This window comes from Cibotium barometz, chromosome 49 (genome assembly GCF_041138505.1).
Source record: "Cibotium barometz isolate CiBa-2024 chromosome 49, ASM4113850v1, whole genome shotgun sequence".
In the NCBI taxonomy this organism is placed as follows: Eukaryota; Viridiplantae; Streptophyta; class Polypodiopsida; order Cyatheales; family Cibotiaceae; genus Cibotium; species Cibotium barometz.
In genome coordinates this window covers 16279198-16351286 of record NC_141094.1, presented here as the reverse complement: position 1 = coordinate 16351286, position 72089 = coordinate 16279198, and the positions used below count along the sequence as shown (strand labels likewise).

At 37.6% G+C, this 72089-nt stretch overlaps 1 protein-coding gene across 1 annotated transcript; it reads left to right on the top strand.

Annotated features, from left to right (window-relative positions):
- Positions 1 to 31471: 31471 nt before the first annotated feature.
- LOC147610345 (uncharacterized) lies at positions 31472 to 33309 on the top strand. Its single transcript, XM_086786542.1, has 3 exons — positions 31472 to 31806; positions 32505 to 32905; positions 33114 to 33309. The coding sequence occupies exons 1-3, from the start codon at positions 31497 to 31499 to the stop codon at positions 33195 to 33197; spliced, it is 795 nt and encodes a 264-aa protein (XP_086642668.1). The 5' UTR covers positions 31472 to 31496; the 3' UTR covers positions 33198 to 33309.
- The last annotated feature ends 38780 nt before the right edge of the window (positions 33310 to 72089 follow it).

The following is a 72089-nucleotide window of genomic DNA, read 5'->3' as shown; positions in this document are numbered from 1 at the left end:
AGCACTTACACCTCCGTTGCCGTCGACGCTTTCACCGCAGCCAAAATCATCATAGGTCCGACCTAATTTTGATCTTTGAATATATAATAGCTGGGTCTGATCTGTATCTTATAACAAACTCTCTCTTATATAGAGATGTCAATGATTAGACTAATCACACCTGATTAGTTGGGTCATGATCCCTTGACTAATAGCACTCCAAAAAAAGGAGTCCAGTCTGGACGCAGTTGTATGACTTGCAGCAACAGCTGTTTATAATGTTGTAGATGTCTAGAGTGTATTGACTTTCTGGCTGCTTATAAGTTGGAGGAATTTTACTTTGTATATCTAGTGGTAGCATATTAAACAATGAGTAGTAGAAATATAAGGGCATGCTATCAAACATTTGTAAACACTACCCCCCACCAATCACGTACATCACCACTATAACTACCTCACACCCAATCAATCACGTACTGCAACAGTGCCTGCTTTTGTTCCTTGTTTCATATTCATTTTTCTTGAAAGGAATCGGAAAGTATGCACAAATTATTGTTAAACACTATAATATGGTGTACTGATCTTACCTGCCTTAAGCTAGGCAAGAAGGAATTGTCGATTTGGCTACCCAAAGATGCATACAAACTTGTACCATCTATCCTAGTTGCTAAACCTCCTAAAAAGCATATCTTTTCTAAGCCTAAGCCTCAGATTGTTACTCATTGGGTCCCAAAGCATGTTCTTAAAGCACAAGGCTATTATGAGAGTGCAAAAGCACTTTGGCTTCCCAAATGCCATGGTTTGCTAGAGTGAGAAGAGTGTATCAATAAGATTCCAAAAGCCACTCTTGGTTTTTCATATCAGTGGGTGCAAAGGAAATCAACACAACCTCTTCAAGATAAGATAGGTGGTTGTGATAGCACCTACAAATCTCCTTGTGTTGACCTTCCCAAAACATGTATTGAATCACCAGTTGTCCCAAATTCTCCTTGTTACACACTTCCACCATCAACTTGTGTACCTAAGACAAATCCAACTTTGCATGAGTCTCCTTTGAGCATAGATTCTAGCACTTCACTGCCTAAATCCTCTTATCTTGCTCAAATTCCTTGACAATTGCTATCCTTCCCACCTCTTAAGAAGGACATACCCAAAACCAAAGGTAAGGCATTAACACTACAATTGAAGCTCTTTGGTAGATCAATGTTTAAATAGTCTCACTTTTACTAATGTGGTTCCTTTTGCCTTTACAGGATTGTGTTCTTTTTAAGATGATCTTATCTACATTGTTTTTGATAGGGATTGTAATGATGGATATGAGTGTATAAAGTTTGAAGTTTCTAAATTTCATTGTTCTACGCCCAGATACCTCTTGATGGATGCTTGGCGAGATACATGTCCACCATGCATTGACCCTGATAGTACTCAACCTGAACATCGCGGGGGTTATAGTGCTCCTCCTTTTCAAACTCATTCTAGGTACTTTTATGCTCCCTTAGGTGAAATTTGTTGTGGGCATCACTTTGTCACTTTATTCTATCAATAGCATCATCCATTTCCACATTGTCAAGAGTGTGCACGACTCGTATTAGGGGGAAGCTTCACACATTTGTTGGCTATGCCGCTCTTACTTTCGACGATATGGCATAGGCTTAATGAAACAAATTGTGGGAATTACACCCCAATGCCATAACCTTCTTGATGTGAGAGTACCAGACCGAGGACCAAATGAATGTAGATTACCTGAGGAGGTTCAAGCACAACAATGGAGGGATACATACATAAATGACTTGCAACCACCTATCTTGCAAGCCCTTCTTCCCATAGCCTCAACATGTCAATTTTGGATCACTATGAGCACCTATATTGAGCAATTCCAAAATCGGCATTGTCTGCTTAACCTTCCCATAGAACCAATGCCATATTTTAGCGAGGAAGCACTCCTTCCTCTACCACCTTCTCCAGAGGCCGGCTTTTGTACAAGGTTGTCCTTGCATCCTGAAGTGATTGATACAATCTTTCCAGCAGAAGTGGACATGGATCCACCAAGCTCATCAACTCCACAATAAGATTAACAAGCCAGGGCACTTTTCTCCCACTGGGTTTTTCTCCTCGGCTATATTCGGTGATTGGCACCAATAACAAATTTTATTCTTTTCTTTTCTTGTTTGTTAATAAGACATTTTGCAGAGATCTCAGCTAAACAAGAGCATACAAACAGGCTCCAACAGTCCACCTACCGTGTACACAAATTAGGAAGGGAGGAGACATGCAATGCCTACATAAATTAGGAAGGGGGGAGACATGCAATGCCTACAAAGAGCAAAAGAAGTAATCTACACATCAGCAATGCATCAAGACAAATACGCCACACATCAACGAGCAATACAACAGGTGTATTCAAATCATAATCTTTTGTTCTTTATGTGCTTTTCACTTTTGCATATATTGTTTGCATGCTCACAATAAACAGTTGCTTGGTTTAAGTTTTAAATTAGTTGTTACTATGTGGTGGGTGATTTCTAGATTCTTAGAGGACTTAGTAGAAGGTATTTCTATTTAAAGATGGTGTAAGATATATACCAACAAAGTATGCCAAGTTCTTATGCTCTAGAAGTATATTAGTTATCCCTAGTGGTAGCTACCTCTTAGGTATGGGCTACGTGCTACGCTAAACAAAAATTTACGAAACACACGTCCTAAAAAATATATAGAAGTGACTTGAGACATGACGTGTCTATGGCCATGTGGAATGCTTAGTAGGACCTTGGGTTGTTTTAGCACCTTGGGGCCGATGCCTTGGTTTCCATGGTGTGAACACTAACGTCTAAAAGATTAAGAAGAAGACCTACAAGGACTCTACCGCCTTGATAGATGGCCTTGATAGATGCTGCTAGGACTCTTGGGTACATTATGGGCCCTCGAGACCGATGCCCTTATCTTCATGGGGTACTCCTTATGTCAAAAAGAAAGAAAAGAGTCTATCACTCTTGAGATACTTAGTGGCCTTTAGATTCTCTTGGCAATTCTCTTGGCGGAGGTCTCTTCGCCATTGCTTGGGTCTCATTGGGATGGAACCTTCCTCTTTATCAAGCTAAAAATTAAAATTCTCTTTAATCTTCTGCTCTTTACACCAAAAAAAAAAGCAAGAAAGATCCAATCACCATGGCTTATATTTAGGAGTAGGGTTGCCACTTAGGGATAACTTAAACACTTATAAGACATTGAGACTGCGGTCCTGCACACTTGGCACACTTGCCTTTGCATAGCACTATCTACCACTTAGTCTCACTTTGACTAGTCTTTACTCGCTTCCTTTAAAACTCTAATTGGCCTTTCAATTGCATGCTCACGTGTGAGATTGTCATTGCTAGTTTTTTTTTCAATAAAAGGCTTTACTTGTCTTCCATTCTTTTTTGCAGCTTTTGTTTCTACCGCGCCTGAGGACGTGCATGATTTAGGAAGGGGGGAATGTTCCACGGGAACACTCACGGGAACACGGATTATGGAAGGAGGCCGTAAGCAATTAATGCGAGAGAGCGGGATTGTAGCCATGGGAACAGAAAGACGCACATAATTTTTTCATATTTTTGTGCAAAAGTGCAATGTAAATCGTTTTAGGCCAATGTGGGTTCTAAATGAGAGTTCCAAGTGTATTAAGCAAGGCTCACTTATGGGGTTGTCCACCCATGTATGAAAGAGGCCTAGGGTTAGTGACATCTCTATAAAAGAGATGTTAGCTAAAGAAAGAGGACGTTTTGGCCATTCTCATAAGCTATTGAGTGAAGCTCTTGAGCTCTCAAGATATGGCAACTCTCTAACTCTCTCTATTATACTCTAATGAGCATCAAGCTCCAATGAGTATAGCTCCACTTCTTTCTCTTAATCTGTTTTAGCATCATTGAAGTAGATTAATCTATGATTAGTTGAATGCTTCTTTCTTTCTCTTGTGTATGCATGCTTGTAGTGTGTGTGTGTGTGTAGTCTCCATTGATGCAAGCTCTTATCCACTTCATTGGCAATGAGTTATTCATGGATAGACTCTCTCGATGAGCGTGTGGGTTTGTGAATGTTACATTCTATGCTTGCTTAAGCTTGTGGGTTAGTAAACGTTTGAATGGGATTAAGAGATTATCATGCATTGCTTGTTCTCTTGATTAGTGTAGTGGGTTTAAGGGATTGAGAGATTGATTGAGGTGTTGAATGGTTGAATCGTCAAGTGGTAGTTCATGTATGTGAGCTCTCTCGCAAGGGATAAGCCTTCATGCACTAATCAGGTCGAGTCCTCGGATTGACATTGTGTTTCTCAACACATTTGTTGATCGGTAGTACTCTATAAGCATTATATTGCACGGTAGAGAGAACCACTCTTCAGGGTTCACTATATGTAAACTTTCAATATCACGTGCGTTCAAGGCCTAATTTAAAAACCCCTTTTGTGTAAATTTTTCATGAATAAAACACACCCTTTTTTTATAAATACTTCCTTTAAATGGTACCCTTTTATATGTAAAAAATGTGTTAAAAAATATTTTAAAAACCTCTTCTATTGAACCCATGTGCTACGCTTATATATTTATGAGTGAGCTCCCTGAGAGATTTTACTGTTATTTTTGTTGCTCAGCAGACAGTAAAATTATAGTATAGCAGTAAAATGTTTCTTCTATACTCATCACTACTTTATTAGCAGTAGCGAAACTTTGCTGCTATAGACACTCTTAAAGCAGCAATATTTTGTTGCAGGGCACCTGCTGAAATCCCCAATATCCCTACTATAAAATAAATGATGCTAGTAAACACTACTATGCCCCTGATGTGCTGTAGTGATATGCATTAAACTTTACATATAAGCCATGTGGAGAAAGCCTTAATGCATTATATAAATGCTTAATACATAAGTTAATGCATAAATTTATGCATAATGCATAAAGCTTAATGCATTAAGCATATGCAATAATACATTAATGCAATATACATTATACATTAGCTTATGCACTAATACATTATGCATATTTTATTAAACATAAGCTTAATGTATTAATGCAATAATCTATGAAGCTCTAATGCATTATGTATCATGAATAATTCATTAAGCTTATTGCATTATGCTTACACTTAATGTATTGATGCATAATGTGCAATAATATATTAAGCATAATCTTACTACATGAATGCATAATGCAATAATGCATTAAGCATAAATTTATTACATTAATGCATAATTTATTAAGCTTAAGCCATAATGCAATAATACATTAAGCATAAGCTTAATGTATGAATGTATAATGCATTAATACATTAAGCATAAGCTTATAGCATAATGCATCAATGCACAATAAATAAGCTCACATATAATGCATTAATACATTAATGCATTATACATAAGCGTCATGCATAATGCATTATACATATTGCATTATGCATAATCTCAATGAATTAACACATTAATATTAAACATAAGCATTACGAGTTAAGCATTAATGCTTAATTCATAATGCATTAATGCATTTAGTTTATGCTTAATGAATTATTTCATTAGCTTAATGTAATAATGCATAAATTATGCTTATGATTAATGCATTATTACATTATGCATTAAGCTTATGCTTACTGCATTCATATTACATAAAGCTTATATAATAATGCATTAAGCATATGCTTAATGCAAGCTTGATGCATTAATGTATTATGCATAATGCATTAATTTATAATACATAAGCTTATGCATAATGTATTAAGCTTAATGCATTAATGCACATGCATTTTTCATTTTGCATTATACATAAGCTTAATCCTTTATGCATAATGCATTAATAAGTATAAAAGGTTAAAAAAAATCAAGAGATAATCCCCATTACCCGAAGGTGCAAAAATATCAAAGGGATTATCTCGTATGCTTTTTAGAAGCTTGTGCATGTTTGAGGGGGTTTGCAAAATATTGCCTTAACCTAGCCAAAGAATTCCTTGACCTAGCAACAAGAAGAAAAAGATAAGTAAAGTTTTTATTTATAAATAACTATTAATACAACTAGTTAAGCATACAAGCATACAAGAGGGCAAGTGAGAGAGAAAGCAAGCATATTGAGGTAAGTCTCAAACCCTAGAAATTACTTCATTTTCAAAATAAAATAAAGAAGATAAGGATATGGCACATACTTTGATATTGCCTTGCTTGTGATGCTTGTGGAGGGAGGCATTTCTTCCTTGTGAATTAAGAAGAGGGTTTTCTTGTGAAGGGAGAAGAGGGTTTTCTTATGAAGGGAGAAAGGCTTGTGAAGGTGAAAATAGGCTTTTCTTGTGAGAAGGTCTTGTGAAGGTGAGAAGGGGGTTTTCTTGTGAAGAGAAGAGCTTGAGAAAAGATTGTGAAGGGAGAAGAGGAGGATTTATTTGTGATGGTGAGGGAGGACTTGTAAAGGGAGAAGAGGAGAAGGTCTTGTGAAGGAAGAAGGGCTTATAAAGGGAGAAAAGGAGAAGGTCTTGTGAAGGAATAAGGGCTTGCAAGGGCAAGGGAGCCTACGGACCTGTAGCCTGCATAGGGTTGACCTGTAAACGTATGCAAGGAGATGACTTAAGAAACAAAAAGCACGCAGTGCAACCTATGGGAGGGAAGTATCTGATTTTTTCCCCCGGGTATGTGGGGCTATGGGCGTGACTATTGGTGTGCGAGTGTATGACTATGGGTGTGTGTATAGCCATGCCCATAGCCGCGTAGTGGGAAAAAAATCTAGAGAGCTATTTTTTACATATTTCAAAGATCTGATTATTTGTTCGATGAAATGTAATGGAGTGTTCATACACTTTTTTGGAGTGGATGTTGACAACTAGGTGCCCACCATGCATAGACGATGTCATCGAGAGACGATGCCTTCTTCTTTTGATGATGAAACGACACTCGTGCAAAGTAAACATGAGTGGTTACATAAGAACATTCCATGTCCATGTGAGAAATGCAAGGGAGAAATCTTGCGTTTATCACAAATCACAATAAAGCATGTGCAAGATTATAGACGATTCAAAGATGTACAAAGTCAGAAGATTTCCATGAGTATATATATTCACTATCACATGTTCTTATGCACTTGATTTAGGTATTCATAAGATAGTCTATGTTTTTAAGGGGAAAAGGAAAACGAGGACACGCGTCGTAAATTGAGGGCGTCTATGCCTCATTACTCGGTGACGAGTGGATGACTACGTAGAGGCTTTAGAGACCTCCATGCTAAAATTGGGGTGAGCTTGCATGCTCGACATGAGGAAGAAATGACTTCATTAAATGGCACATGAAGTGATGAAGATTTGGGAATGGATGAGATGATCGATGAATTCTTTGAGAAATAAGGATCCCGAAACCACACCTGATGAAGATTGATTGTGACAAGAAGCTACTTGCACTCCACTATATGAGGGGTGTGCAAACTCCACACTTTGTGTGACCTTGGAGTTACTACACTTGCAATGCAAGAAGCTACTTGCACTCCACTATATGAGGGGGATTGTGGAGTGCAAGAAGCTACTTGCACTCCACTATATGAGGGGTGTGCAAACTCCACACTTTGTGTGACCTTGGAGTTACTACACTTGCAATGCTAGTGTTACAAGCCTCTTTCCGGTGAGTCCTTAGCGTTTGTGGTTAGCAATTTACATTTTTTACATATCATACCCTTTATAAATAATATTCAAAATTCTTCCAAACTCTTTGTAGGCTCATGAAAAACATGCTTCGTTCTGACAAAACAAGATGCCAAACACAAGGGCGCATGCTAGGAGAGTATTGAGATGGAACTTGGCATGGATTATGAATGTATACATGAATGTGTGCTATTTGGGGGTGCTCATAAAGATGCAACCCAATGTCCAAAATGTGGAGAGTCTCATTATCAAAGCGATTTGTAAGGTACGATGATTCCTCATAAGGTGTTAAGGCATTTTCCTATTATACCCTACATTGAACGCATGTTCCGTTGCAAGTCCATTGCTGACTTCATCACATGGCATGGACAATCATTCCACCAATGGCACAATGAGGATCCCTGTGGATTCATCGGCATGGCAACACATAAAAGAGGAGTGGTTAGAATTCAAGGAGGAGTCACATCACTTATGACTTGGATTGGATATGGATGGATTCAATCCACTTTTTCTCAAATTGACATCACGGACCACATGGCTAGTAGTAGTAGTGAACTACAATCTCCCTCCTTGGAAGTCAATAAAGAAGGATCATGTGATGATAGCTCTTCTCATGCCTCGCAAGCCTAAGGTCAAGAACATGGATTTGTACCTTGAACCTTTGATTATGGAGCTTGAGACACTATGGTGTGGCTTTCAAGTGAATGATGTGTCCCCACTACTTACACAACATAGCACTTAGGTGAAGGAAATTTTAATGTGGAAAATGCATGACTTTTTGAGAAATGGAGACGTATGTTTTCTATGCTCAATCACCATCCCTCTATAGTATCCTCCTTAATAATTTCCTTAAGTCACTCCTTACGAACTACTCTTATTTTAACTCATCCATCCCAATCTTGATCAAGACTTTGTGGTAACTTTGGTCACAACGGGCTTTCGAAATCCATGGTCATCCCAATAAAATGGGGTATGACATGGCATGAGAAGTAGGATGTGAACGGATGGGCTGGATTTTGTAGATGAACCTCATTCGAGGTTCTTATAAACGGTCTTGATTTGATCTCTATACCTCAAACGAGATATGTGGATGGATGAGATTGCATCTCTATACCTCAAAGAATGAGGTATTTCAATGGTTGAGATTTTATTTCAATATCTATGTGGACAGTGGAGATGAGCTGGTTAAATATGTTGAATGTACATTTGAGCGGTATGTCTAGGGGGATACACCGTGGCATTGATGTGGATCGGAGTGGCATAAATATCTCGATTGAGATAGTGTGGTGTGTGGAGCATATGTGGTATCTCGTCTCGTCTCTCTCCCTCTCTCAACAGTGTTGGAGCTATATATAACTAGCCCTAACTCACTCTAGGTCTTGTGTGGAGCATATGTAGTGTCTCTTGTCTCATCTCTCTCCCTCTCTCAACATGGTATCAGAGTGATTCTAATCATAAGGGAAGCATCTACGTCTACTTGTTCAATTTATGATTATGATTTCATGTCTTACAAGATTGATCTTTGGTAACAGTTTTGTGTAGGGTTGATTGGTTCTTTGATTATATGTTGCCTACATGATTTTATAGCTCCACTTGTTGTAATTAGATTTGTTTCTTAATCACATCCTTAAAACCAAAACCTAGATGGTACAGTGCTACTGAATCCTATCAAAACGGTTTGTCAATCGGAGTTCTGAGTCAAAAGTTAGGACAATTCAGGCAAACTGCATCTAAAACAGTAAAACAGGTTCTTTGTGAGAGCAAACAGGTAGTTTTCTCTGAGTCATAAGCAAGATTTGATCGTCAAAGCTTTCCGTGAAAGCTTCAGACAGATGCTTGCTGTACAAGCTACAATTAGATACAAAACTTGCCGTGCAAGTTGCGTCATAATGCGATGCTTTTTCTTATTATTATTTTCATCTTTTATGGACCTCTAAGTTTGCTTACGTGCATGAGACATGGGTCTCCACTTTTAGAGTTTTAATTTTGGTTCACATTCTATTCTTTACACAATCACTCTATGCTCGTCATCTGGTGCATTCCTTTTTTGGCTATGTTTCTCATATCTCGTACATGGTCTGCAAGTTCTACGATCTTATCTTGTACGTGTTCTCACAACCCGACAAACCCAATCTTGTTAACGGATTTCCTTCTGCGCACAACATTCTGTTCCTCTTTTCCAAGGCCAAGGATTTCCTGGTTGGAAATACAAGATGCTATTAATTTTGGAAGGAGACAAATTGGAAGATATTATTCTTGGTATTCTTGCATGCCCTCCTCAACCTATTGATCCACTTCAAAATGATGTTATTATTACCGAAGGTCCTATTTTTAAATAGTGGAAAATTGATCATACACACTGGATTTGTTTTGATAAGGTTACTCGTCTCAGTATATACTTTCTACCCTTCACGATTCACTCGTGCTAGATGTTTATCCGTTATCCATGTCATATGCTATATGGGACTATCTTATCACTATGTTTGAGAAGAAAACTGTTACAAAGATTTCATATCTCTGTAATCTTCTGGGCAAGATTCAATTCAAGGCACATACATCCATGTTTAGTCACATTGAATCATTCAAAGGTATTATGAATCAACTTTTTGCTGTAGGGGATCCTATTCCTCAAACTCAATTGGTTACACACCTTCTTGATATAGTGGAGGATCCTTTGTATGATAATATTGTCACTATATTATCTAATAAGGATGGAATTGACATTGAGCATACATGTATTTCTTTGATTGAATATTCTCAACGTCATGATCACGTCGGTAACTCATGAAACGGTCATGATTATCCAAGAGTACACAGAATCAGAGATAGCCTTTGTTGTCCGGAGATGTCCATTTCAGCAACGCCCTTCTTCATCCTCCCAATTTACATCTTGTGGCTTCCAAAGAGGAGGTAATTCTTCTCGTTTGAGATTTTCTCAAAAGCATTGTTCCTACTGTGACAAAACTGGTCACTTGGTATCTGAATGTTGGGCACGAGAGTACGATGAAGAACACGATATTACAAATAACCAACCTCATTTTTCAAGGGGTTCTTCCTCTTCTACAATGTGTGAATATTGCGGAAACACAAGGCATTCATCCAGTCGATGCTTCAAGAGACGTTATGATGAAGCTCGAAATCAAGTTATGCTACTGAACAAAATTCTCATGAAAGAAGTCAATGTTCATCTAGAGGCTAATTTCGTTCATTATAATGTCTCTCCAGAAAAGGTACTACATGTTCGTGATGGTTCTCTCTTTATTGTTTATTCTAGTGCTACTGGCAACATGATATATCAATTGCAATGGTTACACAATTATCATCCAATTTCCTATCAAGAAAGTGGTTTATCTTGGTGATAATACAACTTGCCAAGTAATGGGTATTGGCAACTTATATTTGGGAACTTCTTCCTCAACCAAGAAGCTTTGAGAAACTTGAGTGAGCAAACCGATGAATATCAAGAAGCTTTGAGAAATTTGAGTGAGCAAATCTTACCTGCATATGGGAATATGTGCATATTATTCTCTAGGCAAACATCATCGTAAGCCATTTCCAATGTCTACAAATATTCATTCAAATTATCTTCTGGATCTCATTCATACTGATATTTGTGGACCCTTTCCTCCATCCAAGTCTTGCTACGGTTACTTCATTACTTTTATTGATGACACGGTATACAAATGTCTTTGTGCTATGACATAAATCAGAAGCATTGGACACATTTAAGAGGTACCAAATATTTGTGGAGAATCACATTGGTCGAAGAGTCAAAATTCTTTGAAGTGATAATAGTGGTGAATATATTTTTAAATTATTTCATGATCATTGCATCAACCACGACATACACCATGAGTATACCATTCCATATTCTCCCCAACAGAATGGAGTTGTAAAGCAAAAGAATCGTACAATTTTGAATGCAATCAAATGCATGCTTATTCATTCTTGATTATCTTGCTCTTTTTGGGCAGAAGCAGTATTGACAGCCATTTTTGTTCAAAATCATCTTCCAACTATTGCACCTTCTGGTGGTAAGATTCCAATCACAGCTTGGACAGGCCAAACTCCTTCTGTTGCACATTTCAAAGTCTTTGGGTGTATTGCTTATATTCATGTCCCAAAAGAGACACGACACAAGCTAGAACCTTCAGGTTTGAAGGTTATTTTTATTGGTTATTCTAACAACTCAAAGGATTACAGGTTTTACGATCCAAGTTCTCAAAAGACAATTGTTAGTCAAGATGCTATATTCAATGAGCAATTGATGGGAGGTTCGTGGTCCACAGATGATGCTAATGATACAAAAATATTACTCACTTCTTTTCCTTTTCTACTATTAGACAATGATTTGCATGATGACAACACTCTTTTGATGGATATTGGAGACAAGTCTATTGATGTTCATCCTACGGTTTCAAAAGAGACTCCTACACATCTTGATATCTATGTTGATCTTTCTATTGAACTTGAGCATGGTGCAAGTCATGTATATGATGATGATCTTGAAACCTTTAATCACGTATTGGTTGTTTGTGAAGATCCTTCAACTTATGGAGAAGCTATGTCCTCTCCACAAAAGGAACAATGGAAGGAAGCCATGGAAGTTGAATATGAGTCTTTGTTCTTGAAAGGTACAATGGAAGGAAGCCATGGAAGTTGAATATGAGTCTTTGTTCTTGAAAGGTACATGGGTTCTTACCAATCTACCTTCTGATCGTACTCCTATCAAATGTAAATGGGTTTACAAGACTAAAACAAAGGTAGATGGATCCTTTGATAAATTCACAGCTCATTTAGTTGCAAAGGGATACTCACAAATTGTAGGGACTGACTATCATGACACTTTTTCACCCGTAGTTCATAGTACAAGCATTCGAGTACTACTAGCTTTTGCAACTCAGTTTGATTTAGAAATACATCAAATGGATGTTAAGATGGCTTTTCTTAATGGAGACTTAAAGGAGGAAATATATAAGGAGCAATCTGAAGGATTTACAATTCCTGGAAAGGAACATTTTGTATGCCAACTCCATTGTGCTTTGTATGGACTAAAACAAGCTTCAGGATCATGGTACATCAAGATTGATCAATTTCTCATATCTCAGGGGTTTGTTTCTTGCTTCTTTGATCCAAATCTTTATATCAAGTGCAATGTGGATAACCATTTTGTGATATTGGCCCTTTATGTTGATGACACTATACTTGTGTCCAATAATCTATCTTTCATGCAACAAGTAAAAAAGGTTTTATCCTCAGCCTTTGATATGGTGGATCTTGGCGACATCCATTCATGCCTTGGTATTCAAGTATTTCAAAGGTATCCTTTCACAATGGTGTTTTTATTCTTCATCAAACAAAGTTTATCCAAGATATTGTTCAAAAGTTTGGATTAGCTACTACTGCACATTCGACAAACACTCCTTATCTTGCAAGATCTACTAGGAGTACTTCTGCAAATATTGAGGCTAAATCATTAGCTTTAAATCAACCCTATGCTAATCTTGTTGGTTGTCTTCAATTTGTGGGCATGAGCACTCATCCTGATATTCTGTTTGCAACAAATCTATTAGGACAATACTTGTCCTCTCCATCTACAAGACATTGGTCTCAAGCTAAACGTGTTTTGAAGTACTTGAAGGGCACTGTAGATTTCGGACTTGTATATCGCCGTCTCAAGAAGACATATCTTTATCAACTTCCCTTAATCTTTTGGGTTATTCAAATGCTGATTGGGCAAGCTCTAACTTATCTATGCGATCCAATTGCTTCTTTATCAATGGCTATTTGGTATCTTGGGCTAGCAAGAAACAACGTTTTATTGTAGTTTCTACTACAAAGTCTGAATACGTAGCTGCATCTTTATAGCAGCTCGTGAATTGGTTTGGTTTCGACAATTTCTTGCTGATATTAGTCATTCTCCTTCCTCAAGTACTCCTCTTATATGTGATAACAGAAGTGCTATTAGTCTAGCCAAGGACTACTTGCAACATAGCAAGTCCAAGCCTATTGCAATTCATTATCACTATGTGCATGAAGTAAGGAAAGGAGAAATAATGGTAGAACATTGTCCAACTGATCAAATGATTGTAGACATTCTCACCAAAGGACTCCATGAAGCTCAATTTACACTTTTGCGAGACGATCAGAACTTGGAGTTGCGGCAGTCTCTCTTTTTGGAGATTAGCACATCTCATATCATGTCAATTTTGTCTAAACTTGTACATAGCCTATAGAATTTAGGACACTTTACACATTACTTCACATCTAGACCATTTATTCTTTGTACTTTGTATATAGAAGCACATTGCACATGGACTTTAAGGTGGCATTGTACATTTATATGTAGGAGCTCGGGTTTTGTCCTTGTGCTTCCAAGGGTTTTTTTACTCGTAGCTAGAGACCTTTATTTGAGTAGGTGTGTTTTAGCTACATATAGCTAGCCCTAACTCACTCTAGGTATTGCCTATATATATGTGACATGTGACTGATATGATTCATTCTTGTGGAGCGTATGTGGTTTCTTGTCTCGTCTCTCTCCCTCTCTCAACATTATGTATTAAAGTAATAAATTTATGCTTAATGCATTATTACATAAGCTTTATCCTTATCGCATTATGCATTCATGCTTTAAGCTTATCCTTAAAGTATTATGCATTCATGCTTTAAGCTTATGCATTCATACATTAAGCTTATGCATTAATACATTAAGCTTATGCTTAATGTATTTTTGCACATTCTGCATTAGGACTAAGTTTATCCTTAATGTAATATTACATAATGCTTAATGCAATATGCATAATACATAATGCATTAGAGCTTAATACATTATTTCATTAAAAGCTTATGTATAATGCAGTATACATAATGCATTAGTGCACAAGCTTGTCCTTCCATAATGCATATTGCGTAAGTTTAATGCATATTGCATATTGCATAAGTTTAATCCATAATGCATATTGCATAAGTTTAACGCACTAAGTTTCATGCATTGTGCATTATGCATTAACTTATGTAACATGCTTTTGTATAATGCATTAAGGCTTTACGCATATGGCTTGTGTATAAAGTTTAACGCATATCACTACATGTCGGCCGGGGCATAACAGAATTCTAGTAGCATTTATTTTATCGTGATGTCAGGGATTTCAGTCGTTGCCTTGCATCCAAATAATGTTGTTCGGGAGCATCTATAGTGGTGAAATTTTATTGATGTTTTGCTAGTGGGCATTTCACTCCTAATAATAGCAGCGGGTATAGGAGCGAGATTTGATTCCTATACTATAATTTTGCTATTGAGTAGCAATAATAGCAATAAAATTTTGCTACTTTTCTCGCTGCATGAAATTCTATAGTTTTTTTGGGTGCTAAATTTAAGTTGTACATGTCATATAAACACATAAAATAATTATAATTAAAAAAAAGCATTAAAACCCTTGGAGCCTTGTTTCGAGTTTTGAAAAAAATAGTTGAAAACTTTTGAAAACTAGGGAAATAATGTCGAGATCATGAATCTCTCCCATCTTATAATAAATCCATGTGTTACTTCATCAATGTCTATATCTAATGGAAGCTCAAGGAAAAGATGGGGTTCTATATTAATGTCACTATCATTATCCAATAAAGCATTGTCATTGTTGATAGGTGACTCATCATCTTCTTCGGATTGATGTTCCTACTGCTCTTGATCAGTCTTCTGCAAAATGTTTTCTTCATTGTCTTCTTACAATGAGCCGATGTGAGGTAGTACTTGCATCTCATCCAAAGATTCATCCTCCACATCTTGATCATAAAAGATATGTTTTCAACGAGAGAAAACTTGTATAATATACCACCACTTTGTATCAATTTGATCAATGTGAAACACAACTTAATATCACAAAGCAAAGGGGTTACTCTTTTATTATACTACATCAAGATTGTTTTTGAAATTAGTTGGGTTACTAACCTATTAACAATATTGCGGTAGTACAAAAGTACCTTTCTCGTCATTCCAAATTTTGGTGGAATTAACCCATTTGGATGTTTCTTGACAGTTGCTTGAGCACATTTTTATATCACCTTGAACCATTTGACATCAAATATGAATAGACTAAATGCTTTGAACCTAGCCTTAATAATATCTTGAATAGTTCCACAATACTTAAGATTTTCCTCTATGACATTGGTATCATGGCTATTAGCTCGAATTTCTTACTCAAAAGTTACCATCACACCACAATCAAATGTATTTCTTTTAGAATCCACATGCTCCATGTGAAAGTTCCTTCCCTCTTAGACCACATTGCGTTATATATTTTTTACTAAAATTAAAGAAAAGCATGACATTTAGTATAGTGCATTAAACAAGGTATATAAGGATTGAAGCATGAGACAGAGATGAAGAATGTCACATCCTCTTTCATACTCATGCTCTTTCAAACTCATGCTCTTCTCTTGTGATCATCTCTCCATTTTTTGATGCCATCAATATTGCTATATGAAGTCATTCTATATTGATCACATTTGGTAGAGGTTCCAAGCCGCGCAGAAATGCAAAGCATCTATTTGCTCTTCTAAAAGCTCTTCTGTCATCCTTTCGTCCATTAATTACATCCGTGTATCTCCCAATCCACTTCTCCATGATGGGACTATTTAGAATGTAGAATGTATTCACCTTCTCCATGATGGGACTATTTAGAATGTAGAATGTATTCACCTTGTGGTGTAATGCTTCATTCAGTCCCTGTTGCCTTCCTTTTCCTTGTTGCACATTACCGATTAGTCGGCCATCCTCCTCATTACTCCACAATTGTGGCATGGAAGGATCCATGCAAGATAGATGTTTAGAGATGTACACAAGAGACTCTTGCATAAACCATCCCTCTACCATGCTTGGTGTTGGCCTTGGTCTTTGTCTCACAAAGTTCTTTACAGTTTTAATGAACCTTTTAAACATCCATCAAACATGAAAAACACCATAAAGCGTCACTTTATCAACCAAATGTGCCACGAGATGCAATTGGCTATATTGAGAATTTTGCTAGAAAAGTTGTCCTTGATGATACAAATTGACTCAATAGCATTGAGATGATCCATCTCAATGGAGGTATGATCTATCTCCTTTAACTATATGTACCTACATACATAGCAATCATGTATACTATTTATTACTACATAACTTGTGATAGCATGAGAATACCAAATATGCAATATAACTCAGCTAGTGAACTGAAGAGAGGATTCATACCTTACCAAGCTTCCCATTTTATAAATAGCCTCTCTTACCTTTTGGCCAACCTGTTTTAAAATTGAGATAATTGAGAGGTAGAGATATACACTTAAAGTGTAAAGCTTAAAGCTTAAAGTTATCCGGTTCAAGTATATACTTGAGCACTTTGACAACCCGGGATAATCATGCATTGTCCAAAGAAAAACTCCTTTCACCTCTGCCTCATGCTTAATTTTTGGCCTTGAAACATCATGCACTTTGATACCTCGCCATAGTGTCTCAAGCCCGTCAATCAAAGACTCGAGGTACACATCCATGTTCACCACTTTATACGTTCCTTGTACAAGGAGAGCAAGCATGATATAACCTTTCTTGATTACCACCCATGAGGTGAGGTTGTAATTCACCAATACAATAGGCCACATAGACCATGATGTGGACTTGAAGCCAAATGGGTTAAAAACATCCATGCCCAAGCCAAGACGTAAGTGACGGGGTCCTCTTTAAACTTTGGCCATTGATGCTCCAAATGTTGCTATACCCGTGAATTAACTGCAATCCTCATGATGCCATGTCGAGATTTTGGCAATCCCCTTATATTTAAACATGTGTTGGATGCGAGGAACGATAGAGAAGTATCTCAACACCCTCTCGGAAACTTTGTCTCCTTGCAAATCATCCCTATAGTGGCTCTCCCCACATTGTAGACATTGTGTTGCACCTTTATTAACCCCTCTAAATAGCATGCAATCATTGGGACATGCATGTATTTTGTCTAATCCATACCTAGCATAGAGAACATTTAATGACACCCATATTCTCATGAGTTTGCTAATAGATTTTGAGGGGAAGAATCTTCTCGAGAAGCCCACAACATAGCATAAGAAATCATGTCAAAATATTAGCAAGGAGAGTATATAAAAAATGAGACATTTTCTATTTAAGAGAAAAGAATGAGACGATCTTACCTATGACGACTTGTGACATTTGCATCACTCCATCCAGAAGTTGTTTGCAAGTTTAATAGCTCTGAGTTTGGTCGCAGTATGGAATACAATTATACCTCATACAAAGGAATGCTTGCCTCTTTATGCAAGGTTTGTTCCTCTTGTGTGACACTGGAGCTTGCTCACTATCATCTATGACCTCTCGTCCAAAGAAGTCATTCACCATGTCGTCCATGTGATGAAATTCTCTTCCTCCTCATGTGGCAAGTGTATGCTTAATGGATTATTACATAATGCATAATGTAAAAAGCTTAATGCATTATGCATAATACATAATGCATTAGATCTTAATACATTATTGCATTAATGCATTAAGCTTATGTATAATGCAATATGCATAATGCATTAGTGCACAACCTTATCTATAATGCACATTGCATAATGCATTAGTGCACAAGCTTATATAAAATGCATAATGCATAATGCATAAAGAATTATGCATTAGTTTATGTATTATACTTTTGTATAATGCATCAAGGCTTTATGCATATGGAGTATGTATAAAGCTTAATGCATATGACTACAACACGTCGGGCACATAACAACGTTCTAGTAGTGTTTATTTTATCAAGATATTGGGATTTAAAGCACTGCCGCGATTATTGTTTTGTTTTGTTGAGCATTTTGTTGATGAGCACCAAGTATAGCAGCGAAATTTCTCTGCTATACTATAATTTTGCTGCTGCTGTGCTGAGCATTAAAATTTCGCGTTATTCCCATTGCATAAAACTCTACAAAGTTGTTAGGTGCTAAATTTAAGTTTTACATGTCATATATACACAAAAAATGATTATAGTTAAAAAAAACATCCATCGAAACCCTTGGAGTCATGTTTTCAGTTTTTTAAAAAAGATAGTTAAGTCAATATTAGATAATTTGGAAAAAATCCCATATTTTGGGAATCACTCACTCCATTTAATTTTGGATATACCTTAAACATGCCAATCCCAAATTTGTCAGAGATTGTAGATCTAGAGTCTACTCTTTAAGATATCTCCAATGATATGTCACATGAGGAGGTTTTGACACAATTTTGGAGGACAAGTTCACCATGATCCCATTTTTCAAGTGGAAATGGGATTTTTCCCAAATTATCTAATATGGTGTTAGTTGAAAGCTTTTGAGAGGGAAAACAATGTCAAGATCATGAATCCCTCCCATCTTGTAATAAATTCATATGTGTGGCTTCATCAATGTCTATATCTAATGGAAGCTCAATGAAAATATGGGGTTCCATATCAGCATCATTATCATTATCCAATGAAGCGTTGTCATGATTGATAGGTGACTCATCATCTTCTTCGGATTGATGTGCCTCATGCTCTTGATTAGCCTTCTCCAAAATGTTTTCTTCATCATCTTCTTCCAATGATCCGATTAGATGCAATACTTGCACCTCACTAGAGATTCAAACTCCACATCTTGATATTAAAAGATATGTTTTGAATGAGGGAAAACTTATATAGCATACCACCACTTTGGATCAACTCGATCAGCGTGAAACACAACCTAATATCACAAAGCAAAGGTTTTACACTTTTATTATGCTACATCAAGATTTATTTTACTATTAGTTGGGTTACCAACCTGTTGACATTGTTGAGATAGTACAAAAGTATCTTTCTCGTCATTCCAAAACTTGGTGGAATCAATTTGAAAGAACCCATTTGCATGTTTCTTTGCCTGAGAACCTCTATATATCACCTTGAACCATTTGACATCAAAGATAAACAGACTAAATGCTCTAAACCTAATCTTAAGAATATATTGAATAGTTTCACAATACTCAAGATTATCCTCTATGACATTGGTATCATGTCTACTAGCTTGCTTTTCTTGATCAAAAGTTGCCATCACACCACAATAAAATGTCTTTATTTTAGAATCCACATGCTTCATGTGAAAGTGTCTTCCCTTTGACCACATTGCATTTCACGGCGGCTAAGGAGCGAGTATAGTAGCAAAATCTCATTGCTATATTGTAATTTATTGGTGAGCAGCAAAAGTAGCATCAACATTTTGCTGTTATTCCTGCTGCAAAAAATTCTTGAGAGTTGTTGGGTGCTAAAAGCTACACACGTCATATATACACAAAAATAATTATATTTTTGAAAAAACATGCATTAAAACCTTTTGATCCATGTTTCAAGTTTTAAAAAAATAGTTGAAATCTTTTGAGAAGGGAAACAATGATGAGATCATGAATCTCTCCCATCTTGTAATAAATACATACGTGTTGCTTCAGCAATGTGTATATCTAATTGAAGCTCAATCAAAAGATGGGATTTCATATCAATATCACTATTATTATCCAATGAAGCATTGTTGTGATTGATAGGTGTGACTCATCATCTTCTTTGGATTAATATTCCTCATGCTCTTGATTGGCCTTCTCGTCCGAAAATGTTTTCTTCATTGTATTCTTTCAATGAGCCGATTTGAGGTAGTACTTACACCTCATCCGGAGATTTGACCTCCACTTCTTGATCTTGAAAGATATGCTTTGAACGAGGGGAAAGTTGTATAACACACCACAACTTTGGATCAATTCAATCGGTGTGGAACAAAACCTAGTATCACAAAGCAAAGGGGTTACACTTTTATTATATTGCATTAAGGTTTTCTTTGGGATTAGTTGGGTTACTAACCTCTTGACAGTGTTGAGGTAGTATAAAATTATCTTTCTCTTCATTCCAAAGTTTGGTGGAATCAATTTGAAAGAACCCATTTGGATGTTTCTTCATGGTTACCTGAGCACCTCTTTATATCACGTTGAACCATTTGACATCAAATATAAATAGACTAAATACTCTAAACCTAACCTCAAGAATATCTTGAATAGTTCCACAATACTCAAGATTTTTTCCTATGACATTGGTATCATGTCTACTTATTCAACTTTCTCGCTCAAAAGTTGCCATCACACCACAATCAAATGTATTTATTTTAAAATCCACACGCTCCATGTGAAAATGCCTTCCCTCTAAACACATTGCGTTTTATATTTTGTACTAAAATTAAACAAAAGCATGACATTTATTATAGTGCATTCAAGAAGGTATGTAAGGATCAAAGCATGAGGCAGAGATGAAGAATGTACTTACTTGAGGGTCACATCCTCTTGAGGGTCACATCCTCTGGCATACTCATGCTCTTCTCTTGTTATCATCTCTCCATTATTTTGCAATGCCATCGATACTGCCATACCAAGCCATTCTATTTGATCACATTTGGTAGAGGTTCCAAGGTGGGTGGGAATGGAAAGCGTCTATTTTCTCTTTTGAAAGATCTTCTCTAATCCTTTTGTCTGTTGATTGCATCCCTGTAACTCCATTCCACATCTCCATCATTGGGAGTTTTTAGAATGGAGAATGTATTCACCTTGTGCTATAATGCTTCATCTAGTCCTCATTGCCTTCCTTTTCCTTATGGCACATTAGTGATTAGTCAGTCATCCTCCTCATCATTGCTCCAAAATCTTGGCATGGAAGGATCTATACGAGATAGATGTTTTGAGATATACACAGAAGACTCTTGCACCAACCATCCCTCTCCCATGCTTGCTTCTAGCCTTGCTCTGTGTCTCACAAAGTTCTTTAGGATTTTCGTGAACCTTTCCAGGAAAAACATCCATCGAACATGAACAACACCACATAGCTCCACTTCAGCAGACAAATGCACCACAAGATGCTACTAGCTAGTGAAAAAATTTCTAAGGAAGTTGGCCTCGATCATACACATTGCCTCAAAAGCATTGAGATGAGCCATCTCAATGCTACTAGCTAGTGAAAAATTTTCTAAGGAAGTTGGCCTCGATTATACACATTACCTCAAAAGCATTGAGATGAGCCATCTCAATGGGTGTAGGATATATCTCCTTTAAGGATGTGTACCTACATACATAGCAATAATGTATACTATTTACCAATACATAACTTGTGGATTGCAAGAGAATACTAAATATGCAATATAACTTAGCTAGTGAATTGAAGACAAGATTCATACCTCACAAAGCTTTTCGCTTATGCGTAATACATTAATTCAATAATGCATTAAGCTTATGCTTAATATATTATTGCAATATGCATTCGTGTATTAAGCTTAATGCAAAAATGTAATAATGAATTAATCGTATAAGCATAACTTAATGCATTATTACATTAAGCTTATGTAGTAATTCATTAAGCATCATTTAAATGCATTAATGTATTATGAATTAAGAATTAATGCTTAACAAATAATGCATTAATGTATTAAGCTTATGCATAATGCAATATGTATAATACATTATGCATGAAGCTTATGTATAATGCATTTGCATAATGCATTAAGCTCAATGCATTATGTGTGAGATTATTTATTATGCATTAAACTTATGCTTAATGTATTATTGCATTATCGCTTAAGCTTAATGCATTATGCATTCATGCTTTCAGCTTATGCATATTACATACTATGCATCAATGCATTAAGTGTATGCTTAATGCAATATTACATAATGCATAATGCACTAAGCTTAATGCATTATGCGTAATACATAATGCATTAGAGCTTAATACATTATTGCATTAATGCATTAAGCTATATATAATGCATTATTACACAAGCTTATGCATAATGCATAATAAATAATGCATACTGCATTAATGTATTAATGCATAAGCTTAATGCATTATGTATTATGCATTAATTTATCTATTACAATTTTGTATAATGCATTATGGCTTTATGCATATAGGTTATGTATAAAGCTTAATGCATATCACTTCAACATGGTGGGGGCACAGTAGCGTTGCAACAGTGTTTATTTTATTGGGAGGAAATTTCAATCGCTCGTTACCCTACAACCAAATAACATTGCTCAGTAGTGGCTATAATGAATAAATTTTATTGATGTTTCGCTCTGCAAGGCATTTCACTGCTGATGAGAAGTGAGTATAGTAGCAAAATTTAACTGCTATACTATAATTTTGCTTCTGAGCATCGAAAATAGCATTGAAATTTCATTGCTATTCTCGCTACATAAAATTATAGAGAGTTCTTGGGATTTGAATTTAAGTTATACATGTCATAGACACATGTCATATACATAGAGAAAATAATTACAGCTTAAAGAAAACATCCATTAAAAGCCTTGGAGCCATGTTTCGAGTTTTTTAAAAAATAGTTGAAGACTTTTGAGAAGAGAAAATATCCATATCACAATTATTATATAATGAAGAATTGGCATGATTTATAGGTGACTCATCATCTTCTTTGAATTGATGCTCCTCATTCTCCAAAATGTTTTCTTCATTGTCTTCTCCCAATCAGCTGATTCTAGGTAGCAATTGCATCTCATCTAGAGATTCGACCTCCATATCTTGATCTTGAAACATATGTTCTGAATGAGGGAAAAGTTGTATAACAAACCAACACTTTAGATCAGTTCAATCGGCATGTAGCACAACCTAATATAATAAAGGAAAGTGGTTACACTTTTATTATACTACAAGATTTATTTTGGGATTAGTTGGGTTACTAACCTATTGAAAGTATTGAGGTAGTACGGAATTATATTTCTTGTCATTCCAAAGTTTAGTGGAATCAATTTGAAAGAACCCATTTGGATGTTTCTTCATGGTTTCTTGAGCACCTCTTTATATTACCTCTTTCTTGAGTCACATCCTCTTGCATACTCATGCTCTTCTCTTGTGATCATCTCTCCATTAAACCCCTCGGTGTGTTGCAAGCCCTTAGTACCACTATTGAGGACTTAAGTTTAGAATTATTTTCTTAGTGGAACATCCTACTTCTCATGTCATGTCATACCCCATTTTATTGGGATGACCATGGATTTCAAAAGCCCGTTGTGATCAAAGTTGACACAAAGGCTTGATCATAATTGGTCATCAGGATGACTAAGTTAAAATAAGAGTAGTGCCTAAGGAGTGGTTCAAGGAAATTATTAAGGAGGATAATATAGATTATGGAGGAGATGTCTCCAAGGGAGAGATAACAAGCACAAGTGATGATAAGCTCTCAGAGGTTGAACAACCTTATTTATGGTTGATTACAGCCTTAAAGCGTAGTGTATCTTCCTCACTAGGTGACATGGTAATTAATATCATGAACCAATGAAACTATATAAAACAAAATGGGTTAGGAGAATATGAAGTGCATTATTCCTCAAGGAATGACTCAGAAAGTGACATCACTGATTGGTTGTCTAATCTAAAGAATCGACAACTAACTGCTTAGTGATAGAAAGTGCCATGGAAGATAACGCGTGTTTGGGAGAATTTAGAAATGGATGATAGAGAGTGAGAGAGAGAGAGGAGAAGAAGGAAGTGAGCACATGAGAAGGAAGTTAGGATTCCATTGGATAGTTGTGGGGAGACCTTGTTAAAAAATGTATAGTTCACCAAAGTCAAATAAATGATTTAGATGTTGTTAAAAGTGGACTTAAAATATATAATATAATCTAATTGAGGGAGTTGTGTGTTGAGTTGGAAGAAGAAAAGGTAGTAGCCATAGAGTAAATAAGGGGAGCGAGTGGTAATTTTGTGTCTAGAAATAGATACAATACAAGTGTTGTAAGAGTTATGATCGAGCAAGAAACAATGAGAACTGGCAGATGTGTATCACAAAGTAGAAATCTCCTCATTAGAAGTGGTAGGTAGAAGACAAAAATCTAATTATAGAGGAACGAGAGCTACTTATATGATGCTAACTTTAGAAGAAGGAATATATTTGAGGAAGAAAAACAAGAGATTATATATGCTTTAAAGAAGTGAGTGGGCCTTAATCAAAGTTATGTTCAAACTTTGAAGGATGAAATGGGTTTCCATAGATGGCGAGAAGAACATTTAGAAGCTAAATCCATTGAAGTAGGGGAGAAGAGACAAAGTACTAGATGTAAACAAGTAGCTAGGGGTTTGAAATTGCATCACTCTGAATGTAAGAAGATGAATTCCAATGTGTTGCATAGATATGAGGGAAGCGATAGTAAAAAGAGAAAAATTGAACTTAGTTGTTTTATGGTTTAGTTAGTGGAGACACAAGAGGAGGAATTTTACAAATTTCATGTGATTTTTCCATACATACCAATAACTATTGTGATGAAAGATAAAGATAAAGAAAGAGGTAAGTCAAACCGATACGATCTTTTAGAAGAAATCTTGATGAATATATCTGGAGATATTTCTAAAGTATATACTGAAAGATATTGGTGTACTTATGTACATGATATTGGAACAGAGTTGTCTAAATTAGAAATCGCTTTTGAAGTTGTCTAAATTAGAAATCGCTTTTGAAGGAAAATCCTTATTAATAGGTTCTCAGTGAGAAGGATTTTATCTAGAGGATTTTTAGAAAGATATCTTTATAAGTGGTGTGAACTACATGCAATTGAATAATAAGACGAAGAAATATCATTTTTCTTTGTCGTTCACACTGAGACCGAGTCCTAGATAAAGTAGCTAGTCGTGAGCTCTATTCCTTTATGGATAGTTTTAGTGGATATAACCAAGTGTTAATCCATCCTAAGAATCAACATAAAACGGCCTTTACTATGGAGTGGGGAACCTATACTTATAAAGTTATGCTAGACGTGTTATGCAATGCCTCTTTTACTTTCCAACATGTCATGATTATGGCTTATGAAGATTTTCTTAGGCATTGGATGGAGGTTTTTCTATGCAACTTTGGAACTCTTGGGGATATGCGTGAAAAGTTGGAACAAGTATTCAATGAGGTATTGAGTTTGCAATATCCATAAACCAAGAGAAATGTGTCTTTAGTGTGGAAAGTGGTACATTGTTAGGCCATGTAGTCTTCAGGAAGGGATAGCTATGGATGAAGCAAAGATTAGAAAGATAAATGAGTTGCCTACTCCTAATAATCTTAAATAAATACTGAGATTTTTATACCATGTGAAAACCATTGATGTTTTATCGTAAAATTTACCATAATTGCTTTACCTTGATCTGCCTTACCGAGGAAAGATAATCCTTTTATTTGGACGAAGGAATGTCCAGGAGCTTTTGAGATCCTTAAACAACAATTAGTGGAAGGTCCAACTTTGGTACCTTTGGATTGGATTAAAGAATTCCATATTCATGCACGCTGCTGCTTCAATGATGGCAGTTGGTTCAATGTCATGCCAACTAGATAATAATAAAGTGGATCATCCTATATATTATGCGAGTAGGAAATTAAGAAATGTTCTACGTAAATGGACGACAATGGAAACGGAATGTCTCTCAATGGTATTCTTTGTCTCGAGAAGTTTTTTGATTATATTTTGGGAAATAAATTTATATTCTATGTCAATCAATGAGGATTTGAAATACATTTTGAATAAAGCCAAAATTATACCATGGCAGTAGATGGATGCTTTTATTTCAAGAGTTTCACTTTCAAGTGGTAACTAAAGTAAGAAATTTGCATGCATTGGCCGATCATTTATCTAGGTTATTGATGGATGATTAAGACATTGGGGTGGATGATGATCTGCCAAATGCTCAACTATTTTCAATAGAAACACAAGTGCCATGGTATGATGGCATTGCTAATTTTTTGAGCACGACTCACTATACACCGATAGTAGATAGAAGGGAGAATAAAAAGATTTTGTTATAATCTAGGTCTTATAGTTTTTTGGGTGGTTATCTTTACAAATGTGATAAATGTCGACAATTTAGCCGACCATCTAAAAGTTTTGCGACACCATTGATGCCTATCTTAGCATTGAAACCATTTCAAAAGTGGCAAATAGATTTTGTAGAGCTGATAGATCCCCTATCATGTTATAGATCCAATTAATACAAGTCACCCCTCGTTCAAAGAGTATTTAAAGATAGGGATGTTTAAGACCTCATGGACAAAGTGGTAGTCAAAAATGAACATTTGGAGGGTCAAGTACAAGATGAAGAACACGATATACCACCTACTAATATAAAAAAAGGTGTCCCTATCCAAGATGATGAGGAAGGAATTAAATCCAAGCATAAAGATGATAGTATTGAGTCCACTAGAAGTGGGATAGATCTTTTTGTTGGTCTTGCAATGGGACATATGGATCTTGAGATAGATCAATTTAGCATGTATGGATTTGATGGAAGATGCGATAGATGTTGGGCCAAGATCACCACAATTCATTAAAGAATTTCTCAATTTGCCATTTTTTTAAGTTTATATTTAATTGTATTATAATACATTTGGTGCTTCTTCTTTCATGATATTGGGATCACATTTTGTGCTTCTTCTTTTATGATATTGGGATATTTAAAGCTCTCTGGAATGCTTCTCAGAATGTTTATATTTTTTCCCCTAATATGTGACTTTACATGCGGCAATGCACATGGCTATGCATGAGGCTATAGCCACACACTGGAACTGTGCACACCATCTTGTGGATCCTAAACTTGAGATCATGGTTTTTAACACCCATATGTCAAGTTTTTTTCAATTGAAGATTTATTTATACATGGTCATTCGCACTTAGAGGCATTGTTGTCTTGTGTGTTTGTGGTATTCAAACTCAAAATAACTTCATTTATGAAATACTTCAATCAAGGTCCTTCCTCTATATGCCAACAATAGGTTGTCCTTATGCATGTCAATGATGATTAATCCGTACTTGTACGTTTAATCCCCGTAACATGCCATGCCATTCTCCATATCATCATAATACCTTAATAGAGGTATTTGATGTGACACATTATCATTCGTGTCATCTATTTTCCATACATGAATCGATCTATTTGTTGATCAACATCCACATCGTCCCTTTTCCATCCCTCGATTATTAGAGGTGTTTGGTGATGTCATGTAGGGTGATGCCTAGGGCACTACATATCCAATGCATGTATGCCATGAATGTTGTATCCTTCTACCTGTGTGACATATTATAGATTTCCATGTTGCATGATAATCTATCAAACCGAAACCTTGAATGAGGTATTTCCTTACTCCATGTGGTTTTTTGATAAATATCTGGAATAAGGCATTCCAAAATTATTCACTTTTGACATATGTAAGTATAACAGTACACCACATGTTCACTCCTACACATGATGAGATGTGCCCTAAAAACATCAAAAGGACCCAAAAATGGACCCCTAAGAAGTTGATAAACATTGAACTTCATTTTGACTAACAGGGATGTGCTAAATGATGCTAGGTTTCTTGTGAATTGTACTAGTGTGTCGAGAGAAATAGTTTGTCTTCTGATGTCTTTACAAGACAATTAAAGGAGAAGAAGGACCCCAGGAAAAAGCATGGCGGTGTACTAATTGATGCTAGGTTTCTTGTAAGTTTTACTAGTGTTCCTAGAGAAATAGTATACCTTATCATGTGTTCACAAGAGAACAAAAGAAGAAGGACCCTAGGAAAAGCAAGGCAACTGTGACTTGTATATGGTACCACGTGGAAGTGTAACCTTTGAAGGTACTACTTGGTGTGGAGATTCTATTACTAATAAATAAAAGTACTGTCTCAAAACAAAGAAGGATACAAAGTGAAATTGTATGTGTACGTGTCGAAACAATATGCATGCACAGAATGAGTCCCTATCATTCCTTTCGCAAAAGAAACCTATGTTAATCTCCATTGAAATGTGAGTAAATATAAGGCCTATATATTTTTTGTAACTTGTAATAAGTAGACGTAGCTATAAAAAAAACTGACTAGACTGCATTGGATAGGGTGGTAAAAGATCTTGCTTAGAAGTCAAAATACATTGGAACATTTGTCTGATTACATTGGGTTGAAGGAGGACTTTGGTGAGACAGTGCAAAAACTTTGCAGACCATGTCTCCTATTGCATGGTAGGAGAATCATGGCAAAGATTCTCCACATTTGCAAAGATTGGCCATTCGGGTGTTGTCTTAGGTGTCTAGTGCCTCAGCTTGTTAGCGTAATTAGTCTACTTATGGGTTTATTCATTCGGTTAATTGAAATCGACTAGGTCATAAGAAAGCTAAGGACCTAGTGTATGTGCATAGCAACCTCAGGTTATTATTTAGGAAAGATGCTTCCTATGTCTCACGGCCATGCCAACAACGGGATGTATTGGAGGAAGATGCTTTAGAAGTATGTATTGAGGATCTAATTGATGATGAAACTATAGAACCTACGTAACTATATCATGTCACTCATATGTCACCTATGTATTTTTCACTCTTGTATTTGTCTCTCAATGTTTGATTCATGAGCATTATGGCATTAGGCAAAGGTATTCAGGCATTATCCAGGGATTAATCTAGCATTTAAATCATTAATCATAGTGGTTATAGCATGTGTATGGGGTTGTTCACAGTAGTCATTAAATCATTAAATACCTGCTTGAAATATGCCAAAATATGGGAAGGAGATGCACTGCCACTACCACCACCACTGCTGCTGCCACCAATCTTCCTCTCTATATCTCTCTCTCAACCTTCCTCTCTCTCTTTCTCAATCTCTCCCTCTCTCTCCCAATCTCCATCTCTCTCTCTCTCAATCTCCCTCTTCCAATCTCTCCCCCCCCCTCTCTCTCTCTCTCTCTCTCTCTCTCCCCCCCCATATTTCTCAATCTACCTCCCTCTCTCTCCCTCTCTCCCTCTCTCTCTCTCTCTCAATTATAAAAAGCACGCTTTCCTTAGTTTTCGCAGTGCAAAATAGAGTATGGATGTGAATTTGTAATTTAAAATAACGTCGCTTATGAGACAACATCACTTATACGAAGCCCGTCAGTTTACAGATGTCGTTACAATGTCGCATAAACGATAATTTTTATCTGTCTTTCATATGACGGCTTTAGCAGCAAACGACATGTCATCGCTTACGTGACGTCCGTCACTTTTCCATTCATTTTTTCCCGATCGCTATGGGGGGGTTTTGTTGTGGTGTTTTCTATGCTCAATCACCTTCCTATGATTTGAATTATCAAATACGAGTTGGCTCTAAATTTAAATTATTTGTGCATTGTGCATAATTAGGACTCACAACATCTGGTCACAATGCTTGTCCGAATTGTGGACCATCTCTTATTACAATACATTTGGTGCTTCTTCTTTTGTGATATTGGGATCACATTTGTTGCTTCTTCTTTTGTGATAATGGTTTATTTTGAGCTCTCTGGAATGCTCCTTGGAATGTTTCGATTTTTTCCCAGTATGCGGCCTTACACGTGGCTATGCACACGGCTATGCACGAGGCTATAGCCATGTATTAGTAGTGCACGGCTATAGCTGTGCACAAGCTCTACACCTACCTGGGTCCCCTCTCTCTACCCTATGTACCTGCCCAGGTTCTCTCTCTCTACTCTCTCTCCTCTTTAACCGTCTATGCTCCACATCTCTTGTAGTGTTGTGCAACATTTCTATTAGGGCTTTTCTAACAAGGGGCTGGTATCATATTAGTAAAGCTTTTAACACCCATATGTCAAGTTTTTTCCAATTAAAGATTTATTTATACATGGTCATTCGCACTTGGAGGTGTTGTTGTGTTGTGTGTGTGTGGTATTCAAACTCAATAAAACTTCATTTATGAAATTCTTCAATCAAGGTCCTTATGTATGCCAACAATAGGTTGTGCTTATGCATGCCATGCCATTCTTCATGTCATCCTAATACCTTAATCGAGGTATTTGATGTGCCACATTATAATTCATGTCATCTATTTTTCATACCTAAATCGATCTATTTGTTCATGAACATACACGTCATCCCTTTTCCATCCCCCCTCGATTAGAGGTGTTTGTTGATGCCATGTAGGGTGATGCCAAGGGCACGTCATTCCTTTTCTATCCCCCCTCGATTAGAGGTGTTTGTTGATGCCTAGGGCACTACATATCTATCGTGTATGCCATGAATGTCTAGGGTGATGACCCATGGAAAGAGGGTCATGTGAGTACATATAAGGCCTATATATTTTTTGTAACTTGTCATAAGTAGACGTAGCTAAAAAACAATAGACTAGACGGTTCCGAGCTATTGGCTTGCTTGAAAATATGTCCATATGTTTCCTCTATATATTATATATTGGCTTGCTTGAAAATATGTTTCCAGAGAGGAAACATATTTTCAAGCAAGCCAATATATAATATATAGAGGAAACATATGGACATATTTTCAAGCAAGCCAATAGCTCGGAACCGTCTAGTCTATTGTTTTTTAGCTACGTCTACTTATGAAGAGTAAGTTATAAAATATATATCAACAAGAGTAAGTTATAAAGACAATACCTCCATCTAAGTCAAACTAGGGGGCGCTAATTATAGACTTTATCATTGGCCTAAATGACCGATCATAAGACGACATAGGAGCTCAGTGGAGAATCGAGATTCATCAACCTACGACATTGGGAGATTCAAGGAGCTCAGTTGAGATTCAGATAAAATTGAATGAATCATTGATGCAATACAGCTATAATTATTAGCGACAAGAGCCTAGAAGTGTGGTGGAGATGACGCAGTAAACGACGGCCGGAACGCGGAATCGCTGCCCCTCCGCCCTTAGTGTTGTTCGCTTGAATGATTGAGAATGCTGGGGCCCCCCCGCCGCGATGGTGGGTATTCACACACACACGCACACACACACCGCTGCACCCCACGCTTGACTGTGAGCAGCTCTATTTAAGACGTTGACGAGTGCCTGCAATATACTCACACCATCTGCATCTGATCAGAACTATACCGATCCAGCATGGCTTATACGTCTAGCTGCCGCAGCTGTTTTCTTCGTGTCTCTGCTGATCTCTTGCAGCAGCTCGTGCTTGTCTTGATTATATTAACGTGCATAATTCGTGACGACAGTATAAGTGTAGCAGCCCAAGACTGTACCCCAATCGCCCCTTCCTCCGGCTACACCCCTTTGGACGGGGCCGTGAACATCATCAAAGGCGGCAACTACTACCAGCTCTTCGAAACATGGGCTGCCCCGGAGGCCGGCCTTGACGTCAGCACTTACACCTCCGTTGCCGTCGACGCTCTCACCGCAGCCAAAATCATCATAGGTCCGACCTAATTTTGATCTTCTTTGAATATATAATAGCTGGGTCTGATCTGTATCTTATAACAAACTCTCTCTTATATGATTAGTTGGGTCATGATCCCTTGATTAATAGCACTCCAAAGGAGTCCAGTCTGGACGCAGTTGTATGACTTGCAGCAGCAGCAGCAGCAGCTGGGTCTGATCTGTATCTTATAACAAACTCTCTCTTATATAGAGATGTCAATGACTAATCACACATGATTAGTTGGGTCATGATCCCTTGATTAATAGCACTCCAAAGGAGTCCAGTCTGGACACAATTGTATGACTTGCAGCAGCAGCTGTTTATAATGTTGTAGATGTCTAGAGTGTATTGACTTTCTGGCTGCTTATAAGTTGGAGGAATTTTACTTTGTATATCTAGTGGTAGCATATTAAACAATGAGTAGTAGAAATATAAGGGCATGCTATCAAACATTTGTAAACACTACCCCCCACCAATCACGTACATCACCACTATAACTACCTCACACCCAATCAATCACGTACTGCAACAGGGCCTGCTTTTGTTCCTTGTTTCATATTCATTTTTCTTGAAAGGAATCGGAAAGTATGCACAAATTATTGTTAAACACTATAATATGGTGTACTGATCTTACCTGCCTTAAGCTTCTTTAATCCTGCACAAGCTAAATGTTGCACATCTTGGATCCTCCACAGGGATCATCGAGGAACTCTTTGAAGGAACTGCTATCTACAACAGCCCTGCCGACAACTGCTGGAATGTACAAGGCAACTATGGGTTCCCTGATGGTAGAATGATCTCCTATGGATGCGATTGGGGTTTGTTTACGGAAGTTAACTTCAAGTTTGGCCCAACCTCTCCGGACGGAGATGGCTGGAGCCAGATTGGTGCCGAGCCAAGTGGAATATTATACTGCCTCTACGTGGGTCCCGACCAAGGCGATCCTCTCTTCACCACTGGTTGCAGCGATGACGACAGACAAAAGTTCAAGTTTATCCCCGTTGGTGGTGCCAACTTTTTATTTCTCAACAAGTCTACGATGCAATGCATGTACCTTGCTTCTGATGGCATTCGAACTGCACCATGCAATGTTGATGTAAGTTTTGGTTTGCTATTATTATTCTGACTACATATTGTAACTTAGTAGGATATAAAGTTCTCAAGACTATGGCTACTATATATCTTACATAGCTCAGTACATAATCACTCCACAACCATATAAAGTCCTTGTACTACTTATCTATAATGCTCCACGATGGTGATTGATTCTTACACTTTGGTCCTATTTGGATGATTGTTTGCAGGATCCAACACAACTTTTTCAATGGTGTGATCACGTCACTCAGAGTTGTGTTGTGCCAAGCGGGCAGATATTCAACCCATGCTAAATATACATTAGATGGAGTGTGTCACCACTTTGATCTTTGAAGATCCTATGTTTTCCATGGTTTGCCATTGCAACAATCCCACACATTATCATGATAAAAAGACGTATTTAAAACGTGCAATAATTCCTTTTGACACTCCATGTCAAAAGGAAAACCTCCGCCATCTCCTACTAATAAACTTTATTTTTTGATGCCTAAGCTTGCTAAAATGTTATATCATTGTTTCTAGCATGGTCCTTGAATGTGATACTATTTCTAGCTCACATCCATGTAATTGGAAAGCTATTCTGTACCAAAATGCTCTCTTCAATTAGAAATTTATAACCCCTGTCCCCCTGGCTTCTTGCTTTTGTGATAGGGGTACCAAAATTGCCATGTGTGACCTGGTGGCAAGGATTGGCTTTAAGCATCATCAGTCGTACAATTCAAATCAACTCAAAATTGAATATCATGCATCCTCATAGATTGGTGCTTGAGATAAAAATTCATTGATATAGAGTCAAATAATGAAGGCTCTAGGTTATAGTTCTAGGATAAAAGTTCTCATTTTCGAGTTCGTTTGTATAGGCTTTTTTGTAGGAATTGTTTTTGAAAAGCATGCTTTTATAAACACTTGAGTGAATGAAGATTGATTTCATAAGTGCCACTTCTTGTTCCTATTGATATGTCTTTACAAGATCACACTTTACTCACACACTAGCTATCAAATCCACAGATTCACATCAATGGATTCCACACTTTTAAACTTTCATAAATGAAGATAGCATAAAAGCTTCATATATCAGGCCCTTTGAACCTACAAAATTGTCAGGGGAAGTGGTTTAACAATTTGTTTTGCACAACAAGGTAGAAGTCACTATCAAGGTTATTTTCAACCATGCTTCTCAACACAACTCCTATTTTTGGTGTCGTCGTGGGCCTTTTTAATATTTATAGTCCAAGGGTTGCTTATTGTTACTCTCAAAGACATGAAAATGGCCCTTGAAATGAGTGAGAGAGAGAGAGAGAGAGAGAGAGAGCATCTAGTTTTCCACATTGGCCCTTTTTTGTTTTATGATAAGTATTTTATTTTATTTTCTTACATTCTTCCAACATATATGCTAGGCTATCAAGTGACATAAAAGCAACCTATATACTCTAAAGAAATATACTAAGACATCAATATGGAGGTTATGTACTAGCACATAAGTGGGGTGATCACATAGAAGACCCCATAAAATCACCCCAAAGGAGTCACTTCACAATAAATTTTATATTTTGTCTAGTACTTAAAGTTAATTTTCCACGGTAATGTCTAGAGTGGGATGGCTTTTGTGGGGCTTTTGACCATTCAGAGACGATGATTTATAAATTATATATATTGAGTATAAAAAGTAAGTAAATGTAAAGTGCAATTGATCAAACACTAGTTTTATAATTTCTAAAAATGTACATTGCTTTCTATTCACCGTTGGTTTGTGGATTAAAAAAAGTATGCACATATCACATGATGAAATGATTAAAACTTGATGATAATATTCATCTCTGAAGTTTACTTAGAAATCCACCAAATATTGTTCCATCTAGAAACCTATTTGTACGGTTCATTGATAAAATCTTTGAGGGGAGTGTTATCTAGAATAGCCCAATCAATAGTTATTGGGATGTAGAAAGTAAATATGGGCTCCTAGATGGTGTAAATATTTCTTGATGACTTCTATCTTGTTCTGCACAACAAGGTAGAAGTCACTATCAAGGTTATTTTCAACTATGCTACTCCATACCACTCCTATTTTTAGCCTCGTCTTGGACCTTTAATCTTTGTAGTCCAAAGGTTGCTTATCATTACTCTCAAAGACATGAAAATGGCCCTTGGAGAGAGAGAGAGAGAGAGAGAGAGAGAGAGCATCTACTTTTCCACATTGGTGCTTTTTGTTTTATGATAAGTATTTTATTATATTTTCTTACATTCTTCCAACATATATTCTAGGCTATCAAGATACATACAATAACCTGTATACTCTATAGAAATATACTTAGACATCAATATGGAGGTTCTGTACTAGCACATAAGTGGGGTGACCACATAGAAGATCCCATAAAATCACCCCAAAGGAGCCACTTCACAATAAACTTTATCTGTTGTCTAGCTATCACATCCATAGATTCACATCAATGGATTCCACCCTTTTAAACTTTCAAAAATGAAGATAGCATAAAGGCTTTTTATATCAGGTGCTATGAACCTACAAAATTGTTATGAGAAGTGGTTTCACAATTTGTTTTGCACAACAAGGTAGAAGTCACTCTATCAAGGTTATTTTCAACAACGCTAATTAACACCACGCCTGTTTTTGGTGTCCTCTTGGGCCTTTTTATTTTTATAGTCCACGGATTGCTTATCATTACTCTCAAAGACATGAAAATGAACCTTGAAGAGAGAGAGAGAGAGAGAGAGAGAGAGAGAGAGAGAGAGAGCATCTAGTTTTCCAGATTGACCCTTTTTTGTTTTATGTTAAGTATTTTATTTTATTTTCTTACATTCTTCCAACATATATGCTAGGCTATCAAGTGACATAAAATCAACCTATATACTCTAAAGAAATATACTAAGACATCAATATGGTGGTTATGTACTAGCACATAAGTAGGGTGATCACATAAAAGATCCCATAAAATCACCCGAAGGAATCACTTCACAATAAACATTATATTTTTTCTAGCACTTGTAGTTTATTTTTCCATAGTAATGTCTAGAGTTGTTTGGATTTTGTGGGGCTTTTGACCATTTACAGATGATGACTTATAAATTATATATATTGTAGCATAAAATGTAAGGAAATGTAAAGTGCAATTTATCAAACACTAGTTTTATAATTTCTAAAAATGTACATTGCTTTGATCTATTCACTGTTCGTTTTTGGATTAAAAAAAGTATAGATGTATCACATGATGAAATGATTAAAACTTGATGATAATATTCATCTCTTAAGTTTACTTAGAAATCCACCCAATAATGTTCCATCTAGAAACTTATTTGTAGGGTTCATTGACAAAACCTTTGAGGGGAGTATTATCTAGAATAGCCCCATCCATAGTTGTTGGGATGTAGAAGGTAATTATGGGTTCCTAGATGGTGTAAATATTTCTTGATGACTTCTACCTTATTTTGCACAATATGTGCCAATTCGTCTCCTTCCAAAATTAATAGCATCTTATATTTCCAACCAGGAAATCCTTGGCCTTGGAAAAGAGGAACAAAATGCTGCCCAGAAGGAAATCCGTTAAATAACAAGTATGGTGTTTGCCATGTGGGGTTGTGAGAACACGTACAAGATAAGATCACAGAACTTGCAAACCATGTACGAGATATGAGAAACGTAGCCAAAAATAGGCATGCACTAGACGATAAGCATAAAGTGATTGTGTAAAGAATAGAACGTGAACCAAAAGTAGAACTCTAAAAGTGGAGACCCGTGTCTCATGCACGTAAGCAAACTTAGAGGTCCATAAAAGACGAAAATAAAAATAAGAAGAAGCACCGCGTTAAGAGAAAGCACCACGTTATGATGACACAACTTGCATGGCAAGTTTTGTATCTAATTATAGCTTGTACAGCAAGCATCCGTCTCAAGCTTTCACGAAAAGCTTTGATGATCAAATCCTGCTTACGACTCAGAGACAACTACTTGTTTGCTCTTACAAAGAACCTCGTTTTACTGGCCGCAATTAAGAAACAATTCTAATACAACAAGTGGAGCTATAAAATCATGTAGGCAACATATAATCAAAGAACCAATCAACCCTACACAAAACTGTTACCAAAGATCAATCTTGTAAGACATGAAATCATAATCATAAATTGAACAAGAAGACCTAGATGCTTCCCTTATGATTAGAATCGCTCTTATACCATGTTGAGAGAGGGAGAGAGATGAGACAAGAGACACCACATATGCTCCACAACAAGAATGAGTCATATTAGTCACAAGTCACATATATGGGCAAGGCCTAGAGTGAGTTAGGGCTACCTATATATAGCTCCAACACTGTTGAGAGAGGGAGAGAGATGATACAAGAGACACCACATACACTCCACACACCACACTATCTCGATCTAGATATTCATGCCACTTGGAGACATACCACTGAAATGTACATTCAACATATTTAACCAGCCCATCTCCACTATCCACATATCTCGAACGAGACATTGAAATAAAATCTCAACCATTGAAATACCTGGTTTGAGGTATAGAGATGCAATCTCATCCATCCACATATCTTGTTTGAGGTATAGAGATGCAATCTCATCCATCCACATATCTTGTCTTAGGGGAGGAGGTGGATTACACTAGCCATCTACTTGGTGGTGGTGTTGGCCGACGCCGTCGCAACAAGCACTACGGTAGGCGGCCTCCACCAACCCTTTGTGTGGCTCCTATAGATCTGGCATTTGTGCCTATGTAGACAATCAAGGCTCTTGGCACCCAGGTTAGCATCGACGTACGGAGTACCACGAAGAGCATCCAACACGTGGTGCACTTGTTCTCACGATCGATTCTGGACAGATGTCGAGGTATTTACACATTTATTACTTCTTAAGTTTTTTTAGTCATTTATTTACATGTTTATATGTACTTTTGTATATTTTTACATGTGCGGCATGGTTGATTGTGTCATGTACGGTCCCACACCTATCATTGAGAGACTCACTCAGGAGTTGGTAGAGGCGAGAGCGAAGATTGACCAGCTTAGTGCTGCATTGCGAATGGCAGAGGCAGATCTACTGCAAAGGCACGGCATGCCAGAGAGTCTCACATCCAGAGGTAGGTTTCTCTTGTACATAAAAGAGTTATAATTTAGGTCCTAAGTTATAAATTTCTTTAACACTAGTTCTGTAATTGGACACTTAAGTGTCCTGAGACACTAAAGTGTCCTGAAAAAGTTCTTGAATTTTTGTGGGCAATCTATTAAGAGTTTTGAAATGCTTAACATCCACAGATGTTCCTCAAGACCCAAAAAATCCTTGAGATTTTTTAAATTGCACTTTTCTTAGCTTTTGCAAGGCAATATTTTAATTTTCTTAGACACATGCTGATAAAATGCATGATTTTTGCTGTTTTCAAAAAATAGTAGTAATTTAATGGACATAACTTTTAGAAGGGACATAGTTTGATCATGAAACTTGGCTTGATGGAAAGCCCATGATGTAAACTAAATCTTGGAATCATCAAACTATAATTATTGGATAAATTTTTGACTCACTAATATTGAAATGACGTTTTTTATACAGGTGGAGCATGAATTTTTCTCCTTCCATATGCAAGCTAATAATGTAAAACTTGAGGTGCACCCATGTTATATAGGGTAAATACTACTTTGTTTTGAATTTTCCAAAACTTTATAGCCACTTTTTGGGCCTCTTCTTATACATGGCCTTTTGCGCAACCTGTTTTTAATACATAAAATGTCTAATTATGAGCCTAATTTTGATTTTCATCAAAGGTAAAAGCTGTGTAAGTGCATTATTTGTTGTAACTATAGGTGTAGACTACTTGTGCAAGCATAGTTATGATTAGTTTTTGATAAAAGATGATCAAATTTTGTATTTTTATTTTTTATAATTTTTTTAGAACTAGGCGATAAGAACCTACTTAAGTGGAGGCTAAGTTAGTGTCATACACATCAAATTATGGCTTATTTATCTCATCTCAAGTATGAAAAACAATTTGTCTAGCATCTCCTGGGGGTGGGACATCAAGGTGCTAGTCCTAGTGGCACCTCGGGTGAAGGTGCTAGCAGCAGTGCTGCTTCTCATGAGCAGCATGTTCTGCAGAGGAGCTTACATGCCCGTAGAGTGGCACACACATACCATTGTTGATTACAGATTTTGGGTTTATAGATAGAGACTTCTTGTAGTAGCATGACGTAGAGAGAGGAAGAGGACTATAGTAGCTTATGGGACTCGTGAGCTCCCGAGTACACCGGCACCAGCTTGTGATCCTTCCTTTGAGGCAGACCTCCCTATAGATATTCGTCGCAACAACCCCCACAGTCGGCAAAGCCTCCTAGACGTGCATAGCAACTCGACACGCACGAAGACCAGCAGTCAGAGATGACGATTTTGATTGGGATGTCGTTGATAGTGACTAAACTCAGACTAGCTGGGTTAGCTCACTTACATTGTACTTAGATTTATGGGGTACTTAGCTCTGGATACGATGCCACAATATGAGAATACAACTTTGTTTGGGTCATTTCAATAAAGCAAGCACCGTGCTCAACAAACACTCCTCTTGTCACTCTCTTACGTAAAGCTTTCTTCAAAATTGGCAAGGCACGACAATTCTCCTTCCAAAAACTTTCTATCAAGGCTCTAGTGGTTTCATCTAGTAGGTGATTATGCCTAGCTACACGACCACTACTCGCCCACCACACAAAGCACCAACCTCATTGGCATCTAAACTTTGTCATCTAACAAACCCAACTCTAAGTGCATGTGGTGCTATCGAAAAGATGCAAGATGTGGCACTCACCTTACCCTTCATTTGGGAACTACTTATGGCTGCCACAATAGCCCGTCGAGCAACCAAAGCATCGGGCAAAGTTCCTCTTCTTGTTAACTGTATAGGAACGACGAACACTTTACAGCACTGCCATGCCAGCTCTCCTCTCTCTTCAAGCGCCCTATAGTTGGCCATGTTGAGCAGATCGATTAAAGCATCAAGATCCCATGCCTATGTGATGAAGGCGTGAGGTCTTTGAAATAGGAATGGAAGATTACATGGGCTCACGATGCATCCCCGACTTGGATAGTTCTTTCCTATCCACACTATGGGCACCCAAAGGAGGGGGGGTGGGTTCTTGTGGAAGAGAAGGGGGCTCAGGAAGGGTGGGTTCATGTGGATTATCTAAACTAAGGGGTAGTGGGGGGGAAGAGGGTGGAGGGAGAGGAAGTGGAAGAGGAGAAGCAAGGCTTGGATCATCGCCAAACGGAAGGTGGTTCTCGTTGACGTGCTCTTCACTCTCTCTTTCTCTTATGAGCTACCCTTTTCCTCTCCTCCTCTTGAACTTGGGGGTAGTCTAGTCCTATCACGTTTCCGACTCCTACGACTTTGAGAACAAAATAGAATCCTTTAAAATTAGTGATTTTAAATTCTTTTATATTAATAAGTTAAAAATATTTTACATTAATTAGTGGTTTTGGTTTGACACATTATCATGCAAGGTGGAAATCTACAATGTGACACATGGGTAGAAGGGTACAACATTCATGGCATACACGCATTGGATATGTAGTGCCCTAGGCATCACCCTACGTGGCATCACCAAACACCTCTAATCGAGGGATGGAAAAGGAATGACGTGGATGTTGAAAAAGGTCTCAGTGGCTTCTGGTGCTGTGACGTCTGTTGCAGAGATGAAGAAGGAGGTGTCCACTATGCAGGTACTTTTGAAAACTCAAGCATTTTTCTATCCTTTAAGTAGTGGTCCAAGCACTTGCAAGTGATATATGCACTTGCAACAAGTGATTTAAGCACTTGAAAGTGGTGTAGCATTTACACCACTTGCAAGTGCTTGTTTCACTTGCATCACTTTGCAAGTGCTTAGAGGACGTCATCGAGTTCATAGACCACTCATAAGTATTGAGACCACTTGTAAGTGCTATGACCACTTGCAAGTGCTATGACAACTCATAAGTATTGAGACCACTTGTAAGTGCTATGACCACTTGCAAGTGCTATACCACTGTAAGTGCTTACATCACTAGCAAGTGCATAGAAATCATGCAAGTTCTTAGAAGTTTAACAAGTGCTTAGACCACTTGAAGGTGCTAAGACCACTTGCAAGTGGTCATACCTTTTGCAAGTGGTCATACCATTTGCAAGTGCTAAGGACACTTGTAAGTGTTTATGCCTTTTGCAAGTTCTAAGACCACTTGCAAGTGTTCATACCACTTGCAAGTGCCTAGGCCACTAGCGAAGTTCAAGACCACTTGCAAGTGTCCATACCGCTTTCAAGTGGCACTTGCAAGTGTTCATACCACTTTCAAGTGGCACTTGCAAGTGGTATGACCACTTGCAAGTGTTTATACCACTTGCAAGTGCCTAGGCCACTAGCAAAGTTCAAGACCACCTGCAAGTGTTCATACCGCTTTCAAGTGTTCATACCACTGGCAAGTGCTTAGACCACTTGAAGGTGCTAGGACTACTTGCAAGTGCTTAGACCACTTGAAGGTGCTAAGACTACTTGTAAGTGGACATACCTTTTGCAAGTGGTCATGCCACTTGCAAGTGCTAAGGCCACTTGTAAGTATTCATGCCTTTTGCAAGTTCTAAGACCACTTGCAAGTGCCTAGGCCACTAGCAAAGTTCAAGACCACTTGCAAGTGTTCATACTGCTTTCAACTGCTCATACCACTTGCAAGTGCTTAGACCACTTGAAGGTGCTAAGACCACTTGCAAGTGGTCATACCTTTTGCAAGTGGTCATACCACTTGCAAGTGCTAAGGCCACTTGTAAGTGTTCATGCCTTTTGCAAGTTCTAAGACCACTTGCAAGTGCCTAGGTAGCGAAGTTCAAGACCACTTGCAAGTGTTCATACCGCTTTGCAAGTGCTTAAAACACTAGCAAAAGCACAAAGCACATACAGTCTCTAAGACCTTTAACAGGTGCTTAGAACACTTGGAAGATCCACTTGCAAGTGGTTGCATCATTTGCAAGTGCTTAGACCACTCACTGGTGCTTAGACCTTAGGGCACTGCACAGACCACTGACAGGCACACATGCTTGAAAGTTCTGATGGCTGGTTGTTTTTCATTATGTGCAGGCTTTGGTTGAGGAAATTGAGCATGTGTTATGTGAGCTGAGGAGACAGGCCTCCTTCGTGTGAAGGAGGCATGCACTTTCTTGAAGAGAGAGGGGAGAGCTCTTCTAGTGCCTACCCTACCTGCCAAGTCTATCCTAGGTGCTGACACTGTCCTCATTGGTGGATCTTGTGTGGCCTGTGGCCAGCTGCTGTCAAGCCAACATGCGCTCGGCGTTTATTATCTGCCATGTGCCCATAAGTACCACCCCTTTTGCTTTTCCATTGTCTGTGCAACTGAGCCCAAGTGCATTATTCCGGACTCTTCGTGGGAGATACCACTTGTAGCAAGATGTTGGGCACTTGGGAATGCATATGAGGAGTCCATAGGTAAGGCATGCCTCTTTCATAGGACAGGAGTCATGCTACTTTTGATATGTACAGTAATTGTCTGTTATGTCGCAGGTGAGCCAGAGGCTGGCAAGGGGGTGGACCCAGCCACTTCCACCTCGTCCATGCATGATGTGGACACCCCCTTTGACCTAGATGCCTTGATGATGAAATACAAAAACATGGTGGGTGGTTGTAGTCTATCTTTCTGCTGAAAAAACTGATGTGCTTGGTGATGGAGGCATCCTGAGGGAGACACTTGGTCCTGAGATCACACAAGGTAATTTTGGTTGCTGTAACATGTTATCCTCAGACATGATTATCCATGATCATTGTGATCATATTAACTACCTATGCTCCTAACTTGATTTTCTATTGCTATTCCAAGTACTGATGTGCATTAACATTAAGTCATGTTAGTGCTCCAACTGGAGAGCCAAGCCGCATCGATGAAGGTGTACATACTGAAGAGGAGTTGGACCCAGATATGGAAGAGACCCGCCAATTTGTTGTAGGAGAGCTGCGAAAGAAGAAGAAAAGGAAGGTGGAGGATGGGCCTCTTTGAGACCCCAAGAAAAGTACTAACGTAATTTTTCCCAAATCCCGAGCATGCGAGAAGCTTTAGCTTCTTGCAACTTTGTAGCTTTTTGCTCATGCAAACTGCATTATTTTGCGGCAATATAATATATAAGTCCTTTGTCTTAGTGTCTGTGCGTGTCTTGACCATCTGAATTGTTGTGCATGTAGTTAAAATTCAAGTTGTTGGCTCGAAAACCCTACCACCCCACTCATGAGGTAGAGCACATTGAGCACTGTCCTCCACGCTATCGGTTTCGACGCTTCAATGACTCTCGAGACTTGGTAGTCGTTGTTGACTTCAACAAGGTTCTTTTGTGTGTGCACGATAAGCACAGGAGAGAGATTCCCCCAAATGTCTTAATGCTGTACTTTTCCAAAGTCCGTGAGAATGAGAACATCACCTATTATGTACGGCAGGATGCAGAGGTGTTCTTACTTGCGTTGAGTCAGGTTGCAGAGGTATTTGTGTGGACCTCCCACAGAGACAGGGAATTGGAGACAGCCATGGATAAGTACCTGCCAAGAAATGCATGAGTGGATGACTGTCGCAAATCGCTTGCCATGTTTGCACTTGGCACTTTGATAATCCTCCTAGGCCAATGTTCTTGAAAAACCTGGATAACTTCTGGCATCTTTTCCCGAAATTCAATAAGACAAATACACTTGTGCTAGATGACTCATTGTATAAAATGTACTCTAAAGATCCTACATGCTATGTGATCCTTCGTGAAGTGGAGAAGTAGACTAAGGGGCGGTGGGAAAATTTTCTGAAACAGGATGTGGCTGACTTTGTGTTGTAGTGGGCAGAAAGTGCTGACAGAGCAAAAACTGTCAGAGAGTGCCCTTTTGATGTCAGGGATGATGCCATGCAACGGTCGAATTGGTGAATCATGCGGAACAATGTTGAGGAAATGAAAGAAATTGAAGCCCCCAACCTGGATCCTAAAGAAAGAAAGTATTAGCGTCCAAAGAGTAAAACAGCAAATTAGAAGTGCTTTTGCTGGCATTTTTCCCATTGTATAGAGGACTGCCTGTAGCCCCTTCACTGCCATGACACCATGCCCTTACTGTGTAGCTTAATGTACTCTGACACCGTGCCTTTATTGTATGGCTAACTTCCAACACTCCTTGACATATATACAAACAAAAATGGTTTTGACCTTGGAACAATTTTGTGTCGATCTGGTGTCATTTTCTTTAGTTTATACTATGGTTGCATTTTGTGGACTCTTAAGAAAGTGATGGTTTGAAAGTGCTTGTCTAGGTACTTAAGTGCTTGTCAAGTGGTTTAAAAGTGCTGGTATAGACACTAAAAGTGCTTGTTAAGTGGTTTGAAAGTGCTTGTCTAGGTATTGAAGTGCTTGTCAAGTGGTTTGAAAGTGCTTGTCTAGATACTAAAAGTGCTTGTCCAGGTACTGAAGTGCTTGACAAGAATTTCTCAAGTGGTCTGAAAGTACTAAACATGTGCTTGTCTAGGTACTAGAAAGTGCTGGGACTAACTGCTGGTCAGGTAATCTGAAAGTGTTTGTCAAGGTGCTTAAAGTGCTTGTCAAGTGGTCTGGAATGCTTGTCTAGGTACTAAAATACCTGACACGTGCTTACCATGTGGCCTCCTTGTCAAGTGCTTGTGTAGGTACTTCAATTGTTTGGGAAGTGCTGGTCAAGTGGTCTGAAAGTGCTTGTCTAGTTACTTAAAGTGCTTGTCTAGGTACTTAAAGTGCTTTTCAAGTAATCTCAAAGTGCTTGTGTAGATCCTAGAAGTGCTTGTATAGGTACTAGAAGTGCTTTGTCAAGTGGTCTTAAAGTGCTTGTCTACTACTGAAAGTGCTGTCAAAGAGTTGAACATGCGAAATAGTGCTTCTTAGGAGGATGCATTGTGCTAGCTTGAAAGTTAGAACTTACAAGTTCTCCTCTGGGGGCATGCTATTATAGATTTGTTAAAATACATCATTTGACAATTCATATACATTAGGCTCACCTTCTACCGAGCACATCGGAAACTTGATGCATCGCAGGTGGGAGTAGATAAAAGCAGGGGGCTTGTCATCCAAAAGAACATAGGTGTCATCTTGGGGGCCATTTACCTTGTCATAGAAGAGTCCCTCAACGACAAATGAGTTCTTTTGAATACGGTTATGCCATTCATCCCTTTCAGATTTGATGGCCAAGCGCTTGGTTTTAGTGCACTTCAAGATGTAGAAGTCTGTATCTGGCTCTTCTGCATTCACTGCTCTAAAGTTCTGGCCAACCATCAAGGCATCACTTAGGTCGTCATGGTGGCCAGCATACATGGGGGCTCCTGGTAACTCATCATCACTGGATGCTTCTCCATCGTTTTGAACATTGACAGTCAGTTGTATTCGCAAGTACTGCCACCTCTCAACGTGGTTGTTTACACATCTCCTCCATTGGCCTTTCACGCATGCATGAATGGAAAAAGCATGACAATGGTCTGCACCATAGCCCGTGCATATCTGATTGACTGTAGCCATTGACACAGTGGAAGGATCAAGACCCTTTGATCCGCATGAAATCCCACTCTCTATCTCTATCTACATCACCAACCTTGACCTCCCAGAATCTACGATCGACTTTCTTCCCTGTCAATGGACATTCTTTCCTGAGGGTTGCGTTGAGAAATGCCACCACACTTGAAGCGTTATGTAACACCCATCCGTCAGATTTCAGTTGCTCCTGTGTGAGAGCTCTTTTGAGCACCGCACCAGTCTCATTGTGCTCGCCCTTCCCATGGCTGGATGCGAAGAAACTGTGCATCATCTCAATACATGTCATATTAAAGTATCGGGCTACAAAATAGAAAGAGCGCCTTGCTTTGAGTTGTTAAGCAGCACCATCAGACCACACCCAGTGAAGCAGCACCATCAGACCACACCCAGTGTCGCTTGACACTGCATCCTTGAGCTTTCAGCCACTCATTGTGCAAAATAAAGTAGTGCTACACAAAGAAAGTGTCGTGGATTTTGTCATCAGAGATGTAGAAGTGGGTTGTCTTCCGAATGGTACCAAGCACATCACGCAGGTACGAAATGTGGACCAAGATTGTCACCTGAGTTGAATACCAATGCATTGACTGAATTTCATTCTGCACCTTGAAGGAGTAATTCTCTGCAAAATCCACTACCGACACCACTCCATCATCTGGAAATTTATCCAAACACTCTTTGAATTGTTCAGCTTGCCATCTGTACTTATAATTGTGTTTGATGAAGTTTCCCAATTTGCTTTGAAGCAAGGAAGTGAAAGTCCTCGAGCTGACTTGGCGAACAACAAGATCTTTTCGAGTTTTTGCTTGACTGTTCTCATCCACTTCCTGTGTAGGAACGTCGTCATCAAAAAGCTTGACAGTCATCATAGAGATGTCATGGCTTTTTTCATGTGGACACAAGGAGATCTGTTTAATGCCACAATGTTGGCATGTACCCAAAAGACATTGTCTACGGTGATAAGCATAGTCAATGGGTTTTGGGCACAATATAGACTCCCATAGGTCTGTTAAGCTTGGAAATGTGGCATTGGAGGCCGCACATTGCGCTGTTCCATCATGAGAACTGCAAACAAGGCACCTGCAAAACTGCATGGCTGGCCATGTAGCCCATATCTTCCCTGGCGCATCTGATTAAGAGCTTCCTTGAAGTAGACAAGCTGCACATGGCATTCACAGCAACAAGTGTTGCGGTCCTTCAACTTGCATACAAAGTATGGCTTTAGACCCTCAAAACATCTGAGGGAGATCCTTATGTTAGGATGAGCCACTTGGAACCGCATATAGAAGTTCCTCTGTGACAAAGAAGATAAATTTAGACACACTATCAAGCATTATAAATCATTCTGAAGTAACCTACAGCATTGGTAAGCATTATGATGCACTTTCAATCAGTGTAAAGCTATGAGACTCATTGGGTAAAGCTCTTAGACGCACTTAGTAGCACTTTTTGCACCTGGCAGCACTTGTAAATGGTTGTAAAGCACTATAAAGCACTCTCAGGTACCTGTAAGCACTTAGAATCCTGAGGATCCATTTAGATGAAATTGGAATAACATGGAATTTCTTGGAAGCACTTAGAAGCACTTGGAAACACTAGCAACACTTAGAAGCAAGTAAAGCATTTGGAAGCACTTCGAAGCACTTGGAAGCACTTAGAAGCACTTAGAAGCACGTGGAAGCACTTAGAGGCACATGGAGTCACTAGCAAGCACTTAGAAGCACTTGGAAGCACTTAGAACCACTAGCAAACACTTGGAACCACTAGCAAGCACTTAGAAGCACTTGGAAGCACTTAGAAGCACATGGAAGCCCTAGCAAGCACTAGAAACACTTGGAAGCACTTGTAAGCACTTAGAAGCACTAGCAAGCACTTAGCAACCATTTAGAAGCCCTAGCAAGCACTTACAAGCACTTACAAGCACTTACAAGCACTTGGAACCACTTGGAAGCATTTAAGCCATTACGAGCATAAGCACTTGGAAGCATTTGGAAGAACTCTCAGGAACCTGGCATCTTTTTGAAGCACTATTAAGCATTCAGAAGTAACAAAAGGCACTTAGAAGCACACAGAAACATTTAGATGCACTTGGAAGTACTTACAAGCACTTACAAGCTCTTGGAAGTAGTTAGAAGCTCTTGTTATATCACTTCTGAAGCTCTGTTAAGCCATTGCGAGCTTAAGCACTTGGAAGAATTTGGAAGAACTCTCAGGCACCTGGTAGCTTTTTGAAGCACTATTAAGCACTCAAAAGCAACAAAAGGCACTTAGAAGCACACAAAAACATTTAGATGCATTTGGAAGCACTTACAAGCACTTGGAAGCACTTAGAAGCTCCTGTTATCACTTCTGAAGCTCTGTTAAGCCATTACGAGCATAAGCACTTGGAAGCACTATTAAGCACTGAGAAGCAACAAAAGGCACTTAGAAGCACATAAAAACATTTAGATACACTTGGAATGACATAAAATTACTTGGAACCACTATGAACCACTTAGAAGCACTTGTGATCACTTGAAGAAGTATGTCAAGCACTATAAAGCATGGTTAAGCAATATAGTGCACTGTCGGGCACTTAGAAGTGGTCTAAAAATGCTCAGAAGCACTAAGATGCACTCATGACTTGGAATATCTAGGAATCACCATGAAGCACTCAGAAGCATTTGAAATCAATTGTAAAGCTTCGTAAAGCACTATAGTGCATGGTTAAGCATTGCAATGCACTGTGAGGCACTTGCAAACATTTGGAAGCATGGTAAAGCACTCTAATGCCTTATCATACAAAATTTTAGTACTGTCAAGCACTCTATACCATTGACATTTAGAAATCAGTATCGTATAGAAGAGCATATCCGGATACACTATCAATCATATGCGAGCAACTGTGTAGCTCTTACAACACACTCTCAACATAGTGATATACCTGAGGCAAATCAAGTAGATGCACTGGATGTAGTACATGCGCACTCTTGCCTATCCTCTTTCGAACAACATCTTTCTTGTTTGGGGAGATGCGAGTTTCCACTGACCAAAAATGAAACACGATTTCCTTGATTTCACTGGTGATGGTGCTTGCCCTATCGGTGACAAGAATCCAAGGGAAATGATCCTTCCTCCGCTTCATGTTGCAACCGAAAATTGGCCGCAATGACATTCCTTCGATGAGCTCCTAAAGCCTTGGCAACTTCTCTACCACTCATTTGATTGTCAACACCAGATCTGCCATTGAGGCATGCCACGATAGTAGCCCGCTTTAAAAACAACTCGTTATTTGAATGGGGTGTCTTCACCTCAGATAATGTATGACAAATGCTAGAGAAAATGAGTCTCTCAACTGTCTTTGACATGTGTTGCAGCACTGAGAACGTTGGATGACGGAGGAGCTGTTGTAAAATCTTTGTTTTTTGAAGGCCCTCAGAAAGCCCATTTGTTTGTTTGCACCAGTACTCAGAAACTGCTTTGTAGATTTTCTTTGTCTCTCGCTCATCAATGTCACCATCCTCGCGTGTACGTGCCATGCTCTTCTCAATGCTTCTTTGTTCCCTCTTCTTTGCAACCCAGTAGTTTCGAAGACCTGGCATAAGTTCTCTCGGGATGTGTTGTGTGATAGACAATGGGGGAAGATATACGGAGCCTGTATTGCCATTCTGTACACTATGAGACTCCATGTGGAGCCAGTTATGAGGGAGCTAGGAGGCTGAGGTTATTGCAAAGAAGACCATTAAATCACAACTGTAGTCTTCATGGAGAGAGAGGGAGAGGGAGAGAGGGAGATAGTACAAATGAATATAGCTTGCGCTCAAGCGGGAAGAGAGGCCCTTTTGTGTAGGTGGGAATCAGAGGCTATGACAGAGAGAAAGAAAGGTGGAGAGTGAGAGAGAGTGAGAGAGAGAGAGTCACGGTAGGCCAACGGATTGCAAGACGAGTGAGAGAGAGAGAGTCACGGTAGGCCAACGGATTGCAGACTGAGTGGAGGAGAGAGAATATTCAAAAGCGTTTAATGGGCACGCCATTCCCTTAATGAATGCTCAGTTGCATTTTCAATCCCACCTCTATTTCAAATTTAAGCCTTTTTCTCCTCCCAAAGGGGTGGCTAAAAGGAGTGATTAAGACACTCCTTTTTGGTACCACCTATACATGCTTTCACCCATAAGCTAATGTATAATGTATATTGCATTAATGTATTAATGCATATGCTTAATGCATTAAGCCTTATGCATTATGCATAAATTTATGCATTAACTTATGTATTAAGCTTTTATATAATGCATTAAGGCTTTCTTGACATGGCTTATATGTAAAGTTTAATGCATATCACTACATCACGTCAGGGGCATAGTAGTGTTTACTAGCATCATTTATTTTATCGGGATATTGGGGATTTCAGCAACTACCCCTGTAGCAAAATATCGCTACTTAAGAGCGCCTATAGCAGCAAAGCTTTGCTACTAAAAGTAGCGATGAGTATAGAAGAAAAATTTTACTACTATACTGTAATTTTGGTGCTAATGATGAGAAACAAAAATAACAGTAAAATTTCTCAAGGAAATCACTCATAAATATATAAGCGTAGCACGTAGGTTCAATAGAAGGGATTTTTAAAATCTTTTTTTAACACATTTTTTACATACAAAAGGGTATCATTTAAACGAGGTATTTACAGATTGAATAAAAAGAGGGTGTGTTTTATTCATGGAAAATTTATAGATAAGGGGTTTTTAAATTAGGCCTTGAACGCACGTGATATAGAGAGTTTACATATAGTGAACCCCCTGAGCAAAATTTTGCTCTGCTATTCCCACTGCATAAAATTCCAAAGAGTTGTTGGGTGTTGAATTTCAGTTATACATGTCACGAAAACATAGAGAATGATTATAGTTAAAAAAAACATCCATCAAAACCCTTGGATCCATGTTTCAAGTTAAAAAAAAAGAGAGTTGAAAACTTTTGAGAAGGAAAACAATGTCAAGATCATGAATCTATCCCATCTTATAATAAATCCATATGTGTTGCTTCATCTAATGGAAGCTCAATGAAAAGATGGGGTTCCATATCAATATCACTATCGTTATCCAATGTGAAGAATTGTCATGATTGATAGGTGACTCATCATCTTCTTAATAAGATGATTTGAGGTAGTACTTGCACCTCATCTAGAGATTCAACCTCTACATCTTGGTCTTGAAAGATATGTTTTGAATGAGGGGAAAATTATATGAAATACCACCACTTTTGATCAATTTGATCGGTGTGAAGCACAACCTAATATCATAAAGCAAAGAGTTTACACTTTTATTATACTACATCAATATTTATTTTGAGATTGGTTGGGTTACTAATCTATTGAAAATGTTGAGGTAGTACGAAAGTATCTTTCTCATCATTCCAAAACTTGCTGGAATTAATTTGAAAGAATCCTTTTGGATGTTTCTTCAGGATGTTTCGTCACAGTTTCTTGAGCACCTCTATATATCACCTTGAACCATTTGACATCAAAGATGAATACACTAAATTCTCTAAACCCAGCCTCAAGAATATCTTGAATAGTTCCACAATACTCAAGATTGTCCTCTATGAAGTTCCACAATACTCAAGATTGTCTATGACATTGGTATCATGTCTACTAGCTTGATTTTCTTGCTCAAAAGTTTCCATCACACCACAATAAAATGTCTTTCTTTTAGAATCCACACGCTCCATGCAAAATTTCCTTCCCTCTAACCTTATTTCATTATATAGTTTTTACTAACATTAAACAAAAGGAGAACATTTAGTATAGTGCATTAAAAAGGTATATAACGATTGAAGCACGAGACAGAGATAAAGAATGTACTTAATTGAGGGTCACATCCTCTCGCATACTTTAGCTCTTATCTTGTGATCATCTCTCCATTTTGCGATGCCATCGATATTGCCATACGAAGCCATTATATATTGATCACATTTGGTAGAGATTACAAGCCAAGCAAGAATGGAAAGCGTCTATTTTCTCTTCTAAAAGCTCTTCTCTTATCCTTTCTTCTATTGATTGCATCCTTGTATCTCCGAATCCACTTCTCCATGATGTGATAATTTAGAATGGAGAATGTATTCACCTTATGGCAGCATAATGCTTCATCATCCTCATTGCTCCACAATCGTGGCATGGAAGGATCTATGCAAGATAGATGTTTTGAGATATACACAAGAGACTCTTGCATCAACCATCCCTCCTCTCCCATACTTGCTTCTGGCCTTGCTCTTTTTTTCATAAAGTACTTTAAGTTTTTCATGAACCTTTCAAGGAAAAACATCCATCGAATATTAACAACACCACAAAGAACGACTTCATCAACCCAATGCACCACAAGATGCAATCGGCTAGTGAGAATTATTCTAGAAAAATTGTCCTCAATCATACACACTTCCTCAATAGCATTGAGACAAGCCATCTCAATGGATGTAGAATCTATCTCCTTTAAGGATATGTACCTACATACATATCAATCATGTGTACTATTTATAATACATAACTTGTGAGCGCATGAGAATACCAAATATGCAATATAACTTAGCCAGTGAATTGAAGAGAAGATTCATACCTCACAAAGCTTCCCATTTTGTAAATAGCCTCGCTTACCTTCTTGCTGAACCTAGTTTTAAATTGTGATGATTGAGAGATAGAGATATAAACTTAAAGTTTAAAGTTCAAAGCTTAAAGTTATCCAATTGAAGTATGTACCTGAGCACTTCGAGGACTCGGGATAGTCATGCATCATCTAAAGCAGAACCCATTTTACATCTACCTCATGCCTATTTATTGGCCTTGAAACATCATGCACTTTGATAACTTGTCATAGTGTCTCAGGCTTCTAAGTCAAAGCCTCGAGGTACACATCCATGGTTTCCACCTTATACGTCCCTACTTATACGTCCCTAGTACAAGGAGAGTAAGCATGATATGACCTTTCTTGATTGACACCCATGGAGGGAGATTGTAATTCACCAATATAATAGGCCAAGTAGACCATGATGTGGACTTGAAGCCAAATGGGTTAACACCATCCATGCCCAAGCCAGAAGGTAAGTGACACAACTCATCTTTAGACTCTAGCCATTGATGCTCCACATGTTTCCATGCGAGTGGATCAGCTACGATCCTCATGATGCCATCAATTGAGGGATGAGTAGCATGCCATGTCATGAAATCTGCAATCCCGTTATATTTAAACATATGTTGGATGCGAGGTATGATAGGGAAGTGTCTCAATACCTTTTGGGGAAGTTTGTCTCCTTGAGAATCATCCCTATAGAGGCTCTCCCAACATTGTATACATTTTTTTGCATGCTTATTAACCCCTCTAAATAGCATGCAATCATTGGAACATGCATGTATTTTTGTGTAATCCATACCTAGCATAGAGAGCATTTTATGACACCCATCTCGTGAGTTAGGTAATAGATTTTGAGGGGGAGCAATCTTCTTGAGAAGCCTATAACATAACATAAGAAATCATATGTCAAAATATTAGCTAGGAGAGTATATAAACCATGAGACATTTGCTATTTAAGAGAATAGAATGAGGCGATCTTACCTAAGAAGACTTGTGACACTTGCATCACTCTATCCATAAGTTGTTTGCAAGTTTAATAGCTCCAAGTTTTCTCGAAGTGTCGAGTATGAACATCCCTCATACAAAGAGGTGCTTGCCTCTTTATGCAAGTTTTCCTCCTTGGAGCTTGCTTACTATCATCTATGACCTCTTGTCCAAAGAGGTCATTGACCATGTCATCCAATGATGAGATTTCTTCCTCCTCATGTGGAAATGGTGGAGGCACCTCATTCATTGTTGGTTGCAAAGATATGTCTCAGTCATGCTTTCCATATGAAGCCTTTCCACCTTTCGCAATGTACCCGATGTCACTGAATGTTGTGGCATGTATCTTAGCACTCTCTTATAGTTATCCTCCATGTCATCATCCACACATGGTCATGCCAATGTCTCATGAAGCCCATACATCTAGACATGCTCAATTGTTATAGGATGTTGTCCTATATATTGGCCCTTACATCTATCACACAATGAATTTTTTCTCTCAACCATGCCTCGAAACCAACTTCTGACCCTTCATATCAAACATCTGAAACCTAGCCAAAATTGATTTAGGGTTAGTACAAAAACACTTGAGTTATCTAGAACTTATGATAGAAAATTTTCCAAGATTTCGTTTGCTAGACAGCAATTATAGCAACGTTTTTTCAATACTCATCATCAGTGAAAAAATTCTCCTCAAAAGCGAAATATCGCTGTCGAGCACCAAAACGAGGTTAGGAGAAAAATTTCACTGTTGTTGGGCACAGCGACCTGGAAACTTAGACTCCTGCCTATGGGAGTCTTTTCTTTCTACCTACTTCGATTGCTTGCACATGTGGAGGAGAGGATGCCTACACAACAACATTTTCTCCCACCACACCTCTTCCCTCAAGCCTATTCCATTAAGCCTATCTTCCTCTCTAAGGTAAGGGCCCCTTTCCTTTCTTTCTTTCTCCCAAGATTTCATGGAAAGCTTCAATGTTTTCTTCAATTCCAAGTTTTCATGGAAAGCTTATACATAGCTCTATTTGATCTTTTCTTTCCCTTCCCCTCTCTTTACTTTTCCTTTCTCCCTTTCCCTAACCCAAGCCCTATGCATAGATCTCTAATATAGAGCTTTGATGGAGAGCTCTCCATTAAGCTATCTATTAAGCATTTTATATACATAGAGCTTGGGTTAGGGAAACTTAAACCAATTTCTTTCAATCACTTATGCATTAGGAATAGGGTTTAGGGTATCCACCTCTTTTTCCTTTTCTTCTCCTTGCTTGCTAATATGTTAAAATAAACTAACTTTTTAATTTATTATGTTTCTTTTTTTGTAGGTTTATTCAAATGAACAAATAACAAGGGTTTTGGCCAATCTTCTATCCTAATAAAATGGGGTATGGCATGAAATGAGTAGGATGTACCACTAAGAAACTAATTCTAAAATCAAGTCCTACAATAGTGGTAGTTAGGACTTGCAACACACCGAGGGGTTTAACTCTACACTGGTTAGCTAGCCGCCCGCAAGGCTAAACTAGTAGGTTCCAAATCTTTCAACCCTAACTTCTCCATAGTTCGTTATCCCCTTCATCTAGATGTGCTCCAAGAATAGACACATTATCTATGTTTATATCTATCATAGGAGCTCGTGGATGTAAGATGGAGCTATTGTCTTCAAAACTTACTGTTGTTGATATATATATATATATATATAGGAAACATATGGAGAGATTTTCAAGCAAGCCAATAGCTCGAAACTATCTAGTCGATTTAATTTCTTAGCTACGTCTACTTATGACAAGTTACAAAAAATATATAGGCCTTATATTTACTCACATGAACCTCTTTCCATGGAGATGAACATAGGTTTATTTTATGAAAGGAATGATTGGGACTCATTCTATGCATGCATGTTATTTTGACATGTACACATACAATTTCACTTTGTATCCTTCTTTGTTTTGAGACAATACTTTTATTTATTAGTAATAGATTCTCCACACCAACCACTACCTTGAAAGGTTACAATTCCGCATAGTACCATATATATATAGGTCCCAGTTGCCTTGCATTTCCTAGGGTCCTTCTTCTTCTTCTCTTCTCTTGTAAAGACATGATAAGGTATACTATTTCTCTCAAAACTCTAGTAAAATTTACAAGAAACCTAGCATCATTTAGTACATCACCTTGATTTTTCCTAGGGTCCTTCTTCTTCCTCTATTGTCTTGTAAAGGCATCATAAGAAGATGAACTATTTCTCTCAAAACACTAGTACAATTTACAAGAAACCTAGCGTCATTTGGTACGTCACTGTTAGTCCAATCCAAGTTTTCCCTCTATCACCTTTATAGGGGTTCCATTTTTTTGGTCCTTTGGATCAAATACCTTGATTAAGGTATTAGGATGATATGGAGAGGGGACCCAGGCAGGTGCACAGGGTGTGCACGGTTCCAAATTTTGGCTATAGCCATGTACTACTAGTACGTGTATATAGCCTAATGCATAGTCACAAGAAACCTATCACATCATTTAGCACATTCCTGTTAGTCAAAATGAAGTTTAACCTCTATCGACTTTGTAGGGGGTCCATTTTTTGGGTCCTTTGGATGTTTTTAAGGCACATCTCATCATGTGTAGGAGTGAACATGTGGCGTACTGTTATACTTACATATGTTAAAAGTGAATAATTTTGGAATGCCTCATTCCAGATATTTATCAAAAAACCACACGGAGTTAGGAAATACCTCATTCAAGGTTTTGGTTTGACACATTATCATGCAACATGGAAATCTATAATATGTCACACGGGGAGAAGGATACAACATTCATGGTATACATGCATTGGATATGTAGTGCCCTAGGCATCACCCTACATGACATCACCAAACACCTCTAATCAAGGGATGGAAAAGGGACGATGTGGATGTTGATCAACAAATAGATCGATTCACGTATGGAAAATAGATGACACGAATAATAATGTGTCACATCAAATACCTCGATTAAGGTAATACGATGATATGGAGAATGGCATGGCATGTTAGGGGGATTAAACGTACAGGTAAGGATTAATCATCGTTGACATGCATAAGGACAACCTATTGTTGGCATACATAGGAAGGACCTTGATTGAAGTATTTCATAAATGAATTTATTTTGAGTTTAAATACCACAAACACTCGACAACAATGCCTCTAAGTGCGAATGACAATGTATAAAAATAAATCTTCAATTGAAAAAAACTTGACATATGGGTGTTAAAAGCCATGATCTCAAGTTTAGGATCCACAAGACTTACTAATATGATACAAGCACCTTGTTGGAAAAGCTCGAATAGAAATGTTGCACAGCACTACAAGATATGGGAAGAATAGCTGCTTGAAGAGGAGAGAGATTAGAGAGAGGGGACCCAGGCAAGTACACATGGTGTGCACAAGTCTAGTGCATGGCTATAGCCTCATGCATAGCCATGTGCATTGCCACATGTAAAGTCACATACTGGGGGGAAAAATATAAACATTCTGAGAAGCATTCCAGATAGCTTTAATATCCCAATATCATAAAAGAAGAAGCACAAAATGTGATCCCAATATCATAAAAGAAGAAACACCAAATGTATTATAATACAATTAAATATGGACTAAATCAAAACTAGCAAATTGAGAAATTCTTTAATGAATTGTGGTGATCTTGGCCCAACATCTATCGCATCTTCCATCAAATCCATACATGCTAAATTGATCTATCTCAAGATCCATATGTCCCATTGCAAGACCAACGAAAAGATCTATCCCACTTCTAGTGGACTCAATATTATCATCTTTATGCTTGGATTTAATTCCTTCCTCATCATCTTGGATAGGGGCACCTTTTTTTTTATTAGTAGGTATATCGTGTTCTTCATCTTGTACTTGACCCTCCAAATGTTCATTTCTGACTCCCACTTTGTCCATGAGGTCTTAAACATCCCTATCTTTAAATACTCTTTGAACGAGGGGTGACTTGTATTAATTGGATCTATAACATGACAGGGGATCTATCAGTTCTACAAAATCTATTTACCACTTTTGAAATGGTTTCAATGCTAAGATAGGCATCACTGGTGTCGCAAAACTTTTAGATGGTCGGCTAAATTGTTGACATTTATCACATTTATGATAATAACAATGATAGTATTTAAATAACGTTGGCCACCAATAACTAGCAAGGAGAACCTTGCGAGCCATTAATTTGCCAATAAAATGTCCACCACATGGTTCATCTTGTAAATCTTTTAAAATAGCAGGCATTTCATCTTCATGCACACAATGGCAAAAAATTCCTTCTCAAGAGAAGTACTTGTAAAGATAACCACCCAAAAAACTATAAGACCTGGATTATAACAAAATCTTTTTATTCTTCCTCCTATCTACTATAGGTGTATATTGAGTTGTGCTCAAAAAATTAGCAATGCCATCATACCATGGCACTTGTGTTTCTATTGAAAATAGTTGAGCTTCTGGCACATCATCATCAACCCCAATGTCTTAATCATCCGTCAATAACCTAGATAAATGATCGGCCAATGCATGCAAATTTCTTTCTTTACTTGAAAGTGAAACTCTTGAAATAAAAGCATCCATCTACTGACATGTTATAATTTTGGCTTATTCAAAACGTATTTCAAATCCTCATGATTGACATAGAATATGAATTTGTTTCCCAAAATATAATCAAAAAACTTCTCGAGACAAAGAATACCATTGAGAGACATTCCTTTTCCATTGTCATATATTTATGTTCAACAATTCTGAATTTCCTACTCGTATAATATATAGGATGATCCACTTTATTATTATCTAGTTGGCATGCCATTGAACATATAATCTCTTGTTTTTCTTCCTCAAATTGTCAAATAAGGGCATATTCCTTCTTCTAAAGTTAGCATATAAGTAGCTCTCATTCCTCTATAATTAGATTTTTGTCTTCTACCTACCACGTCTAATGAGGAAATTTCTACTTTGTGATACACATCTACCAGTTCTCATTGTTTCTTGCTCGATCATAACTCTTACAACGCTTGTACTATATCTATTTCTAGACACAAAATTAGCACTCACTCCCCTTATTTACTCTATGGCTACTACCTTTTCTTCTTCTAACTCAACACACAATTCCCTCAATTAGTTTATATTATATATTTCAAGTCCACTTTTAACATCTAAATCATTTATTTGACTCTGGTGAACTATACATTTTTTAACAAGGTCTCCCCATAACTATCGAATGGAATCCTAACATCCTTCTCATGTGCTCACTTCCTTCTTCTCCTCTCTCTCTCTCTCTCACTCTCTATCATCCATTTCTAAATTCTCCCAAACACTCGTGTTATCTTCCATGACACTTTCTATCACTAAGCAGTCAGTTGTCGATTCTTTAGATTAGACAACCAATCAGTGATGTCACTATCTGAGTCATTCCTTGAGGAATAATGCACTTCATATTCTCCTAACCCATTTTGTTTTATATAGTTTCATTGGTTCATGATATTCATTACCATGTCACCTAGTGAAGAAGATACACTACGCTTTAAGGCTGTAATCAACCATGAATAAGGTTGTTCAACCTCTAAGAGCTTATCCTCACTTGTGCTTGTTATCTCTCCTTTGGAGACATCCCCCTCCATAATCTATATTATCCTCCTTAATAATTTCCTTGAACCACTCCTTAGGCATTACTCTGATGACTAATTGTGATCAAGCCTTTGTGTCAACTTTGGTCACAACGGGCTTTTGAAATCCATGGTCATCCCAATAAAATGGGGTATGACATGACATGAGAAGTAGGACGTACCACTAAGAAAATAACTCTAAACTTAAGTCCTACAATAGTGGTACTTAGGGCTCTGAGGGGTTTAATGGAGAGATGATCACAAGAGAAGAGCATGAGTATGCAAGAGGATGTGACTCTCAAGTAAGTACATTCTTCATCTATGTCTCATGCTTCAATCCTTATATATCTTGTTTAATGCACTATACTAAATGCCATGCTTTTGTTTAATTCTAGTACATAACATATAATCCAATATGGTCACAGAGGAAAGGCACTTTTGCCATGGAGCATGTACATAAGTACACCGATATCTTTCACTAGATACTTTAGAAATATCTTGAGATATATTCATCAAAATTTCTTCTAAAAGATCGTATCGATTTGACTTAGCTATTTCTTTATCTTTATCTTTCATTACAATAGTCACTGGTACGTATGGCACAATCTCACGACATTTGTGAAATTCCTCCTCTTATGTCTCCATTAATTAAACCATAAAACAACTAAGTTCAATTTCTTTCTTTTTACTATTGCTTTTCTCATATCTATGAAAGACATTGGAATTCCTCTTTTTACATTCAAACTCATGTGATTTCAAACCCCTAGCTACTTGTTTACATCTAGTTTTTTGTCTCTTCTTCTTTCAATGGATTTACCTTCTAAATGTTATTCTTCCAATCTATGGAATCTTACTTCATCCTTTAAAGTCTAAACATAACTCTCATTAAGAGCCACTACCTTCTTTAAATCCCATTTGATCTTTTGATTTTATTCCTCAAATTGTCGAATAGGGCATATTCCTTCTTCTGAAGTTGGTGTATAAGTAGCTCTTGTTCCTCTATAGTTGAATTTTTTTCTTCCACCTACCATGTCTAATGAGGAAATTTCTTCTTTGTGATACACATCTGCCAGCTCTTGTAATTCCTTGCTCGAGCATAACTCTTGCAACACTTGTACTGTATCTATTTTTAGACACAAAATTACCATTCTCGCTGCCCTTATTTCCTCTACAGCTACTACCTTTTCTTCTTCTAACTCAACACACAACTCTCTCATTTCATTTATATTATAGCTTTCAAGTCCACTTTTAACATCTAAATCACTTGTTTGACTCTGGTCAACTATACATTTTTAAAAAGGTCTCCCCACAACTATCGAATGGACTCCTAAATTCCTTCTCACACTCACTTCCTTCTTCTCCTCTTTCCCACGCTCTATCATCTATTTCTAAATTCTCCCAAACACTCTCATTATCTTCCATGACACTTTATATCATTAAGTAGTTAGTTGTTCATTCTTTAGATTAGACAACCAATCAATGACGTCATTGTTGTCTGTCATTCCATGAGGAATAATGCGCTTCGTGTTTTCCTAACCCATTTCGTTTTACATAGTTTCATTGGTTCGATTACCATGTTACCTCGCTAAGGAGATACACTACGCTTTAAAGATCTAATTAACTATGAATAAGGTTGTTCACCCTCCAAGATATTATCCTCACTTGCACTTGTTACCTCTCCTTTGGAGACATCCCTCTGTAGTATCCACCTTAATAATTTCCTTGAGCCACTCCTTAAGGACTACTCTTATTTTAACTCAATCATCCAGATGATGAATCGTGATCAAACCTTTGTGCCAACTTTGGTCACTACTACGAGCTTGCAAAATCCATGGTCATCCCAATAAAATGGGGTATGACATGATGTGAAAGGTAAGACGTACAACTAAGAAACCAAATCTAAACTCAAGTCCTACAATAGTAGTAGTTAGGGCTCATAACACGAGGGGTTTACCTCTTTGCTCGTCAGCCAACCGCAAGACTAAACTAGAAGGTTCTAAATCCTTCAACCCTAGATTCTCCATAGTTTGCTCTATCATTAAGTTAATAGCTTCCCCTCTGTCTGGATGTGCTTTGAGGAATAGACATATTACCTTTGTTGATATCTATCATAGGAGCTCCTAGATCTAAGAAAATATCCACTATTTGTACATCTTTTGCTTTTTAGACTTAGGGTTTAATCTATCAACTACCACTCCAACTTGACATACTCTTCTTCTTACCAATTTTTGGTAAAGCTATCTTCTACATAACAAACTATTATGGGATAAGATTTCTTCTAGCCTATTTTTTTGCCTAACAAAATACTTCAAAGGAAGAACATCCACTGAACACCACACACCACCAACACTTCATCTATCAAGTGTACCATAAGTTGTAATTTACTAGTGAGGGCCGTTCTTGGGAGGTTTTCCTCATTCATTCACACTCCTCCACTGCTATTGCTCGGGTTGTATCAATAGTGGACGAATGGATCTCCTCGGAACTTATGTGCTTAAGATGGAGTTGAGTCCATTTAATTAGCATGACATGTCTTACAAACTAGCACAACAATAAAATAAAGCCATGTTATAATTTTACTTTCACATACCTCACCACTACCCCCATTTTGTAGATGGTTTTGTGCACTTTTTTATCTCCACACCTGCTAATGCATATGAGAAGAATGAACTATGTAACTATGTAGCATAATACATTGCAATCAATGTTATGCTACACATGACACATGTAGGGGTACAAAAGGAGGCAATTTGATCCTTCACTCTCTTCTCCTTGTTCTTTGTGAAGATCTAAGGTACTTAAGGTAAAATTATCTTATATTCTCTTCTTGAACTATTCGCCAAGCAGTGGGGATGCATTCAATCAATCTTCTCGAACTGCTAAAGAATCTTTGTTACCAATTATGTGGTCCCAAATATTTGTTGCTACATTTTTTATGATGTGCATCAGATCTACAAGATGATTGATTCTTAGCTTTACACAATATGGGAGACGAAAAAATATTGAGTATCTTATCATTCTCGACAATGGCATATGCTCGGGGGGGTCGCTCACAAAAAATGTAAATATCACATGCGTTCAATAGAAGCATATTTTTAATTTATGAAACTTATAGAAATATATTTACATAAGGGTATGATTTAAATTTTTTTCAAAAAAATTTACAGATTCATAAAGAAAAGGGGATATTATATGGATTAAAAAATTCACAGATAAGGAATTTAAAATATAGGCCTTTAACGCACGCGATAGGGATATTCTACATAGAGTGACCCCCCCGAGGGCATATGGGATGATCCTCTCCACAATACTTCCCAATAACCTACTCTTAGAGGATGTGGTGTGAATCCTTTTGTAGATGGAATAGACTTCTCAAAATCAAATGGAAAAATTTGGTGATGGTCTTCATACATAACCTTCTTGAGATACATAAGCCATGATGTATCAATAGACGGTCCACAATTCGGACAAGCATTGTGACTAAATGTTGTCATTCCTAATTATACACAATGCATAAATAATTTATATTTAGAGCCAACTCATATTTGATAATTCAAATCATAGGATAGTGATTGAGCATAGAAAACATACCTCTCCATTTCTCAAAAAGTCATGCATTTTCCACATTAAAATTTCCTTCACCTAAGTGCTACGTTGTGTAAGTAGTGTGGGGACACATCATGCACTTGAATGCCACACCATAGTGTCTCAAGCTCCATAATCAAAGGTTCAAGGTACACATCCATGCTCTTGACCTTATGCTTGCGAGGCATGAGAAGAGCTAGCATCACATGACCCTTCTTTATTGACTTCCAAAGGAGGGAGATTGTAGCTCACTACTACTACTATCCATGTGGTCCATGATGTCAATTTGAGAAAAAATGGATTGAATCCATCCATACCCAGTCCAAGTCATAAGTGACGTGGCTCCTCCTTGAATTCTGACAACTCCTCTTCTATGTGTTGCCATGCCGATGAATCCACACGGACCCTCATTGTGCCATCGGTGGAATGATTTTGTGTGCATGCCATGTCATGAAGTCATCAATGGACTTGCAACGGAACATGTGTTCAACGTAGGGTATAATAGGAAAATGCCTTAACACCTTGTGATATGAGGAATCATCGTACCTTACAAATCGCTTTGATAATGAGACTCTCCACATTTTGGACATTGAGTTGCATCTTTTTATGAGCACCCCTGAATAGCACACATTCATGTATACATTCATAATCCATGCAAAGTTCCATCTCAATACTCTCCTAGCATGCGCCCTTGTGTTTGGCATCTTGTCAGAACGAAGCATGTTTTTCATGAGCCTACAAAGAGTTTTAAAGAATTTTGAATATTATTTATAAAGGGTATGATATGTCAAAAATGTAAATTGCTAACCACAAACGCTAAGGACTCACCAGAAGAGGCTTGTAACACTAGCATTGCAAGTGTAGTAACTCCAAGATTGCACAAAGTGTGGAGTTTGCACACCCCTCATATAGTGGAGTGCAAGTAGCTTGTCACAATCAATCTTCATTAGGTGTGGTTTCGAGATCCTTATTTCTCAAAGAATTCATCAATCATCTCATCCATGCCCAAATCTTCATCACTTCATGTGCCATTTAATGAAGTCATTTCTTCCACATGTCGAGCATGCAGGCTCACCCCAATTGTAGCATGGAGGTCTCTAAAGCCTCTAAATAGTCATCCACTCGTCACCGAGTAATGAGGCATAGACCCCCTCACTTTACGACATGTGTCCTCGTTATCCTCGTCCCCTTAAAAACATGGAATATCTTATAAATACCTAAATCAAGTGCATAAGAACATGCGATAGTGAATATATATACTCATGGAAATCTTCTGACTTTGTACATCTTTCAATCGTCTATAATCTTGCACATGCTTTATTGTGATTTGTGATAAACGCAAGATTTCTCCCTTGCATTTCTCACATGGACATGGAGTGTTCTTATGTAACCACTCATGTTGACTTTGCACGGGTGTCATGTCATCATCGAAAGAAGAAGGCATCGTCTCTCGATGACAGTCGTCTATGCATGGTGGGCACCTAGTTGTCAACATCCACTCCGAAAATGTGTATGAACACTCCATTCCATTTCATCAAACAAAAAATCAGATCTTTGAAATATGTAAAAAATAGCTCTCTAGATTTTTTTCCCACTACGTGGCTACAGGCATGCTATTTATATGTCTTTACAAGAGCACACTTTACTCATACACTAGCTATCACATCAATGGATTCCACCCTTTTAAACTTTCATAAATGAAGATAGCATAAAAGCTTTATATATCAGGCGCTTTGAACCTACAAAATTGTTATGAGAAGTGGTTTCACAATTTGTTTTGCATAACAAGCTAGAAGTCACTATCAAGGTTATTTTCAACCACGCTACTCAACACCACTCTTGTTTTTGGCATGGTCTTGGGCCTTTTTGATCTTTATAGTCTAGGTGTTGCTTATCATTATTCTCAAAGACATGAAAATGACCCTTGAAGAGAGAGAGAGAGAGAGAGAGAGAGAGAGAGAGAGAGAGAGAGAGCATCTAGTTTTCCAGATTGGCCCTTTTTTGTTTTATGATAAGTATTTTATTTTATCTTCTTACATTCTTCCAACATATATGCTACGCTATCAAGCTACATACAAGCAACCTATATAATCTAAAGAAATATACTAAGACATCAATATGGAGGTTATGTACTAGCACATAAGTAGGGTGATCACATAAGAGATCCCATAAAATCACCCCGAAGGAGTCGCTTCACAATAAACTTTATATTTTGTCTAGTACTTAAAGTTTATTTTCCATAGTAATGTCTAGAGTGGGTTGGATTGTGTGGGGCTTTTGACCATTTAGAGTCGAAGACTTATAGATTGTATATATTGTAGTATAAAAAGTAAGTAAATGTAAAGTGCGATTTATCACACACTAGTTTTATAATTTCTAAAAATGTACATTGGATTAAAAAAAGTATGCACATATCACATGATGAAATGATTAAAACCTGATGATAATATTCATCTCTTAGGTTTACTTAGAAATCCCCCCAATAATGTTCCATCTAGAGACTTATTTGTAGGGTTCATTGACAAAATCTTTGCAGGGAGTGTTATCTAGAATAGCCCCATCAATAGTTGTTGGGCTGTAGAAGGTAATTACGCGTTCCTAGATGGTATAAATATTTCTTGATGACTTCTACTTGTTCTGAACAACAAGGTAGAAGTCACTATCAAGGTTATTTTCAACTACGCTACTCCATACCACTCCTAATTTTAGCCTCATCTTGGACCTTTTTAATCTTTATAGTCCAAAGGTTGCTTATCATAACTCTCAAAGACATGAAAATGACCCTTGAAGAGAGAGAGAGAGAGAGAGAGAGAGAGAGAGCATCTAGTTTTCCACATTGGCCTTTTTGTTTTATGAAAAGTATTTGATGTTATTTTCTTACATTCTTCCAACATATATGCCACGCTATCAAGCTACATACAAGCAACCTATATACTCTAAAGAAATATACTAAGACATCAATATGGAGGTTATGTACTGGCATATAAGTGGGGTGATCACATAGAAGATCTCATAAAATCCTAAAGGAGTCACTTCATAAAAAACTTTATGTTTTGTCTAGTACTTAAAGTTTATTTTCCACAGTATTGTTTAGAGTGGGTTGGCTTTTCAAGGTCTTTTGACCATTTAGAAGATGATGATTTATAAATTGTATATATTATAGTATAAAATGTAACTAAATGTAGAGTGCAACTTTTTAAACATTAGTTTCATGACTTCTGAAATTGCATGCTAAAAATGTACATTGCTTTCTATTCACCTTTCATTTTTGGATAAAATATAGTGTGCACATGTCACTTGATGAAATGAAAACTTGATGATAATATTTATCTCTTAAGTTTACCTAGAAATCCACCCAATAATGTTCCATCCAGAAACTTATTTGTGGGGTTCATTGACAAAATCTTTGAGGGGAGTGTTATCTAGAATAGCCCCATCAATAGTTGTTGGGATGTAGAAGGTAATTACTCCTAGATGGTGTAAATATTTCTTGATGACTTCTACCTTGTTCTGCACAACAAGATAGAAGTCACTATTATCAAGGTTATTTTCAACTACGCTACTCGATACCACTCCTAATTTTAGTCTCATCTTGGACCTTTTTAATTTTTATAGTCCAAAGGTTGCTTATCATTACTCTCAAAGACATGAAAATGGCCCTTGAAGAGAGAGAGAGAAACAGAGAGAGCATCTATTTTTCCACATTGGCCCATTTTTGTTTTATGATAAGTATTTAATTTTATTTTCTTACATTCTTTCAACACATATGCTATGCTATCAAGCTACATACAAGCAACCTATATACTCTAAAGAAATATACTAAGACATCGACAATATGGAGGTTATGTAGTAGCATAAAAGTGGGGTGATCACATAGAAGATCTCATAAAATCCCAAAGGAGTCACTTCACAATAAACTTTATATTTTGTCTAGTACTTAAAGTTTATTTTCCACAGTAATGTCTAGAGTGGGTTGGCTTTTCAAGGTCTTTTGACCATTTAGAGACAATGATTTATAAATTGTATATATTGTAGTATAAAATGTGACTTAATGTAAAGTGCAATTTTTTAAACATTAGTTTCATGACTTCTAAAATTGCATGCTAAAAATGTACATTGCTTTCTATTCACCTTTCATTTTTTGATAAAATATAGTGTGCACATATCACTTGATGAAATGATTAAAACTTGATGATAATATTCATCTCTTAAGTTTACTAAATCCACCCAATAATGTTGCATCTAAAAACTTATTTGTAGGGGCCATTGAAAAAATCTTTGAGGGAAGCATTGTCTAGAATAGCCCCATTGTTGCGATGTAGAAGGTAATTATGGGTTCCTAGATGGTCTAAAGAAATGGAAAAGTCTAAAGAACATGGAGAGATGGTGATGGAACAAGAGTTGGAGTATGCAAGAGGACGCGAGCCTTATGTAAGTGTGTCTCTACTTTCTCTTTTTTTATTCAAGTAGAATCTCGTGATATGGTTTTCAAATATCATAAAAATATTTCATTTTGTGTTGGTGGTAGGATAAGGTATACAATGCCATGTGGTCCAAAGGAAGGTATTTTCATAGTCAATGCATAGATACAAAGAGAAATACCCAAGATTATGGAGTTATGGTGAACTTTGAGGAAGAGAGTGGAGAAATTCTTGATTATTGTGGCATGATTGAAAACATCCTAAAGGTTGGATTTAGGATATTCCAATTTTTTATATTGGATGTGAAGAGGTTCAAGGATGTGGTGTGTGGAGTTGCTCAAGAAACTCTGAAAAAAGCATCCAAATGTATTTATGGTGATCCATTCCACAAAAGTTTGGCAAACAGAGAGAGATACATTCAAGTGCTACTTCATCATTGTTGTGAACAAGTAAATTCTAACCATAATCTTTTATTCTATCATTCTTATAGATGTTTACACTCGATGTGTTTCTTCTTACAAGGTTATGTTTCATGTAGATATAAATGATAAGAAATGGTGGTATGTCATACAAGTCTCTCTTCATTTAAAGAGTATTTTTCAAGATAAAGAAGGTGAAGAGCTCATGGACAAAGTGGCAGTCAGAAACCAACATGTGGAGGGTCAGGTATAAGATGAAGAATGCGAGATACAACTAACTAATGAAGATTAAGGTGTCATGCAATATGATGATGATGGAATTAAATCCAAGCATAATGATGATGATGATGATATTGAAGAATGTGAGATACAACTAACTAATGAAGATTAAGGTGTCCCTATGCAAGATGATGATGAAGGAATTAAATCCAAGCATAATGATGATGATGATGATGATGATGATATTGAGTCCACTAGACGTGGGATAGATCTTTTTGTTGATCTTGAAATGGGACATATTGTAAGATCCCTGTTCCCACCGAGCAACGGATTCGGGGTACTGGCAGCGGAAGTAGCGCTTCTCGCGCGGGGCAGGGGTCCCACACTCGGGGCCTCACCCACGGATATCCGGATAAGAGACTAATCCGTCGGTTGTTCCAAAACCGAACCCGGAAAAACTTCCTTTACCGGAAAGCACGGGCGATTCCACCAGGATAACTTTTTACTCTAACGTAGTCAAGATCATTTCTGATCGAGATGATCCGATTACATCTATAAGATACTTAGTCAGTTCAAGGAAGAAACTTGCACTTGGATCATTGGGATCAACGCTTTTTTCCCCATTCAAGAGGCACAGCCGTTGATTTCTATCCATAGAACAGTTTCTGTCCGGGATTTATTTTTTTTTTCTATCGTAAAAACAAAAGTTTGAGTCTCGATTTATGGATCCATCAGTCCAGCCTAACCCCATCCAATCCCATGGGTTAGCCAACCGCCCAACCACTGTAGTGATGGGATCCAATTAAAAATTTGGTTAGGTTTTGTCCCGGGTACCAAGGAAAAGAGTTCCAAGGCCCCCTAGCCGGATGTTCAAGCAAAATAAAACTAGTCACACCACTCACACACCCAATATGAAATTGCCTTTTTCAACCAGATTCAACCAGTTTAAAACAATCCTTTAATAAAACCATAGTATCATTGATCACCATCTTCCAATTTATCCAATTGATTCTTAATTTCCCATCATTCCTTCATCAGAGTATCTATGGCATCATTGGCAACTAGAACGCTCAGGAGCCGTTTCGATAGTTCCTAGCCCATAATACTTGGCAATATAATCACTTAACAAGATGGACTCTCGTTGAAGATCAGCAAGATCAACCAACGGATCCATATAAGGAGCCATGGACTCATCCATTGAAGACCAGCAAGGTCAATCAACCAGATCCATGCTCGATTTCAGAAAACAACTCCAACTCTGTTCCAATATCTTCCTCGACGCACGCGTGGGTATCCTAGGCAACCCAGAGCCCGAGCACCGTATGGTCAACACCCTCTAGGATCCTTCGCAGGTAACCTAGCGCTTCACGCATAGGCCGCTTCCTTGGCCCCTCATCCACCGTACCGGAAGCTCACCATTTTAATCGCACCGAGGCTGGTCAAGACCTCGGCCGACCTTGCTACGCGAGACGTCCTTCATTGACTCCCCGTCAGCAGTTGCAACTTTCTCATCACGACCTTAATCACAAGACGGTCAAAATGCTCCCCCCAGCATTCTTGACATAAAACAATCATTTACAGACAGCATTTACAAACAGCATTTACAAACAGTTTACAATACAATTTCTATTTTAACTTTCATTTTTCCACATTATCCCTCCTCAATCTACATTACTTATTCCATATTCCATTTATATGTATACTCATCCCATCACATCATTTCCATCTCATCACTTCAGATTCCCTCACATCACAATCGTATATTCACATCCATACATCCACAACTATATGCGTACATTCACATCTACATGCATACATCTACATCCCTATGCATACATCCACATCCACATTCACATTCACCTCCATACATCTACATCTACATGCATACATCCACTCCACATTCACATCCACATCTATACATCTACATCTACATGTATACATCCACCTCTACATCCACATCTACGTCTATACACCTACATCTACATGCATACATCCCCATCCACATCCACATCTACATCTATACATCTACATCTACATGTATACATATACATCTCCATTCACAACTACATCTACATGCATACATCCATATCTCCATTCCCATCTACATCTATACATCTACATCTACATGCATCCATCCACCTCCACATCCGCATCTACATCTATACATCTACATCTACATGTATACATCCACATCTCCATTCACATCTACATCTATACCTCTACATCTACATGCATCCATCCACATCTCCATTTACATCCTCATCTACACATCTATTTCTACATGTATACATCCACGTCCCATGCGTACATCCACCTCCACATTCACACTCACATCCATACATCTACATCTACATGCAACATCCACATCTCCATGCATAATAAAATTCTTTTAATTAATCTAGGATGATAGTTCCTAGAATATGGTAGGAATTCCTCTTTTTATACTTTGAATGAATTTATTTTATGCGTAATTTCTATAAAAATTTTGCCATAGCTCCGCTACTATGACTGATAAATCTCAATTTTTTTCTAAGGGATAAAGCTCATTATTAAAGAAATAATTAGAATGGTCTCTAATTGGATCATCAATCCATAATGGTCTCTAATTGGATCATTAAGAAAACAATTAGAATGGTCTCTAATTGGGTCATCAATCCATAATGGATTGAATCATCAATGTTCATAAACTAAAAGCATAGCAAAAAGCCATTAATTTGGCCTCAAGCATAGCTTAATCTTAGATTAAGGAAAGGCTTTATGAAAAGCTTCATTTGGATTGAGAATGGTTCATGAGTATGACCATTTCTTGAGTGAGAGAGAGAAATTACATAAAAACCATTAGAATTTAAACATAAATGGAAATTAACTTCTATAGCATTTATTAAATTATGTAACTCTTCACTACTATTCACCAATTAACTTCAATAGCATTTAAAAAACCATACCAATTAAACTTCTCAAGCTTGAGAGGGGTTGAGAAGAGAGAATCATTGAGAAATTATAGAAAGATCAAAATTCAATATACTTACCTTATAATTTGCTTGATTCTTTATTCACGGTAGAGGCCCCCAACCAATCAATTGGTTTAGTATGTTGATGGAGCCACCAATGGGGATTGAAGAAAGAGAGAAGTATCAAAAACTAGTGAATTATTAAAGAATTCACAACTCTTGGCTTAGGTAGAGTAGAGTAACAATGCATAAGACACTCTATATTTTGGCTTAGGTGGAGTAGAGTAACAAGCATAAGACTCTATCTAATTTGGCTTAGGTGGAGTAGAGTAACAAAGCATAAGACTCTATATATTTTGGCTTAGGTGGAGTAGAGTGACAAAGCATAAGACACTATATATTTTGGCTTAGGTGGAGTAGAGTGACAAAGCATAAGACACTATATATTTTGGCTTAGGTGGAGTAGAGTGAAAAAGCATAAGACACTATCTAATTTGGCTTAGGTGGAGTAGAGTAACAAAGCATAAGACTCTATATATTTTGGCTTAGGTGGAGTAGAGTGACAAAGCATAAGACACTATCTAATTTGGCTTAGGTGGAGTAGAGTAACAAAGCATAAGACTCTATATATTTTGGCTTAGGTGGAGTAGAGTGACAAAGCATAAGACACTATATTTTTTTCAACAAGGGAAGGCTTCTATTTATAGGAAAATTTGAGCTCCTAACCAAACAAACTGATTCTAGAATTTTCCAAGTCAGTTTGGTTGACTTTGGACTAGATTTGGACCTAGTTTGGTTACTTTTTGATTCGGTTTGGTTCCATTTTGATTTGGTTTGGTTCAAGAGAGATGAGAGATAAAATCATCACATTATTTTTGAGTTTAAAACTCATTCAAGCATGTGAAATATGTACCTCCTTTAAAGAATTCCCCTTCCTTACATATGTGTCAAAATTTTATTGCTCATAGTTTTTTACTAATAAACCTTGTACATTTTCAACTCTTCATCTTATGTGAAATATGCACCTCCTTTAAAGAACTCCTCTTCCTTACATATGTGTCATAGTTTTTTTTACTAATAAACCTTGTACATTTTCAACTCTTCATCTTATGTGAAATATGCACCTCCTTTAAAGAACTCCCCTTCCTTACATATGTGTTTATTTACTAATAAACCTTGTACATTTTTAACTCTTCATCTTATGTGAAATATGCACCTCCTTTAAAGAACTCCCCTTCCTTACATATGTGTTTATTTACTAATAAACCTTATACATTTTCAACTCTTCATCTTATGTGAAATGTGCACCTCCTTTAAAGAACTCTCCTTCCTTACATATGAGTCATAATGGAATCATTTTAATATTGCTCATAGTTTTTTACTAATAAACCTTGTACATTTTCAACTCTTCACCTCATGTGAGCATTTACTCATTTTTGGGTATTTTCTTTTTATAATTTGGATTTATCTCCTCCCTACACATGGATTGATGCTATTGGCCCATAGGAACCTTAATTGGACCATAATCTAAAAATTTCTGAAAATCTAGACCCTTAGACTAAGGTTCTTTATACTTATTTCCAATTAATTCCAATTGCACATTGGAAAATTCTTTTTGAATTTCTATTTCAGGGGAACTTATTTTAATAAGATGAGTTAATTTTCTATCCAAAAATATTCATAATCTGAATATTCTCTCTCTAGCATATTTTTCTCTCTCTAGACTAAAACAGTTAGAACAAGGCCTTTATATTTCTGAAGAGGGATTGATTACAGGGGAAGATACTAGACATCAAAAAGGGGTTGGGGGAGGAATCTTACATTC

Excerpts from the sequence above, each read along its gene's own strand:
- LOC147610345 (XM_086786542.1), top strand. The coding sequence starts at position 31,497 with ATGGCTTATACGTCTAGCTGCCGCAGCTGTTTTCTTCGTGTCTCTGCT. Across the intron at positions 31,807-32,504 it reads CGCAGCCAAAATCATCATAG|GGATCATCGAGGAACTCTTT; the intron begins GTCCGACCTAAT and ends GATCCTCCACAG. Across the intron at positions 32,906-33,113 it reads CTGCACCATGCAATGTTGAT|GATCCAACACAACTTTTTCA; the intron begins GTAAGTTTTGGT and ends GATTGTTTGCAG.